Source organism: Patella vulgata, chromosome 7 (genome assembly GCF_932274485.2).
Source record: "Patella vulgata chromosome 7, xgPatVulg1.2, whole genome shotgun sequence".
Taxonomy (NCBI): Eukaryota; Metazoa; Mollusca; class Gastropoda; family Patellidae; genus Patella; species Patella vulgata.
Window position 1 is genome coordinate 53,946,250 of NC_065885.2, and position 67,795 is coordinate 54,014,044.

At 37.0% G+C, this 67,795-nt stretch overlaps 1 protein-coding gene and 1 long non-coding RNA gene across 2 annotated transcripts in view; one reads left to right on the plus strand and one right to left on the minus strand.

Annotated features, from left to right (window-relative positions):
- Positions 1 to 5,067, minus strand: part of LOC126827784 (uncharacterized) — an 11,052-nt gene extending 5,985 nt beyond the window's left edge. Inside the window, exon 1 of the mRNA XM_050557321.2 lies at positions 4,587 to 5,067. Within this exon, the coding sequence (XP_050413278.1) occupies positions 4,587 to 5,061 (475 nt within the window). The 5' untranslated portion in view covers positions 5,062 to 5,067. The remainder of the gene's footprint in view (positions 1 to 4,586) is intronic.
- Positions 5,068 to 40,929: 35,862 nt separating this feature from the next.
- Positions 40,930 to 50,903, plus strand: LOC126827789 (uncharacterized). Its single transcript, XR_007682874.1, has 4 exons — positions 40,930 to 41,041; positions 41,815 to 41,848; positions 43,791 to 43,963; positions 48,725 to 50,903. It is a non-coding gene; the product is annotated as an uncharacterized LOC126827789 (long non-coding RNA).
- Positions 50,904 to 67,795: the final 16,892 nt, after the last annotated feature.

Here is a 67,795-nt window from a genome sequence, read left to right on the forward strand (position 1 = left end):
ATTCTATTCCTACAGAAAACTGTAGTGATCCAATTGCCAAACTCCAGAATACTACAGTATTAATTCCTAATCCTATACGAGTAATACGGCATAACTCTAGAATTTTCCTACAGAAAATGCAATAAAAAAAAATCTATAGGGGACTATAGTAGATTGTCCTATAGAAATTTTGCCAAAAATCTGTAGGAAAAACAATAGGATATGCACACGTAGAAGGTGTTCTGATTTGATAAGTAGGTAATTTGTGATATAGGCCTAACTTAGTACCTATTTCTTAAAACAGTGATCAGCTGTCAAAAAAAGTCACAATATGCAGGCAGAATTCTCTGCGCATTTTTATGAAGATTTGTAAATGTAAAATAATACTACTAGGCCTTGTAATATATTCCTACATATTTCTATAACAGGGTGATCAGCTGTCAAAAAAATAAATAATAATTGTGATGTGCAGGCAGAATATGACACTGCATTTTTTGCAGATTTGTAAAGTTAAAATAATATAGACCCACTAGGCCTCATTATGCCCTGTCTATTTCTAAAAACAGTCATAAGCTGTCAAAAAAAAGTCACAATATGCTGGCAGAATTCTCTGAGCATTTAAGGAAGATTTGTAAAATTAAAAAAATACTAGGCCTTGTAATATAGGCCTACATATTTCTAAAAAAAAAGTGATCAACTGTCAAAAAAAAGTCATGATAAGCAGGCAGAAAATTTCATTGCATTTTGTGAAGATTTGCAAAATTAAAATAATATAGGCCTACTAGGGCTCATTTTTTATATAGGCCTACCTATTTCTAAAACAGTGATCAGCTGTCAAAAAAAAGTCAAAATATGCTGGCAGAATTCTCTTAGCATGTTATGAAGATTTGTAAAATTAAAATAATACTAGGCCTTGTAATATAGGCCTACATATTTCTAAAAAAAAGGTGATCAGCTGTCAAAAAAAAGTCATGATAAGCAGGCAGAAAATTTCACTGCATTTTTTGAAGATTTGCAAAATTAAAATAATATAGGCCTACTAGGCCTCATTTTTATATAGGCCTACCTATTTCTAAAACACTGTCAAAAAAAAGGTCAAAATATGCAGGTAGAAAATTTCATTGCATTTTGTGAAGATTTGCAAAATTAAAATAATATAGGCCTACCTATTTCTAAAACAGTGATCAGTTGTCAAAAAAAAGTCAAAATCTGACAGAATTCTCTGAGCATGTTATGAAGATTTATAAAATTAAAATAAATTGACATTTACAGGGAGGAAATCGTTTGCCCACTATCAAGGAGATTTGGATTTTGATTCAGATGTTTGTTGAGAAAATTGCCTGTTTTCCCTTTTTGTCAGTGGTGCATCAGGTAGCATTGCATATACTGTATTATATAAGCATGAAGGAGTGCATTAAATATCGAAACTAAGTTTGGATTGGCACCAAGTACTGTGGATCAGAATGAAATAATTTTTTTTTATTAAAAGGAAATAATAAATTTGAAATATGAAAAGTTGTGGATTTAAACGTTTATAATATGTGTATTTGCAATATAATAGAGACCCACAAAATGTAAAGACATTACTATTCTGAACTATGCTTATAGTGAAGTGACACTGTGTGAAGCTAATGTTTTTAGGATCTCGAAAATTTGCCCAAGAAAATATACCATAGTTGCATTCACATTGAACCTTAAATTTGTATAAATTTATGACAATTTCACACATTTGATCAGAGAGAAAAGTTACCAGATTTATGCATATTTTCATTCACCCTATTGTAAATTGTGATCCGTGTGTCAAAGTTACAATAAATGGTTTTATGTAATCATAGAGGAGGGAGTGGGTAAATTTTACAGTTTACTGAATACACCTGTACCAGTACACACAAGAGCTGCATATCTTATGAATTGAATAGAAATTGACTTTAAACACATTGAGGGGAATTCATAATTTCATTGAGTGGACAAGATAGACAGTCTATATCCCTAGTACATTTTCAAAATATTCACAATAATCCAATGATTTCATTCATTATATTTATTAAAATTATTTCCAAAAAATAGAATGTGTAACTGAAAGTGTATAATGTACAGTCAGTTGATAGCTGAGTCTATTCCAATTTTTCACAAGAAATATATTTCAAAGTCTTTCAGGCACTCGCATAACAGCCTGCTTTTCATTCAGTGCAACAACTATTTTAAAGTTAGGATTTAGGGATGAATCAACACTCAGTCAGTGCGGGTGGTTATTTAGGAATTATATTTTATTGTCCTTCTTCCATGTTAGAAATTCCTTGTTCACATCAAATGAAAGTTCTTCATAAAATTAAATACAATGGCTTTTGTATTATTGGTCTGAAAAAAAAAATACATATTAATTATTAGTAGTAATATGTTTGAACATAAAATAGAGTTTCTTCAGGGATTTCTGTGTCTACAAATTACAAATAAATTTTACAGTTGAATAAAGAGAAATGCAGTTTTAGTTATACTAATATAATTTATGCATAAATTAAAAAGGCAGTTGGTGTCAGACTTTACAGATGGGTTTATATTCAAATCAGACTCAATACCAAGAAAGTACGACCGATTTCAGGTAATGCCATGGGAATTGGCACAAGAAAAACTTTCTTCAATCAGCATTATTCACTTGATAGCTCTTTTAATTTTACTCAAACAAGGCCTTAATTTATATACAAATCCACTCCTTCAATGACACAAATCTGATATCCTTTTCTTCTAGATTATCATGTGAATTTTTTCACAAAGAAATAATATTCAAAAGGAAAATTCCATTTGTACATTTTTCTTTGAATTAGATCAAATAATTTAAATTTAAAAACAAAATACCAGTATTCATTTTTTTGTACTTTTATTTTATTAGTTCCCCAATATTGTAAAATTAGAAGTATGGTTGTGCTCACAGAAATATTACTAAATCAACTTTTTGAAATTCATTCACATTCCTGACAGGCCTATAAGTCTATAGTAAACAAAAGGGTTTGGTACGTAATTCAGTCCGCGACTTAAACCAGTCATTACATTATTATTTTGTAAATCGATTCATTTATGTTTTCTTAAAAAAAAAAACGATGACTTGATTGTATGAATTCTAGGCCTAATGACATTAGTGAATTTTCAACATACCTGTTTATAAAGACAGTGCGCAGTTTGTAACTTGTACTGTGCTGGCAGCCAGTCGACGTCGTCGCTTTCAGTTCTTCGTCATTTTACAACTCTCCCTGTTGCATTATTTATGACATTTTTTTAAAAATATATATAATAAATGATGAGCGAAGATCACAAAATTTGTTTGGAGTGAGGCACAAATGAATAAATATTTAATCCAATTCACTCGCTTGCTTTCAACATTATCAGGCTAACAAAATTACGTGATAATAACAATATACCGGAAGTAAACTGGGCACTTTTTCGAAGCACGTCACACAGCCACAAATTTTACCGGAAGTAGACGCTCGTTGGCGTTCCAGTGTATTTAGTTCTATGCGTGGACGTAATGTTCCGGGAACGAACGTTCGAAGGATTCTCAATAAAACTCTTGAACCTACGTACAATCAACGAAACACACTACAGCTGTCCTTGTCAAACCCTCCGTCCTGCATCACTGACAAGGGGGAACCACGCCGGAATATCTGGACGAATTTTCTCGGCCTATGCAGGGATCGTACACCCGACCTCCAGGTTATCGAGCCAGCGTCTTACCCACTTAGCCACCTTGACCCCCCTCTCTACTAGTGTTTGTGGAACAGTAAATTATTACATGTATGTGCTTGTGGTAGAATCTGTGACAAACATTATCCAATCAAATTACACTGTGATGATTGTACAATGGACACTGTGATTATTTATATACACTTATCCAATCAAATTACACTGTGATGATTGTCATTGGACACTGTGATTATTTATATACACTTACCATCCACCCCAACCCAACCCACCCCTTCTTTTATATACACCTTTGATGTTACTATTGCTATGCCGATTAATGCCATGGGCGGATTAAGAAATTACTGGGCCTCGAATTAATGAAATAAAAATATATTGTATTAGTCCCGGGATAACCTTGTTAGTGGTAATAGGAGTTAAACCCAATCTATTTTAAATATGGAAATTCAGGCGTATTTCAAATAAACAAATGTTCATTATGTCCACCAAAAGGTTTGTAAATGAAAAGTACACTCACAATCAGCTTGTGGTAATGTGAGAACGGATACAAGGACATTGTGATGAGAGTGACAAGAGTACATGACGTCCACCATCCGTTCGGGGTCATAGGGATTGTTGGAAGAAAACCAGCTTTTTTTTTTTTTTGTTAGATCTAAATATTAAGGCCACTTGCAGATTTGGTCAAGATCAACAGGGCTAGGGCTCGTGCTTGTTGTTGAGGATAAGGACTAGGATTAGGGTTAGCGCCTTAATATTTAGATCTAACCCAGTTTATTGTGGTGCAAATGTAAAGGGTAACAACATTTTTAAATTTGTAGGTAAGTGTAATGGGAAGGGCTGCGGATCAATGCCGTTGGTCTGTGTTTCTCGTAGGTTGGACGGACATGGGGCACTTCTTTGAAAAACTTTCTTACCTGTGTTATTTCTAACAACCAAATGCCTCAAATCTCCCTTTAATATCATAGTTAAAGCCGCAAACATCTGCCTGATGAAAGAGTTTCCAGTCCAGAATATGGTAGAATTATGGAGTAAACGGCATGCTGTGGTAGAATCAAAGTCATCAAGTTGACAACCGTGATGTGATGGCACCCAGGTAGAAGATTCGGCTGAAAGACGTTGCCTTAGATCATAACATTCCTCACATTTACAATCTTCAATAGATTTAGACACACAATGACCCTCATAACAACATGGCGTGGGTCCTTTAGGATCACATAATGCCCTAAACCCAGAGTCTGGATATTGAATATTACCACATTTACCATTTTTCATTTGGTAATTTTTAGGAATATGATGATTTTTTGCGACATTTGCTTTAAATCTGTCAGTTAATATTCCTATCAATTCCTGCGGGAAACGCGGGAGTGGTTTCCAGTAACCCTTTACCATGTGTGATAGAACTCCCGGGCATTCTGCATCCCCGTTGGAGAATCTAGAATTGTTTAAATATAAATTCGGTCGAAGGTATCCTCTATAAGACCACACGAGACTAATTACTAAGTAAATAAATACGCACACTATTGGAATATAACAATATTTTCTAGTAGACGTCATGTTACTTCGGATATTGATTATCTTCTGGGACTTATTTTGTCGGTTTTTATTTTTTGTAATGGTTTTAAAACGATGAAACATTAACAAAGTGTAGACAAAATACCAAAAAGGGGAGGAGCTACCAATAGCTCGCAGAGCAGAAATTCTAACGTATTTGTAGGCGGGAACTAAGAAGCAATAGCCAACCCTTGACAGGTCATTGATATTGAGTAAGCGGTCGGGCTAAGGACACATCCTTGTTTCACACCCAAGGTCGATTTTATATTTCTTGACAGACCATCCAAGGTTTTCACAGTATAAGAAGTATAGTTATATGCTCCTTTGGATAACAGGAAAAACCACCAAAATAAAAACAAAAGAAAAATCTATCTATCTATCTTCTATATTATATATATATATATATTTGTGACTGTCGTTTGTCTGTCTGTCTGTCTGTTCGGGATTGGCGGCTACACTAGGTCTGCCCCGAGTCTGAAATTTGGGGTATAGGGGTAGCTCGGACCGGGGAATAACATATGCCAGGTGGCGTTAGTCTACCACTTCCGGTTTCGGAGTTATGACCCCCGAGCGAAGCCGGTCTGTTCGGGTTGGCGGCTACACTAGGTCTGCCCCGAGTCTGAAATTTGGGGTATAGGGGTAGCTCGGACCGGGGAGTAACATAGGCCAGGTGGCGTTAGTCTACCACTTCCGGTTTCGGAGTTATGACCCCCGAGCGAAGTCTGTCTGTTCGGGGTTGGCGGCTACACTAGGTCTGCCCCGAGTCTGAAATTTGGGGTATAGGGGTAGCTCGGACCGGGGAGTAACATAGGCCAGGTGGCGTTAGTCTACCACTTCCGGTTTCGGAGTTATGACCCCCGAGGGAAGCCGGTCTGTTCTGGATTGGCGGCTACACTAGGTCTGCCCCGAGTCTGAAATTTGGGGTATAGGGGTAGCTCGGACCGGGGAATAACATAGGCCAGGTGGCGTTAGTCCACCACTTTCAGTTTCGGAGTTATGATCCCCGAGCGAAGCCGGGTATCCTGCTAGTTATTATATATATATATATATATATATATATATATATTTGTGACTGTCGTTTGTCTGACTGTCTGTCTGTCTGTTCGGGGTTGGCGGCTACACTAGGTCTGCCCCGAGTCTGAAATTTGGGGTATAGGGGTAGCTCGGACCAGGGAGTAACATAGGCCAGGTGGCGTTAGTCTACCACTTCCGGTTTCGGGGTTATGACCCCCGAGCGAAGCCGGGTATCCTGCTAGTATAGCATAAATTATACATTAAGTTTTTTTATGTATAGGCTACCGTATACCATGGAAGACGAAAAGGGTCAAATTTGACAATTTAAACTGGGCAATCCTTCATGTACGATTTTATTGTCAAATCTAGCATATTTTCTCTAAACTTGACATGTTAACACTTCAATCAACATTTTGCCATGACAATATTATGAGACCGTTGATTTTGCACGATGATCAGATCCCATGGGGAGACAAACACAAATATTTATATCGTTGAGGTATGTATAAGGGCGTAAAGGGGGTGTTCTTAAGGAATGAAGGAAGGGTCGCGGGTCTTCTTAAGCAGTGTTTTTGATGACATGAGAATCAAGGTGTAGATTATGTAGATATTATGTACGCGATTTTCGAAACAACCTGAACCTGGCTCCCTTACTATAAGCTACAGCTTACCTAATTAAAATAATTTTTTGAAAGTGTTCACATAGCGCTTAATTAGGTTGGTGGTTTGTCGTAGATATGTTATCGTCAGTTTAACGTTCCAAATCTAGGATTTGCGATGCTTGGTGGCACACATATTAAACACCACAAATCCTAGATTTACATCACATACTACCTGCAAAATGATGATTTTTAGTCAACAAATTTTGTTGATGTGCCTAAATATCAGTCTGAACGACCCACCCACCCTACCATTTAATTTTCGTAGGTTAGTTACGTACGCAAAATATATGTGTTCTTTAAACATGACACGCCCCTAACCATAAAATTAATTTTATTTTTTAGGTATAGTGCTAATAGGTTTCTACATAATAGACACATGCATTTATGATAAATGTTTAAAAGTAATATAATGCTACTGATAATTATGGCGGTATATTAGATTCAAAATTCTAACATGCTATCGTCTAATTTCTAACCGCCGTTCATGTAACTTCTAACCTTAATTCATGTAACTTCTAACCTTAATTCATGTAATTTCTAACTTCAATTCGTGTAATTTCTAAATTAAGACAATGTATAATCCAATTTCTTTATTTGTTCAGTGTGAATTTTAATTCTATTTCATCTTATTTCTTTTATTTAGACGAAAAACGTCTTCTTCATTGATTCTTTACACGTTTAAAATTTTTACACTTCTGCCTAGCAACCATCATTATGAAGTCGTTTGGTGTCGCCACTGCATGCTCATTTGGTGATTGCGCACCTGGTAGGGACCATTATGTTTATATAAACGACTCGCTCTTCGCCTGGTTGGTGATTGGGCGGAGTGATGAGAGAGAGAGAAAGAGAGAGAGAGCGAGGGGGGGGGGGGGGGTAACGACCACTCGGCACAAACTAGGTCATTTCTGGTCTAACATATGGTTCAATTTATTTCAACAATTCGCTTGCGCGTAGGGGTCTTTAGCAGACGTTTTTCGTCTAAATAAAAGAAATAAGATGAAATAGAATTAAAATTCACACTGAACAAATAAAGAAATTGGATTATACATTGTCTTAATTTAGAAATTACACGAATTGAAGTTAGAAATTACATGAATTAAGGTTAGAAGTTACATGAATTAAGGTTAGAAGTTACATGAACGGAGGTTAGAAATTAGACTATAGCATGTTAGAATTTTGAATCTAATATACCGCCATAGATAATATCTATTGAAGTTGTGTACAAAGAAATGAATAAGTATTAAACATATGAATAGTAAAACATGAGTAGTTGTATTCATAAGAAATTATCCCATAGTCAGCTTCAGAGAAATGCCATTTATAAAATCTACGATGTGTTGTTCAAATACACGAACTTAGTACATTATAAGTGATGCATATGGACAATTCTGTTTATTATAGTGTGCGCAGAGTCGTGTGTTTATGATAAAGAGTAATCTATCTATACTAATATTTGTGACTGTCGTTTGTCTGTCTGTTTATCTGTCTGTCTGTCTGTCTGTTCGGGGTTGGCGGCTACACTAGGTCTACCCCGAGTCTGAAATTTGGGGTACAGGGGTAGCTCGGACCGGGGAGTAACATAGGCCAGATGGCGTTAGTCTATCACTTCCGGTTTCGGAGTTATGACCCCCGAGCGAAGCCGGGTATCCTGCTAGTAAATAGATAAATAACAAAAACAATAATAAATAAATAAATAATAATACCCCCCCCCCCCAAAAAAAAAAACAAACAACAAAAAACCCCTGTTTGTTGGTGTTAACTTTTTTGATAAAATAATGAATGATTGCGATAGGCCACCATCCACTACTTACTTCCGGTTAAAAAACCAAAGAAATGAGTATGATGGAGTCCTGTGAGCTTCGGAATAAAATAAGAACAAAACTTCGACTGCACAACGACCAATTACCAAGATATATCCGAAATGAATGTTTAAACATGTGTAAGTTATTTTGTATCAGTACGATTATTTGTCAGTACATGTTTTGTTCGTATAAAAAGATTTTACCGTACACAGGTCTAACAACAATAGCACACAAGTTATTGAATAATCATTTTCAGTGAGAATGTGTCCTGGAACATGTATTATAAAACCTAATTTGTTTCTATATTTGCTATAATAATAAAAACTATGCATCTAGTCTAGAATCTACAATTTTCTAATTATACAGGCCTTTATAGGCCTAGTCATGTTTTATCTTTAGGCCTACGTTTTTTTGTGTGTTTTTTTTCTTTGGGGGGGGGGGGTATCCATATTCATTACTTCAAGGTTTCTTCATAGCCCTCCAAAAGTATGTTAATAGCTCTAATTTCCCTTTTAGATTGTAAGAAAAACTGTTTTGTTTGTAACATTATTAGATATACCGTATAAAATTATGTTTTTATTAACTTCATTAATAGGCCTATGTAGGAAAATTTAGTTAATATTCTAAGGAAATTCTCTATAAAATTCAGACCTTAATAAATGGTCTCAGCATGTTGCCAACTTCAAATGTGCTATGAGTATTTTAAAATGATATGTATGCACAATGAAATTTCAAGGTAAAATTTTTAAAAAATCATTTGAATGGGTATCTGTTCCTTAGCCCTCATTTAATATTCAAAACATTATCATATTCATTCAAATTCAGTTGTATTGGTGTATTTTCATATAGTGAATACTCGAGAGTAGGATCAATAGCTAAAATGTGTACAGTGGACTCTGCCAAATCCGACATCCTACGGGATCGTTACAATATGTCGGATTACGCAGATAATCCAGAAGTATTTTTGTAACTTCGAAAACCGGAGGTATTATTATATTGGTGTTTCGAATCCCCACACCATTATTCCATTTTAAAATGATAAACCTTTCTGTACATTCAAAATTTGATTACATTACATCTGTATGTTCATTGACAATCTGTCGTTCTATGTCCAAGTCGTCGTCACACGGTTCGGATACATGCGTAGGGTGAACAAACATATCGGAATTCAGGTCCAATCGGCATGCGCAACGAATGTTTCCAACAGGTTTTTACGACTGTGAATAATTCGTGGGAAAATTCGTGGGTATTCTTGTGTATTTGTCACAACTGTCTTACAAGAGATTATAAAATTATCAAAGTAATCAACAAGGACCTACGCCAGCAAGTTTTAATCTCAACGATAATTGATTGGTGATTGCTTGTTAATCTTGTGTGGCTTCACACCCACCGATTGAAGGCCGGATTATACAGTGTTGATTCAATGAAAATCATGTGACGGGACGGCTGATTGATGTCGTAATTTGGAATATTCAGAGTACGGATTACTCAAAGATTTTTTGGCTGAAATAATAAGGAAATAAATCGGGACATGAAAATGATGTCGGATTTCACAGAATGCCAGAGTATTCAGAGGTCGTATGTGACAGAGTCCACTGTATAATGCTTCATTACACTTTCAAGCCGGATATAGTGTGTTTAGACTTTTTATGCAAGTTAAATATTGACATTATAAAATTTGCATGAATGTAAGTCTAAATATCAGATAGGGACGCTGTTTTTGTCCTTCTAACAATATTTATTTAATCAGTATTATATAATCTAAAGATACATAATTATTGAATCTGAAAACTGTCTGTTAGGATTATGTTAAATATATTATTATTAATACCCCTAGAAACTCTTCAATTTTCTTTATGAACATGTTAATACCCCTTAAAACCCTGTACTTTCTTTCTTTTGTATGCCTCTGAATATAAGATGAGCACTTCTGTTAAAAACTGTATCCTCTATTGCTTTTCGGAGGTTTTCAGGGGATAACTCCGAAACAGAGTTTTGTGGAGAACTGATTATCGATGGAGTTCGTGAACGAACAATCAGTGGTAATAATCCAGAAATTTAAGGTTCAACATGTGTCCGAGTTATTTGGGAAATCAACATATATATTGTAAGCTTCATCTAAATTGAATAAAGATTTTAACCAGTAGAGTGTCCACAAACAAATGTGAACAGACGTCCGTATGAACAATGGTAACAGCGTAATACATGCCAATACGTCCACATGAAATTGTGGGCGAATAAAAGGCGCGGAAGTATGAATAAAGAAGTTTTTTTTATGTATCTGTTTATTTTTTGTTAATATCTGTAATTGTTAAAAATGAATAAAGGAGTTCTTTTTTTTATGTACCGGTGTCTTATTGTTGTGTAAATATTTGTTAGTAATATTGTTCTAACAAGAAAAGAACCCTGTACGTATGTACTTAAAAGAACACTTGCCAATTCAAAATTCGGGGGTTGGGATGGTCTAGAGTGCCGCGCTTCAACCTCTAGCTGACCAGTCACCTCTGGCTTGCGGTTGTGGTTTCGATCCTTGGTGTGAGCGTATGTGGCTTGGAGATAGGGGCGCCTTCTCAGCTTCATGAGTTTACTCCGGTTTCCTCCCACACGAAAGACCCCTGAGCGTGCACTAAAATAATAACAATGAAAAATAAGACTTCGGTGGAAACGGATGTTAAACACTAAGAACAACAGTTCCCCTACTATAAGCTACAGCTTACCTAATTAAATTTATTTTTTTGAAGTGTTCACATAGCGCTTAATTAGGTTGGTGGTTTGTCGTAGATGTGTTATCGTCAGTTTAACGTTCCAAATCTAGGATTTGCGGTGCTTGGTGGCACAAATATTAAACACCACAAATCCTAGATTTACATCACATACTACCTGCAAAATGATGATTTTTAGTCAACAAATTTTGTTGATGTCTGAACGACCCACCCACCCTACCATTTAATTTTCGTACGTTAGTTACGTACGCCAAAATATATGTGTTCTTTAAACATGACACGCCCTTAACCATACAATTAATTTTATTTTTTAGGTATAGTGCTAAAGGTTTCTACATAAAAGACACATGCATTTATAAATAAATGTTTGAAAGTAATATAATGCTACTGATAATATCTTTTGAAGTTGTGTACAAAGAAATGACTAAGTATTAAACATATGAATAGTAAAAAAACCATGAGTAGTTGTATTCATAAGAAATTATCCCATAGTCAGCTTCAGAGAAATGTCATTTATAAAATCTACGATGTGTTGTTCAAATACACGAACTTAGTACATTATAAGTGATGCATATGGACAATTCTGTTTATTATAGTGTTAGGCTGACCCGTGCACTTTACAGAAAGTTGGTCTCGACACGGCTAAATGTGCACGCTTCAGTTGCGTGTCTCGAACTGATTTCTGACTACCCCGCACTCGCTTTGAGTCGATAAATAGCCATGGCACGTGCAATTCTCTACAAATATATCAACTATTACAGCCGTAAAAAATCTATTGTTGACGATTTTGAATAGCAGTAAAATTTAGCTTCTTGGTTATTACAGCAGCTTTAGTAATTACGTTTGTTTTATTTTTTAAATTGCTTTATCATTAACTGTACCGTTAAGAGCGGCATCTTTTGGTTTAGTACAAATACTATCTCTGAATCACTTTCTTTAGCAGGAACATGATACTAGCAGTAGTTTCATTTTACTTTTACAAGTTTCTTAAAACAATTGTTGAGTTGTCTAAAGTGCTTATTTCTAAATTCAATTTCTTGTTCTAGCTTTCTGTTATATTTCGTAAAAATGTAGTCTTGATTATCCCGACCTGTCAATCAGACGTAGAATGGTCGATAGACTGGTTAAGCGAGACTAATTTCAAAACAAGGGCACGTAACCTATCTTTTACTCAAAAGTGTCTGGATGTTATGGACGCAACTTGGAACCAGTTTTCAGTCTATTATTTATAGATGATTAATGGTCATAGCTTATTAAGTACAACATGATCGCTTATTTTGTGACTATAATTGTGTGAAACTGATTTGAGGCTTGGCATATATATAAATATTGTGGCGTAATTGTCGAGATATTTGGAGATATTTATTTATGGTGGGTCACCCTAATAGTGTGCGCAGAGTCGTGTGTTTATGATAAAGAGTAATCTATACTAATATTTGTGACTGTCGTTTGTCTGTTTATCTGTCTGTCTGTCTGTCTGTCTGTTCGGGGTTGGCGGCTACACTAGGTCTGCCTCGAGTCTGAAATTTGGGGTATAGGGGTAGCTCGGACCGGGGAGTAACATAGGCCAGGTGACGTTAGTCTACCACTTCCGGTTTCGGAGTTATGACCCCCGAGCGAAGCCGGGTATCCTGCTAGTAAATAAATAAATAACAAAAACAATAATAAATAAATAAATAATACCCCCCCCCCCCAAAAAAAAAAAAAAAAAAAAACCTGTTTGTTGGTGTTAAATGAAACCAGTATATTGAGGTAGAATGCATTTTCAATGAAATTCTTGCAGTTACTTGTAGACATAACCCACATGAATGGGCAAAGGAGACTTCTACATGCGCTCTTCTACTGTATATAAATAATTACAGTGTACATTGTACAACCAACACAGTGTAATTTGATTGGTGAATGTTTATTACAGATTGTAGGCACACATTTTGCCACAAGCACAATATACATGTAATAATTTAGTAGAGAGCGGGTCACGGTGGGTAAGTGGGTAAGACACTGGCTCGATAGCCTGGAGGTCGGGTGTTAGATCCCTGCATTGGCCGAGAAAGTTCATCCACAGTTTCCGGCGTGATGCAGGACGGAGGGCCTTACAAGGACAGCGGTCTAGTCGTTCGGATAGGACGAAAAAAAAGGTCTCGTGTACACTTGATAGTTGGAATTCGATATAGGAGTAGGCCGTAGTGCCGGTGTCCGGGCAAAATTTCCCTCATTAGCCCAGTTCGGAGAACAGTAGGGAGGTAAACCACATTTCATTTCACACTAGTAGAGAAAATGAATGTATTGGCTGGATGCACAGCACCAGTAATAGGCCATACTGGGTACACAGGTTACTATCACAAACATGGCTTAATTCAATAGCTGAATACGAATTACATAGACATTTTAGCCATACATTGCGTCACAAGCACTGAAGCACTATTTTTATGTGGACGTATTATGCCGTCGCCCCTGTATGTCCGTCCGTACGTACGTCCACAATTTTTTTGTGGACACTCTACAGGTCACAATTTTTATCCGATTTCAACGAAACTTGAAATATCGGTTCATTTTCCTAAGATCTAGGTTTCTTTCGATATTGGCATGTATCGGACCGTAACTTCCTGAATTATGGCCCCTGATTGTACGAAAAATCGCGTTTTTGGCTTATGGTCCCTCCAGAGGTCACAATTTTTATCCGATTTCAAAAACCGTTTGAGTATATCACCGTTACACCGTAATGAAGGTTGAGTTCGAATTTCGTGAAAATCGGACCAAAACTGAAGGACAAAATGGCCGCCGCTTGTACGCGAATAGTGTAAAAATATGGTATATCAAGGTTGTGGACACTGTAGAGGTCACAATTTTAATCCGATTTTGATGAAACTTGAAATGCATGTTTATAACCCAAAGATCTTGGCTCCTTTCGATATTTGCGCCCCTGATTATACAAAAAATCACCTTTTTTAAAAAAGATTGTGGTCCCTCTGGAGGTCACAGTTATAATCCGATTTAAAAAAAAACACCTTTGATTATATCACCGTTACGCCGTAATGAAGGTTGAGTTCGAATTCCATGAAAATCGGACCGAAACTGTCGGACAAAATGGCCGCCGCTTGTACGCGAATAGTGTAAAAATATGGTATATCAAGTTTGTGGACCCTGTAGAGGTCACAATTTTAATCCGATTTTGATGAAACTTAAAATGCACGTTTATAACCCAACGATCTTGGGCCCTTTCGATATTTGAGCATATCGAATCGTAACTTCTTGAATTATGGCCCCTGGTAGTACGACAAATCGCCTTTTTTCGCGTGTAGTCCCTCTGAAGGTCACAATTATTATCCGATTTCAAGAAACGTTTGACTATATCACCGTTACACCGTAATGAAGGTTGAGTTCGAAATTCGTGAAAATCGGACTAAAACTACCAGACAAAATTGTCGCCCCTCGTATGCAAATAGTGTAAACATCTGGTATATCAAGGGTGTGGGTGGACCCTTTGGAGGTCACAATTTTGTGCCGATTTTAATTAAACTTAAAATGCATGTTTATAACCCAAGGATCTTGGTTGCTTTGGATATTCGCGCATATTGGATCGAAACTTCATGAATTATGGCCCCTGATTTACGAAAAATCGCATTTTTAGCTTGTGGACACTCTAGAGGTCATAATTTTGATCCGATTTTGATGAAACTTGAAATGCATGTTTATAACCCAAAAATCTTGGTTCCTTTTGATATTCGCTAATATCGGATTGTAACTTCCTGCATTATGGTCCCTGATTGGTCGAAAAATCACATTTTTAGCATGTGGATTCTCTAGAGTTCACAATTCTTTTTTCGATTTTAAAAACCGTTTAGATCAGTATTCTACCATAATGAAGGTTAAATTGGAATTTTGGGAAAATCGAAATGAAACTGCCGACAAAATGGCCGCTCTTTGTATGCAAATTGTAAATAAGTATGTAATTCAAAGGTCATGGACCCTCTAGAGGTCACAATTTTTATCCAATTTTGATGAAACTTAAAACATCAGTCCCTTTTGATATTTGTGCAAAAAAACGTTTTTGTTTTCAGCTTTTTCTCTATCCGTCTCTTGCAAAATGTGGGCGTATCCTGCCTGGCAGCCGCTGGTTCTATATGCACATGTACATGTACACATAGGTAATACATGTATATCATGATTGGGTACACAAATCACTGTCACACAATATAGCCTACATAACATTGGTCAATAAGAATTACATAAGCATCACATGAACATTGTTCTAACCACAAGCACATGTATATATATATATATATATATATATATATATATATATATATATATATATATATATCAACTCATCATATCCGTATGGTAGCATTGGAAAGCCTGGTGGGGCGAAAATCTTATAATTGGAAAAATAGATCCAAAGGGACCCAGACTCTTTAAATTTGCTGTTTGTGAACCCAATTTGGGTATAGCAAAGTTACTTTAAGTCGGTGATTGTGACTGTTTAGATCTGCGTATATTGATGATTTCAAAACTATGTATTTTTTTAAATTTCAATTAGTCTTGTATTCTCAAACTTGGGATGTAGAGGTACATTTTCACTGGTTGGTCTAGCATTATTATGGGTATTTTGATTTAGTTTACCAGTACCAGAATTTTGTGGGTATTGTTGCGTGTTCTGATTTCCACTACCCAGGTTTATGTTGTACAGATTGCTATTACTTGGTTGTGGTAGATGATGGTTTTTCTGCCACTCTGAGTTGTTCACAGAAACTCTATTATTATCTAAGTAGTTTTTTCCCAGCTACCTCGTGGGTTTTCTTCGGGTCCTCCGGTTTCCTCCCACTGCTAAAGACCCCTATGCGCAAGCGAATTATTGAAATAAAATTAAACCATATGTTAGTCCCGAAATGACCTAGTTGTGTCGAGTGGACGTTAAACCCCATTTCTCTCTCTCTCTTTTTTCCCCAGCTGTACTGTCTTTGATCTTCTTGTGTAATTTTGCTTCCCAACCGCAAGCTTTTCGTTGTCGTCATAAAGATTCTGGTTTAGTACATTTAGACTGTCAATTTGTAAATGAAAGGAAATGAAATGGGGTTTAACGTCCTACTGTTCTGTTCCTATTCTGGGGTAATGAAGACGGGCATACGCCATACAGTGTGCTATGAGGGAAATTTTGCCCGGGCAGCGGCACTATCGCCTACTCTTGTATCGAATCCCAACTGCGAAGGGATCTTTTACGTGCATTCCAATGTATACACGCGACCTCGGTTTTTCGTCTCATCCGAAGGATTAGACAGCTGTCCTTGTCAGGCCCTCTGTTCTGCACCTGTCATTTTGTAGGCCTATTGTTAGTTTGTTAACCGCAATCACAAATACATTATTTTCTTCGCTTATTTTTTATATTTCTTCTAAAGCTTGGAATCTCTCATTTGACATGGCAGTTAACGCAACCTTGTCTAGGTGCATTGTAATTGTTTCATTCTGCTTACGGATAATCTCATTCTGTTTTCAGAATAGTTGCCTCTAAGTTTTTTTATGGTGAGATGCAAGTTGTTATTTCAAGTCCATTTCAGCTACTAGTACTGCTCACTGTTTTGGTTGTTTTACTTCAAGATTGCCATCGATGCCTAATTTTGGAGGAAATTATAGTTCTTGAGTTTGACACGGAAAGAGCAAGTAGTCTCCCTTTAGTGGTATCAGGTGGATTTTGGCAGATATTTTTGGGGAGTTGTTTCGCTATGGTTTGCCACACCTTTTGGAGAGAGTTCGCCCACGTTTATTGAGCAGGCTGGAATTGGAGGTATTTCGTTATTGATTATTACACTTTTTGGAGACGTTTCGTCCAGGTTTATTCGGTGTGCAGAAATCATAACGAGAAAACGTAAAAATATAGAAAAAGTCCGTGCATTACCATGTTCTTATTAAAGTTACATTATGGAAGATTAGATACAGAGCGGGCAGTTCTCACTATAATAGTTAATAACTAGATAATGAAAAGGAAATTTGCTGAAATTTTCAGTCAAATTGAACCACCCTGATCCGAGAATTTAGCGATTGAATTTTGGGTCTAGTCTCGATCATCGGTACGATAAATAACATAGTCTCGATTATCCAGTTTTTGATTTGATCAGCAGCAGCAAATGAAATGTGGTTTTATGACACGTCAGCTCCAACCGGGCTATATTGCGCCAAACATATGGTGAATATTACAGTACAGGCTAAATTATATCACAGAAAAACATTATATGCATAAATAAAAACAATATCACAGTTAGTAAAATTAAAAATTAAATACAACTTTTATGTATATAATTATTTAATACAAAAATCAAATGATATATATATATATATACAATTAAAATTTATGATAAAATCCTGTCTCCTTTAAAAAGTCTAACACTTTACCATATAAACCCGGTTGGGCAAACAGTAAATATCGCAGGCTAGCGATGACATCGAGAGTTGATTATGGTCTGGATAAATTAATTAATTCCTTATTAATAATTTAGATAAAATTTCAGGCCTAAAGAAAGACCTGCAATTGGCAGATTTAGCGCTTGCATAATGTATGTTTAAGTATAGAATGAATAAAATCAAGTGAATATACGGAATATTTCTATTTTTCTCGTGTTCTTTTATCTAGTGACATTCAGTTACAACCTTCATTACGCATCTATCGTAGCAATGATCTCTGTGTTAATATTATATTTGGAACGTGTTTTATCACATATGTTATAAAGACTGACACCAATATTGTCCTTTAAAATGACCCAGAACGACCACCAGTTTCAATGCAGATAGGCCGGTGATATCCTACTGAGGAATTCGAAAAAATATCTGATAACGATAAGTTGCCAGTAACAAAAGTGCGCCAACAGCCGCTAAATCTTCCGGTCAGCCAATAAAGGTTTGACTGATTCGAACCAGATTGCTGGCTTATTTATGGCATGCTATATCATATAAGGCTGAATTCGGACCAAAAATATGTTTGCATAATTAAATTTAATAATATGACAAAAATGACATTAAATGGAATAAATAATGATTGATTATTTCAATAACAATGAGCTCATTAAACCATTGAAATTGCCCTTCTAATGCTATTGACGATGTCACATATCCTAGAAAATAACCCAGTGCTACGTGTGAATATAGTCTATACCAGTATTATTAGTTTATTTCGATTCCCCGGTTGTACCTCGTGGGTTTTCTTCAGGTCCCAACGTTTCCCCCACTGTTATAGACCCCTACGCGCAAGCGAATTATTGAAATAAAATTGAACCATATGTTAGTCCCGAAATTACCTAGTTTGTGTGTTAAACTCTCTCTCTCTCTCTCTCCTTCTCTCTCTCTCTCTCTCTCTCTCTCTCTAAAAACAGACCTAACAGAAACATCTCTATCGTTGTCAATGTAATAGAATTACCGGAACCACACTCCTGCTATTTCAGCCAATATTATAACACATGGTCATAGATCATTATCAAAATCATACTTTATATGGTATGGTCGCCAAGTTGAACTTCTACAACTCTTAAGTTGGGAAGTTGTATCACATATGAGAGAGAGAGAGAGAGAGAGAGAGAGAGAGAGAGAGATTAACGTCCACTCGACACAAACTAGGTCATTTCGGGACTAAGATATGGTTTAGTTTTATTTCAATCATTGCAGTGTATTCCTTATATAGTAATATGACAGTACTCGTTAATCTATAACGTTAATATTTCCGAACGTTTTAAAAATGTAAATAATTGAACCATTTTTGAATGATATTCCTTTTAGAGAATCAACCCTTACAATATTGTAGTTTGCAAGGGATTGCCAAAAAAAAAAAAATCTTAGGTTGTGATTTGTGGTTTTAATAAGATAATTGCGCTAAACTAAGTTCCAACTTGTAAGTGTAAAACCTAGTAAATTGAAGGTCTCTTAAAGGAGTCACCTCTATTTATATTTTGAAACTAAATATTTTCCCATAATAAAGAACGGGTAGACCTATTGCTTAAAAACAAATGTGTTTATGTTTACTAAATCGTTATCCACCTCTCCTGGATATCTGGATAAATACGTATCTCTCAGTTCTTGATAAAATAATTCACAAATCTGCGATTTTTCTTCCGCGCTCCGCTCACCATCCAGTGCTCCATAAAAGGTATTATATGTTGGTACTCTAAAGAAATTTATAAAATCTCGAGCAAATTTTTCTCTATCATCTACACCTGTGGATTATAAACAACACAATAAAGCAATCAACGCAACTGTTTGTTACAAAGTTGAGTTGGTTGTATCAGAAAGACAATCCAAACAGAAACCTCCATTACCTACAAGGTGAACGACATTCTTCTTATTAAAAAGTGTTCTTTAAATAGTAATTTGGACGATCCTAATACAAGAGCCCCAGTGGGCTTAATCGCCCATTTTTGGTCAGCTGCGTTTTTTTTTTATAAAATTACTTTAATGTATAGCTACAATTGTCAAGCTAAAATCATCGTCATTGACATTTTATTGATACATAATACATATCTAAAGACATAATTACGATTTGTAAACGACCCGTGGGAAGGTGTGGATTATAGTTACCTAACTCTAGTCTCTCCTTCCATTCTGTTTTAAATTGGCACGGAGAATGATGTAATTCGACTTTGTGAAGTTGCAAGCCCATATTCTGTAATTCGTTGGAAGCGCGGAATGGCTCTTTCAGCTCCCTAATGTTTCGAAAGGCGGCAGAAATTGTCCCTCTTACAAATTCGGCCTATGAAATAACAAACATTTTAATGACATATACATTAAAATGATTCTAAGAGCATATTATAACTACACGTAAAATAACCATTGTCAATTGGACAGTTAAAGTAAAGGGTTCACCGAACATTGATTCCAAAATCATAAACAAGTTAGACGTCATGTAATCAAACGTAAATAAATGCTATTTTGATAACTTATACTGGCCATTTATCTTTTTGGTTGGCATAACACATATCTGCCTGATTGCACTTTAAATGGAAATTTAACAGGTTGGCTATCACGTCAAGTGTCCATCTATTTCTTACGTCATTGAGCGTAATTAACCCATCCGATAATGAATTCGTGAAATCGGCGAATATAAAAGCCAAAATTAAGCTCAGATGATCAGGCGACCATTGGAATTCTGCGAGGATCAATGAGCTGTAGTGTTTCCAGAAGTATAATCATGCTGGCTAGACTTTGCAGGATTGAGTCGAGAGAATGAAAGACATGTTACTGTTAAATATTATGTAGACTATTGCATAAAACTGTAATCTGCTTCGAAATAATATCGTATGCTGTGTAAACTGTTGCCTTCTGTTTTAATATACTATTCAAAAAAAGTAGGGGATATTTGATATTGGGGGCATAATACTAAAATATGCAAATGACTACGAAAAAAGTCACTATAGAACCTAACAGAAGAAACATTTCCAGTTACATGTGACGCCCAAACGCACCAATAGCTACCGCATGGAATGCATGTGATGCTTGGGATCATCATGGGGGTCCAACCCAAGATTTGCACGACTCTGACTTTGAATGTTACAGTCATTGTGGCATTGAATTCCAGGGTGGAAACATCAGTTTAATTGTTTTAGTGACCAGAAAACAAATTTTGATATGCGTCGGCTTACCCAAAATGAAAGGTTACGTGCCCTTGGCATGCTACAGATCGGCACAACACAGGCGGTTGTGGCGCGGACGATGAATGTTTCTCAGTCTGTCATAAGCAGGCTATGGTCCAGATACCGTGATACACAATCTGTACAGGACAGACCACGCTCAGGTCGACCAAGGGCGACAACTCAAGCCCAGGATCGATTTATCCGTACCTTGGCCTTGAGAAATCGTGTCATCACAGCAAATCAGATCAGCGCTCGTCTTCAAACAGACACTGGTGTGAGAGTGAGTGGCCAGACGATTCGGAATCGACTGCATAGGGGTCACCTTCGCGCCCGACGTCCTCGCGTGATCCCTTGTTTGAGAGATCATCACATTCAGGCAAGACGTCGTTGGTGTAGGGATCGTCAACACTGGGATAATCGACGCTGGAGCAATGTGATGTTTTCAGATGAGTCAAGGTTCACTGTTGATTTTTTGGACAGACGTAGGAGGGTGTGGCGTCGTCGAAACGAGCGCTTCCAAGACGTTAACGTCATCAGACATGATCGATTTGGGGGTGGTTCTGTTATGGTGTGGGGAGGCATCACTGTTGCTGGAAGAACGGCTTTACATGTTGTTGCAGGGCGTGTTACAGGCCAGTACTACCGGGACAACATCTTGGCAGTCCATGTTGTGCCGTTCGCACGACGTCATGGCCGCCGTTTCATCTTCCAGGATGACAACGCAAGATGTCACAGGGCCAGGATCGTTACAGGTTACCTCCAACAACAGAACATCCCCACATTACCTTGGCCAGCACTGAGTCCCGACCTCTCCCCCATCGAGCATGTCTGGGACATGCTTGGACAGAGGTTACGTCAACGTCAACAACGTCCTGCCAATGTCCAAGAACTTGCTGCTGCGTTGCAACAGGAATGGGACAATCTGGACCAAAATGACCTTAGACGTCTCATTAGGAGTATGCCACGTCTGATCAATGCTTGTTTGGCAAACAGAGGAGGATTAACCCGTTACTGACTTGGTTGTGATGCTGTGGTAACTTTGCTGTTTGACCCCGGGTATCATTTTACCCTTATAATGGTCAGTCTGTGCCTTACTTAGTCTAACGATCATTTGGAATAAATCGATGAATGTGAACTTCATTTCATTTTGTCATTTGTTTCTTCGTCAGTTTCATTAGGTGACTTTAATAACACTTAAAAATCAAATATCCCCTACTTTTTTTGAATAGTATATAAACACCTATAAGAACTTTAGATAGATCACTCTGGCATAATATATATCTCATTTGGATAGCTGCCGTAATTAAACAAATAAAATGTGCAGCAAGGTAGTGCTACATGAGACCGGTTGGTACAAAACCGTAGAATGTTAAATCCCATTTCATTTCATTTCGTCTTTAGAAGTAGGAGGACAAGGGGGAATCCGGGGACAACCACGTAGGCAGATGTAAACCCGAAATGGAGGGCATGATTTGTATATAGATTTAACAGACGTGCGCATGCTTTAGGCCACCCTGTTATCAACTCCCTGATTGATCGGAGCAATAGCCTTGTTTTACATAGGTTAAATACTTACCTGTGTAATAATACCACGGGAATAAAAGCTTTTCCAAAGTTTATCAGCCTGACTGCATACACCCTGATAGGCCGTCTTGGTTGGTTTCTCTGTTGTAGCCTCGTCTTCCCCAATAGTTGAAAAAACACCCCAACCACCTAAAATAAACTCCCATGAACCAGTATTATATTATTGGGGTTTTACATACTTTCCAGCATTCTACTGCCCTGTTAATCGTGACTAGTGGCTATAGGCCAATGAAGTTACGTCATTAAACATATCAGGGTGTAATTCCTCGATTAATTCCTGTAATTGACAGCGTGTTTGAATGTATGCCCATTACCACTAAACACTCTACGTGGTTGAAATAGTTCGATTTACTGGTTTTGGGTTTGCTTGAAATATGTTAGACAACGATCTTCTATTAAATATTTGACATATCGACATTATATCAACCTTCTATTCAAACAGACGTGTGTCCAGACTACGATAGGGGGAGTCGAGAAACAAACCTGCGAAGTATTGCCGCCAATATTGTCTCAAAGTTGATCAAATTCTATGGTAATCCCCTAGTCCTCACGCCAAACTTGGCGTTGTTTTCCGGTCAGGATTCCTTTTGTTAGTGGTGCGGGTGGGTGCCTAGCAACCAAATACGTCGAAGCCCGATGTATGCCATTGGCTGCACGTTAAAGATTCACTTACAGCTGAAGCTCGAAATAAGGCGCAAACTGACTATATGGCGTATATTATGTCCGTTTTCATTACCCCGGAGATCGGGAAATAACAGCATACATTGCTATTATTATTCATTTTTCTCTTTTCTTTTCAAATTTACGTATAGGTTTACAAGCACGTTACGTACATTTATGTCTGAAAAAATAAATAACATGCATTTCTGCATAAAATTATTACTTATAAGGGTTCCTTCTGTACACGGTCAGAGCCACGGTGGCTAAGTGGGCAAGACGTTGGCTCGCTAGTCTGGAGGCCGCGCGTTCGATTTCTCCCTCGGAATTTTCCGCCGTGGTTTCCCTTTGTCAGTGGTGCAGAACGGAGGGCCCGAATAGGACAGCTGTCTAGTAGTTCGGATGGGACGATTAATTGAGTGCATGTACACGTAAAAGATCCCTTGGCAGTGCCGCTGCCCGGGCAAAATTTCCCTCATATGCCCGTCCTAGCCCAGTAGGAGCAGAACAGTAGGACGTTAAATTATTATTATTATAGCCCCCGCCCCTACCACCTTCAACAGTCTATATCAATTGGTTGCTGACATCGTTCCAACTTCATGACGCTACCCTTGATGTGTAAAGAAGCATATTATTAACCTTGTTTTAGTTCTTTTGTTCTGTTTTTGAGAAAAGTCATCCAATCATTAAACGCTCCATCCTTTATGATATCTGTTTCTTCTGCACACTTTGAAAATTGACGATATATGCTATCAGAGAGTTGCACCGGTCTAAAAATAAAACATTACAAATGTCTCCCATTTCTGATGTCCTAAAGCACTAGTCTAAAATATGTTAAAATACACATAAAATCTATAAGTCCTACCACGTTAAAGAATAGTCCTGCTAGTCCTATAATTCACTATTGTGTGTTGAGAAATTGACAAAAATATCATTTAAGTTGAAACATAAATGTCGTAATTTGAACAATATGGCGTGACTAGGTTGTCTCGGTCAACCAGGCATCATTATCCTTATCTGTTTGACCACAGATCATGACATTCGAGACAACTTGAGCGGATTTTCTAGTGAAAAGAAATGATACAATTTCCAAGCACTTGGGGCGAGAAGAAAATATTTCAAATTTCTATGTGAATGTATTAAGTGCGAGAATGATTCATATGATTGTATAATAGTGAATCGACAACCTACTAAGATATAGAACTAATTTTGACTTTCTTGGAAAATATGTAACTATCGCTTTAAAGAAGCATCTCTTCCTCAAAGAAAATAAATGTTGTCAATTTTTGTATAAAATCATATTAAAAATAACCAAATAAGGCTCATTTTATTATTATGCCAAGGACGATGTAAAAATGAATTATATATCTAGAGACATATGTCGATTACAATTTGAAGTCGTTAAAAAGATTACTTACTTTGATAACCAATGTATAGCCGTGAAGGATATTGCAAGATCCACGGAGTTGGTAGGAAAACATTGTTTATAAAAATTGGTACCTGAAGACGTTACGTAAACATTTTCATGGTCCAAAAGATATGACCGCGGGACGGGTATTATACCTAGAAGAGACAAGACAACATTAAAGCTGATTTCCCCCGTCCCAAACTCAAAATAAATAGACGAAACTCATTTTCATGGTTCAGAAGATATGGCCTGGGGTTGGATTTTACACCTTGCCTTATTCACAAAATTATATTTTATGGAGCACTGTGAACGGCGAATGCATATTATCGAAGATAGTCAAGGTATTAAGTGTCATTACATTATTAGAATCAACGTTATCGTGTTCGAAAGCTACTACGCAGTTGCAACATTGAACTAATAAACATCTAGTGATCTACGCCAAGTTTAAATATTATATCTTAATTAGAGGCAGGGTTATTGGTTTCCGAAATATGAGCCAATCAGGCAGTCTAACTCATGACATGAAATGGGGTTTAGCGCCCTGCTGTTCTGTGCCGACCGCGCTAATGAAGACGGGCATGCGCCATACAGTGTGCTATGAGGGAAATTTTGCCAGGACAGCGGCACAATGGTCTACTCTTATATCGAATTCCAACTTTCAAGGGTTCCAACTGTAAACGGGACCTCGGGTTTTTCGACATCCGAACGGTTATACGTTGTCCCTTGTCAGACCTTCGGTCCTGTCATGAACTTTCTTGACCAACACCTGGACCGAACACAGAACCTCCAAGTTAGCGAGCCAACTTCTTACCCACTCAGCAACCACTTTTGAGGTAGCCCCAGTAGGTCGAGTCGTGGGTGTTTCGTGTTTATTTACATTGTTGCGTGTGAAGTAGCTATATCTCGCTTCCACCTGGAAGATATTACAGCTTTATTATATCTCCAAACCCCGTCATATTTTCTTTATTTATTATAATTGTAACGGTAAATGCCGTTTAGGAATGGTTTAATTATATATTCCAGTCTCACGACTGCAAAATTTTCTCGGGAATATTATTAATAGAATTTTAAGCAATTTTAACAGCAAAAATTGCCCAAAATATCGAAAGCTTGTCTGGATTTACAACGGTTCCAAACCCCAGTTGGTGTACTCGCGACCGACAGTCGTATGGTTTGATGCTACTTGACTTGCTGCAGCTGTCTACCCCCACGTGAGAGCGCCATTACAAAACTCCAACTATGCCACAGAGGACCAACCCACATCTTTATGTCGCGAAGTTTGAGAGAGAGAGAGAGAGAGAGAGAGAGGGGGGGGGAGATAACGTCCACTCGACACAAACCAGGTCATTTCTGGACTAACATATGGTTCAATCTTATTTCAATAAATCGCTTGCGCGTAGGGGTCTCTAGCAGTGGGAGGAAACCGGAGGACCTGGAGAAAAGCCAGGAGGTTGGACAGGCGCCCCAATTCCTTGTCACTTACAACCGGGCAATCGAGAAAGATGTGATGTTAGTTTGTGTTGATTTAATTGCATATAGTAGTATTCGTCCTTCACAAAAAACTATTAAAAACCTATTATAAACCCGGGAGTCACGGTGGCTAAGTGGGTAAGACGCTGCCTCGCTCCCGGTGTTGGCCGAGAAAGGTCATCGGGATTTTCCGGGGTGGTTTCCCCTTGTCAGTGGTGCAAGATGGAGCGTCTGACAGGGACAATTGTCTAGTCGTCAGGTGGGACGAAAAACAGAGGCCCCGTCTACACATTGACGTGCACGTACAGGATCGCTTGGCAGTTGGAACTCGATTTAAGAGTAGGCCGTAGCGCCGCTGTCCGTGCAAAATTTTCCACATAGCACACTGTATGGCGTATGTCCGCATTTATTAGCCCAGTCGGAGCAGAACAGTAGGCGGTAAACCCCATTTCATTTCATTTATTACAAACCATGAATTCTTTTATGTAAACTGTTAAAATCATTCAGTGGATGATCTTCGTACATTATATGTATTTCTTTGTTGATTCCGCACTTTGATCTGACCGTGTCTGAAATATAATTTAATTACAAATATAATGCGCAGGCGCAGGCTATTTGAATTGTACTATACTATAGTAGAGATACCAATCTTCCTCGGGTATCGGATATCTACTGCTGAACTGGGAATATTCAAAGAAATTAGAAGTGGTGCTAGGTGTTCTGGGAATAACCATCGATATAGTCCATATTATAATAACGTCCATTAAAGGCTAAATATCACTCTTGTTGTAACTGATTAATATGTCCAAATCTTTATTCTGGTCAACAAATTGTACTATTTTACAATATTCCAATTAATTGACGATAAAAATTTCATCTTAACACACCTAATTTAAAAAATTGGAAAAATTCAACCAAATGATTTGAAAAGCCTGACGTAAACTTTTCAAATGTGACTTGGATTTAGAAATATTTTTGAACCCTCTGGACAAGTAAAATATGATTTAATGGATAATTTACACAACAGGTAAGACACTAACACATCTAGTACTTAGAATGAGGCTATTTTTTTTATTTTCTGGAGCTGTCAAGCCAGCAAGAGTGTTATTGTCCCTTTAAGCTATTATCACTGTACTTACTAATTATATCTGTCATAAGTCCCATTGAACTTGAACTATCAGCGGCGCCATATTCTGCTACAGTAAATGGTTTATTTTCTGAACTAGGGTCGCTAATTAAAGTATCTGAAATGGCGACAATTCAATCATTTTATCTGATAGTATGAAGGTACTCTCGTCTCAAATAGCGATAATAAAACATATGCCAGATTGTAGGTAAAATTGTACCACTACTGCGCCATTGTGGGGTCAAAATCAGAAGTATACGTAGTAAAAAGATCACCCAATCAGAATTCATCGAGCTTTAATGTGTGGATGTGATAGGGAGGGTGTATTTTGAAGTTCTATTAAAACCAACACCAGAACTAAGCCCAGTGTATGTGTTAATAAAGATATATTTCAAGGTTTATCAAAATCCATTCACTAGAAAGAGTTATGGCATACTTTGCCTCGTGCGTGACAACCATCACTACATATACTATAATTGGACAAATGCAGAAACATCATGTTGGTGAAATAGTTCTATGATGATGATCTGTGGTATTTATTAGCAATTTCTTGAAAATATAATTTGATGACGTCCATAAGAGGGGGCATGTGGGACACTTGTCTAGGGGTCTGGAGCCCAGAGGGGCCGAGAGGTATGCCGAGTAGAGTTTTAAAAAACAAAATCTGGGTTTAAATTAATACTCGTTCCGTTTGAGGCTCTCGTTACTGTCAAAGTATCCGGGCCCCGGCAGGTAATCGGACCTGTAGAACGCTACTGTTATATTGTTCACCTTTTGTAAATAAAACTTATTCACCCAAAACTATATTTTAATGTATATACGTACATGCTGATGTTCGACCCGTCTATACCGATATGGTGTTAATCCTATATACAATATAGTTAATTAGAATTATTTAATTAATATCATTAACCACTTTGAAGTATGGAGTACAGTAGAGTAGCACCTGGGTTTGAAGTGCACTTGCTCTCGGTACAAATGCGTGACGACAAAGTTGAAGTGCACACCTCAGTGCAAGTGTACATACGAGAAGTAGCTTGACTAGAACAATTTCCAATACTAACATTATATAGGGACCTTGGTTAATTCGTTAGCCATTTTCTTACTGAATGTGTTGTTCAAGGAGGTCTTTTTTTCAGGTGATTGTGTAAGAATTTACTTATTATTATTATTATTATTATTATTACAGCATATTTATAGTGCACCCTTTCATATAACATGTTCAGGGGCACTTTACAAAGTGACAATGTAAATCACACATAAACACTTAGAAGTATGACTCAATATATATTAGAGAAGATATGCTCCAATCATGTTTATTTTATTGGAAAACGCGACGCTGGTCACACTGCCCAAGCCATTGCCAATCACTTTCAGGTCAATGTTCGGACCATCTACAGGCTTCAGCAACGCTTTCGGACCACCAACACCACGGATAATCGCCCCCGAACTGGTAGACCAAGGGTTACCACAAAGTGACATGTTGTGCGACAGCACGTGCAGAATCCCCTCACACAGGGATCTGAGACAGCACGTCAGACAGTAGGAACACACGGAAGACCCATCAATACCGATACAGTGCGCCGACGTCTCACCAGAGAAAACATTCATTGCCGTAGACCTTACTGTGGACCGATCCTCGCCCCCTGCCATCGAACGTCTACAGTTTGCCCAACAACACCAGAACTGGCGACACAGGCAATGGAGAACTGTTCTGTTCACATATGGGAGTCGGTATTGCGTATCAACTGTAGATGGCAGGACCAGAATATGGCGTCGACGTGGCCAGCGTTATTCTGACCGATGTTTCATGGAACGAGACTCATGGGGAGGTCCAAGCATAATGGTTTGAGGTGGAATCGGCCAGTACCAGAGAGTTGGTCCAGTGGTGTTCCAAAATCTTCGCACGTCATCGAAACAACGTTTTCCAGCATGACATCACCCGTGTACACATCGCCAGAGTTACTAGGGACATTCTACAGCAGAACGGTGTCAGCGTTATGCACCGGACTTCAACCCGATTTGGGATCTTTGGGATGAAAACCAAACACAGCCGATGGATTGTGCTAGGCTTTCCTGAGAGTGTGGTTCCAGGTGTCTGGTCCACTCCATGTACAGACGCTGCGCTGCTGTTATTGACACTCGCGGTGGACACACCTGATGTATGGACTGTGTACAGACTCTAGATCTTCTCGTAATGTCTTAGAATTGTGATGAATTAATCACTAATGTGTTAACATACTGTTCACAAAAAATTGCTTTGATCCATTTTAGTAAGTCGTTTTCTAGAATGATTTGATTAAAGGCTCAATACCACTCTTGTTGTAACTGAATAATATGTCCCAATCTTTATTCTGGTCAACAAATTGTACTATTTTAGAATATTTCAATTAATTGATGATACAAATTTCATCTTAACACACCTTATTTAGAAATTTTGAAAAATTCAACATAATGGTTTGAAACGTCTAACGTAAACCTTTTCAAATGAAACTTCGATTTAAAATATTTTCGAACCCTCTGGACAAGTAAAATAGGATGTAATGGATAATTTACACAACAGGTAGGACACTTAAACATCTAGTACTTAGATGATACAAATTTCATCTTAACACACCTTATTTAGAAATTTTGAAAAATTCAACATAATGGTTTGAAACGTCTAACGTAAACCTTTTCAAATGAAACTTCGATTTAAAATATTTTCGAACCCTCTGGACAAGTAAAATAGGATGTAATGGATAATTTACACAACAGGTAGGACACTTAAACATCTAGTACTTAGATAGAGATATTATTTATTTTCTGGAGCTTTCAAGTCAGCAAGAGTGTTATTGTCCCTTTAAAGTGCCTCTCTGATTTTGAAATCGTACTGACGTTTTTTTTTTTTGTTTTTTTTTGTTTTTTTGTTTTTTGTTTTTTGCTGCTTAGTATATATCGTATATTACTATAAAATATACATATAAACGGAGTTAAATTGAACTAAACTTTTGTTACACCATATACGGTCCATGGTTACACATTACGAAGTTTCCGTATCGCACCAGTAACGAGAGAGAGAATGGGCTTTAACGTCCACCCGACACAAACCAGGTCATTTCGGGAATAACACATGGTTCAATTTTATTTGAATAATCTCGCTTGTGCGTAGGGGTTTTAGCAGTGGGAGGAAATCGTAGGATCCGGAGAAATCCCAAGAGGTTGGACAGACGATCCTACATTTTCTCCTGTAAATTCCCCATATAATGAATCCTGACATTCGTGCGTTTTAATGTATATTTTGGTTTCAGAATGTTTTTTGACAAAATTAGTAAAAGTGAGTAATATATAGGTGACCGGGTCGACCCCCTCCCCTTAAGTATTAAAAACCCATATATTCACCAACTATTTCCAGTATCTGTTTTCTAGAGAAATCATAATCTGATTCAGTTCTTCCCATAACTTCGCCGAAAGATGATCCTGGTCCACCTGTATTCATTACGTTGTATGACAACCATCTTGAAATTAAGGTTACAGGACTCTGCGATCTAAATAAAAAACAGATAGAATGCCAGGCAACGATGCATACACCCACAGCAGCTACATCGTCTGTGCTATTCACAAAGGTTATCGCATATCCATTATTGTGTAAGTAATGGGGAAATTTTAAAAAACTGGCCAATATTAACAACCTATGTAGTAATTATCAGAAATAATTAATATGTGTTTAGCCTCGAGTTCTACCTTGTGCTGGCCTTTATTATTAGTGGTGTCGGGGGGGGGGGGGGTCTGGCAATGGAACCGAAATAAGCTCTGCTCAAATAACAAGTAAGCAGCATACCTACCAAATATGTTTGAAATATATCAAGCTGCTAAGGAAATGTAAACAGCGAACGACGGACTGGGTAGTGACATAAGGCCGTAGAACTAATAAAATGAATGTATATTTTGTATAAGACAATTCATTTATGGTTTTCAACATTCATTGAAAAATTAAAATGGCTGCTCTACCTTGTTTGACTCATCTTTGTAATAAAAACCAAAATAAATGTTACGCCTGCACTCTTTTGGATCCCAGTATCTTGATAATGAAAAGCAATGTTGATTCAGCAACGCATCCACGCTTCACTAGTAGGACGTGTTACTTAGTTTTAATCCCCTTTAGGTTTCTACTATCGTAAGACTTATATTAGCCCTATTAGTATGCATGTCCCTGAAGCAACGACCAACGGGGTGTTTTACAACATCTAGATAAGATCTACAGAGTTAAAGCGAGATGAAGCCTTTTAGTGAAGATGATTATTGTGCGGAACAGTTATGAGATGTATTAAACACAGTTCAGCTTGCTACATAATGTGAAACAAGCTGACTACGTAATGTGAAATCTGAATAGAAAAACTGAAAAGTCCTACCGGTGTATGTAAATCGCTTTATGACCCGTGAATATGTCATATAACTCATAATACAACGGATTAATTTACATTGCAGTATTTTGGTATAGGTTAAAAATAGCTTATAACAAAATCAATACACATTGTCTAAATATTATTCATATTACAATATTTCTAAATGATTAAGAATTGAAGATCTTTTTGACAGTTTGAACGAATTGTAAAATGATAATTTCAAGCAAGAATTTCATATTTTCTAAGAAAGTCAAAACATAATTATTTCTATGTCTTTTGCTCAATAGGTTGTCAACTCACTATTATACGATCATGGGCATTATTTCCCACTCTTAAAATTCGTTGACACCGGAAATAATAACACAATTACCTCCCTTATTTTCATATTCCCCGAATGGAATAGCTATGTTTGAATTTGAAGTTGAAAATGATATTTTTGCCAATTTCTCAACTGGCAATAGTGAATCATAGGATTAATAGGATTATTCTTTAACAAGGTAGGACTGTTTATAGATACCCTCTATTTTAAGGCTTTATTTTAATACACTTAAAAAATATAACTTAAAAATATGAAATTGCACTTTATATGCAAGAACACGTAAAGTTAGGTCAATTAAATGCAAGAACACGTAAAGTTAGGTCAATTAATTTTTTTACTGAGCAAGAATCGTGCTAAATTAAAATGCTGCAAATATTAAAACTTGAACGAAAATGTAAATTTTCAGTAAATGCCATAGTTAACTCCATTGCACTTTATTATGCATATGCGCTAATATTCTCCAACACAAGTCTCGCTATTCCGCATTTTCAGGTTGCAGGGTTGGGTACTGGTTTCTAGAAATGGATTAGGAGTGAAAACAAAATATTTGTTTCTATCTTTTGAAGAGGTGGGAACCAGTCGCCGCACCTCCAGTCCGAGTCGAGTCGAGTCCCAAGTTTTCACAAAGCCCGAGTCCCTTTCACTTCATCAGTTCATCAAATGAGTCATCCTCGGTTACCCAGTGTACTCATTCCGTTCTACTCCACTATACCCTGGGTTAATCCATAGGGTTTTCACGATTTCAAATTATCTGCCCTGGCCTAGAATGTAGCTACCGTCTACGAACCAATCAGAAAACAGTTTACAGACCAATCGTTTCGCCTTCGTTTTCATAAGGGTAGATAACCATATTCATGTCCATTTACTGAATGATTTATGTAAATAATGTATATATTTATAATTTATTTATATTTAATTGTATTATCAAAATCTGTAGTGTGTGTTGTTGGTTTCAAATATGTATAACATCTATATGTTTGACTTTTGTTATTATTATTACTATTCGTTCTTTGTCTGAAATATGTCATTCTGTTATGTTTATTATTATTGAACTTATACTTGGCAATTTGATTCACATTAACTTGTCTACGATATCACGTAGACATAGAATTCCGGGAACGAACGAACGATCGATTCTAATTAAAACTAATGACCCTACATTAATATATGAACGTCTGGTCTTCTTTAAGATAATATATAATTGGTTGTTAATAATTACGCATTTAGAATAGGCCAACTCCTAACATTGTCTGATGAGAGTTACTTACCTTTGCCAACTTCCTTTTCAAATAACAATTTATGGGATTGGTCGATAAAAATAGCACAATCATCAAGGGCGGATAACTTGAAAACGTGTCTCCCCCATAGATTAACCCAGGGTATAGTGGAGTAGAACGAAATGAGTACACTGGGTAACCGAGGATGCAAATGAGTCAGCAATTCATGGTGAATAAGGTAAGTTAGAGTTATGCCCCCTCGCCGAGACGCGAGTCCTAAGCTCTTTTAGGTCTCGAGTCGTCACGACTGCCGAGTCCGAGTCGAGTCTCGAGTCGCAATAAATATTTCAAGCCGAGTCGCATATCTTAAAGTATCATCTTGAAACTTTGCATACTGACTTCTTCCTTATACCCCAAGGAGCACCCCTATTGTTTGTGGTGCATTTCCAAGCCCTAGGGACAGAGCCACGCCAATTTTCTTTTTGTTTGTGTGTCGCCTACAGGCCGCAATTCATAATGGGTCGTCATAAAACTTGTCATACTTGTTATACCCTAAGGATGACCTCTATTATTTGTGGTGCGCATGCCCGACTCCCTGGGACAGAGTCACGCCCATTTTTGGGTATGTCTGTGTTTCGCCTACAGGCGACCCCTATTGCGTTTTAGTGAATACCCGACCCCAGGGGCAGAGCCATACCTATTTTTTCTTTGTGTTTCTGTGTGTTGCCTACTGGCCACAATTCTTAATGAATCGTCTTGAAACTTCACATATGTATTCCCTATAGCCCGAGGACGGCAACTATTGATTTTGGTGCATATCCTGACCCCAAGGGGCAGACCCACGCCCAATGTTTGTGTGTATCGTATACAGGCCGCAATTCTGAATAGATCATCTTGGAATTTGGCATATGTATTCCTTATAGCCAACGGGCGGCAACTATTGATTTTGGTGCATGTCCCGACCCCCAGGGGCAGAGACACGCCCAATTTTTGTGTTTAGCGACAGAAGGCCACAATTCTAAATCGCTTATCCTGGAACTTGGTATACTTATTCCTTACTCGGCAACTACTGATTTTAGTGCATGACACCCCCCCCCCAACACACACACACACACACACACACTCACACACACACACACAAACCCAGGGGCAGAGCCACGCCCAATCTTTAGTGTTTTTGTCTACAGTCTAGAATTCTGATATCATCTTGGAACTTGGCATATTTATTCCTTACAATAAGGATAGCAACTATTCATTTTGGTGCATTGCCCGACCTCCTGGGGCGGTGTCACACCCACTTGTTTGGTTAATATTTAGTCTGTAAATTTGGCAAAACAAACCCAACGCCTAGCCTTCATTGGAGCTATTTCATTCTCTTCATTTTAAAAAGTACCATATCAATCAAAGCAGGAATGTGGACGTATATTACAGCGTTAGTGATGCTCTTGTTAAAAGTAGCAATAACAAAAACACTGGTCAATCCAAAACTAAAGTATTTTTCAAAGAAACCGACATACATCAATTTCTGTTCAAAATCTCCTTTCATCGAAAACACACGTTCTCGGGCATCACAAAATCTCAGATTCTCCGTTTCCATAGGATATGTGCTCAGAAGGCCGACTTTGAGTTAGCATGTACGCTGGTATTTAGCAAACTAAGAAAAAAGGGGGTACTCCAAACGCTATCCCCGACGTATTAAAAACAATACTCTAGCTGAACTTGCCGCCAAAGAAACAAACAATATGCAATCAGCATTTAAAAACAAAACTTGTGGTCACCCCAGATGACAAACATGCAAAATCGTAAACATATCCCATCAGTTCCATAACAAAATTAACGGCCATCGGTCAGACATTAGTCACCAAAAAGACAAACCGGTTTCAATTCACCCTACTCCTTGTCACGTACAACTGGGGAATTGAAACCTCGCCAGTTGACTCAATGACAGATCGCTATTTTGGAGATTGGGAGAATTCCTAAACGTTCATTCTAGTATCCACATTGTGTGCAGGGAAACTACACATCAAGGGGGGTAAATCTTAATAAATTGGGATCGAAGCATAGATTTTTCTCCATTTCTTTCACCGCATACTCCTCTCAGTGTTTCGTTTGATTAGACCTAATCCCACTTAACACTGCTGTAATGGAAGTAAATTTGTGTTTTAAATTATGACCAAAATTGTACCAAATATGTTTACATAACGTTACGTCATGACTCACGAAATTTACCCCCAATTAACCAGTGCATAGCAGAATATTGCAGAAAAACTAATTGCGTGACAAACGAGGCTATCAATATTTAAACAAAAAAAAAATAAAATCATGTCAGGCGTCTTGTATCCTACTGTACCCGCAAGAAAACTGTACCACCACACCACAAATACAAAGGTAAGCTTTTACAGAAAGTCAACCGCTGTACCTGTTGGACTAAGACTAGTAATTATTACCCTTTATTTCATGATGGTAGACAATTTTCCCTTAAATTTATTCTCCCCTATACCTGCAGTTTTTCGTTGACTTTTTGGTCTAGAATTGGAGAAAAGGGATCAAATTTGCAATTTTATAGTAAATTTAAGTAATACTGGTGATATTATAGCGGAGGGATAGGTGTGTAAAGTGTCTTTGTGTAGAGCAATCATTACGTCGGAAGTGACATTCTAAACGGCCATCCCCGTACAAAGTTACGATGTGCTTTCCAAATGCGGTCCCGTATGTGCCAATAAAAATTGGAACCAACAGAATGTTGAGCAAAAAGCTACAGAATGCTGTTGCAGTCATACAACATTTGAGTCAATGGGCAAATAATTGCTAGTCTTAGTCCTGCTAGAACGAATTGCGCTAGCTTTACCTCCCTTGAATAGACTAGCTTCACGCATGTCCTTTTCGTTACAACCATGTGACTGGCATTATGTATAAAGACGGGAATACATATATTGGTGGTTAGTCATTTATATCACAAATAAAGTTTAAATTAAAACAGATATCTCCCACCACTTTAATTTGATGAATGGACAGAATTAGAAAGATTTCTAAATAAAAGGCATGGTAACATAGTTCCCAGGAAATATCATTTAGGAGAGAGAGAGAGAGAGAGTAGCTCATTTCGGGACTAGCACATGGTTCAATTTCATTTTAATAATTCGCTTCCGTGTGGGGGTCTTTAGCTGTGTGAGGGAACCGGGGGACCCGAAGAAACCAACGCGGTTGGAGAGGCTACTCCTTGTCGTCACGTACAACCGAGGAATCTAAACATCGCCATGCAGTTGACCCAATGACAGACCTTATGATACAACGCGCACGCTCTAACCATTCGGCCATCCAACCACCTAATGTAACAGTAGTACATAAATTCAAATATATAAACTACATTAATTCAAATATATGAGCAGTCTTCAAAGTAATTGCCTTAGAGATTTATGTATATATTACGTGTTTAAATGCCATAAACCACATTTTTTGAACAATTTCCCAAACTTCCGCCCAACACAAGAAAAGGGCCTTGCAGATCGCCAGGCAATCTGGCAGCAGGGCTATTTTAAGATATTAATCAATAACTATTGTGAAGTGAGGCATAGTAGGCCTTAAATATGAAGTTAAAGGAGCCAAATCGCTAATATTTAGGACCTGGAAATTGACACAAATGGGTCGCAACGCATATAATAATGTAATATGAATGTATATAAACTGATTTACATTCAGTCGTTTCTGTTTTTACTCTAATTTCAAAACAGTTATGTTCGGCAAAATACGCCTGAAGTCTCAATCGAATGGCAGTCTCTAGCGTCTGGTTATTCCAGTCTATACCGGTGGTATTTATTGCGCATGCTCTTCAGATATGAATTTGGTGTCATCGCTTGACATGACTTGTGGAATATGTCTAGCCTCGTTCTTCTAGTCCCTTGTTACAAATGGCGCCGATACACATTCTGGTACACGATTCGTGTACCGATGGTAGAATGTTTATTTTGCCTTAAATAATGGATATCAGAAGCCCATCTTTTCCCGGTAAGATCACAACATCAATGTTGATTTAAATTGACAAAAAAATTGTGTTTCAATGTCGAAGACTTTGGATGATATTTAGTTAAAGACTATTTTACTTTAAAGTTATTCATATCCTGTATTGTATTCATATCCTATAACTTCGGGTCTCCCAGATTGGGCCCACATTTTCTCTGGACATTACGTTCCCTGTTCTATTCACCTTTACCAAACAATAGAAGTAAATCGATCACTGTCTATTTTTGACATTTCTTTTCATTTTTGTGTTCGTCTTTGTGTTGCCAATAAAATGAGTCAAGGTCTCTCTCAATTGAACAAACACGGAAGTATATGGGACTTCTAGGCAGTGTTGTCCCATTATAAAATTTTAAAGTAAAAAGCAAGGCAGCCTGTATCTCTCTCAGCAAACCATATAAACAACCCAGCGCCACCTATAAGTGTCGGGTAAGTGGTTGGTGCTCTGAAAGGGCAATATTGGTGCCAGTCATTATCACATATGTAATAGAACTGGTTAAACACGTTCCGAATATAATTTTAGCACAGAGAACATTGCTACGATAGATGCGTTATGAAGACTTCAAAAAAGGGAAGTGACGAATGCAGAAGGATAGAAGGATAACCCGTGTTTTCCTTTTGCGTTCGTCACGTCCCTTTCTTGAAATCTTCATAACGCATCTATTGTAGCAATGATATCTGTGCTAAAATTATATTTAGAACGTGTTTAACAATTTCTATCATTTATGTGATAATGACCGACACCAATATTGTCCTTTAAAGTATTCAATAAAATAAAACGAACAATCCAAACCATTAGACGAAATTCGAAGTCTTAAAAAACGGTCCATAATCAGCAAATGGACAGTTCACCATGTACAAAATACATGATGAACAATGGTAACAGGTGTCCGGAAGAGTAAGCTTACTGTGACTGTCGCCACACCCGCTATAGCTGCACCTAAACCATAGTCATGTTGACGTAGACGTCTTTAGAACTATCAAGGCAATCAAGCACGCGTTTAGACACTCAACAAATTTTAGTTTTTGTTTTTCAACATTTGATTTAAAATGTATTATATTTCATTACATTTTTTCAGTCATTTTGGCCAATTTAAGACAAGGTTGGCCGAGAAAGTTCATCCGGATTTTCTGGCGTGTTTACCCCCCTAATCAGTGATGCAGAGCCTATGTCTCGTGTGCACGATGACGTGCAGTAAAAGAACGTTGGCATTTGGAATTCGATATAGCAGTAGGCTGCAGAGCCGCTGTCCAGGCAAAATCCCCCCCCCCCCCCCACAACACACTGTATGGCGTATGGTAGAGCAGAACAATGAGATGATAAAGCCCATTTCATTTCATTTCTAATCGAAGTACGTGTATTACATCTGTCAATCAATGAAGAATAAGCGACTTAACATATGTACTGGGTCGAGGACAATTCCTTGTTCTTTGTCCTCGATTGTGTAGTTTATATTTAGTAAAGAGGTCCGCATAATAATACACAAGTTATTACTGTGTCATTTGTTATTATTCACAATTCGTTCAATAACCTCGTATGTTATTCAAACAATAATCAATTTTTTTCCGAAACGCATTAAGGTTAATCGTGAGAAAATCAAGCAATAGATATATATATACATTTTATTATAAGTCAGACATAAAACGTAGACAATCTCTTTTGGGATCTACGATTTGAAATTACATGGGTAATTTGGTTTAGTTTAATTGTACATAATCCTACATTGTATCTGTATATAATACACCCTGGTGTGCTCCATTATTTGCAAAAATATACATAAAGAGAAGGCTTTAAGCCACAATAATCATTGTAGGCTTTTGTTGATTCCGAGAGTCGAGATAGTCGAGTAGTAAACGCAATGGATTCGCTAGTCCTTCATTACTTGCAAAAATATACATAAAGAGAAGGCTTTAAACCACAAATCATGACAGCATTTCGTTAATTGTGGGAGTCGAGATGCGCTGGATTCTCGAGTAGAATTCCTGGGTGGATCGATAAGAATCTCGGGGTGTTTCAATCCGGGTTTACCGCTTGGAGAGTCCAAGCAGGGGAAGAACGATCTAATTCACAATTTTGTCTTTTCGCGTAAAAGGTAAAACCGACTTTTGGACGAGAATGCTTGACGGAACAGAACAACGAGTGGGTTTAATTACAACTTCAAATGATGTTTAATACGAATCATAATTACCAGTACAACAACTGACTTCCACTTTTCAGCCAAATTAAGGTCAAATAAAGCGTACGATGGACGTATTTGTCCTGGAGGCCATTTCAGAAAGGCCTTGGTTCGATGTGACTCAGATCGTTTTTACTTTTACCTGAAATTGATTGTTCCACAGAAAGCTTATACAATTTGCTACCCGATGGCGCCATTAACTGGGGTTCGTTGAAAAAGTGACTTAGATCGTTCTTCCCCGGGGCTATTCACTTGTCACGAGTAGTACCTGTGTGAGATGCACAAGTAAGTGTTTCTTTTAATCCCTTGGATGGATGATTAGAAATAGCCAGGTTCGTGCGTGCATACGCTGGCATGCATGCAAAACAAGCCTTGGAATGGAAACAATGAAGTGAAAGAGGTTGGGTGGCCGAATGCTTTCAATTCTCGGCTTGTACGTGGTGACAAGGACCAGGGTCGCCTGTCCAGCCTCATGGGTTTTCTCTGGTTTTCTCCAACTGCTAAAGGCCCCTAGGTGTAAGCGCCTTATTGAAATAAAATTGAACCGTATGTTAGTCCCGAAATGACCTAGTTAGTGTCGAGTGGACGTTAAAACCCATTTGATCAAGGTATATACTGACGTGACGTCAATTTCCATTCCTGTCCTGTGTTGGTCCGACAGTGTGTCATTCACATGCAGTATTACATCTATCGAGATACAGGGGATTGGATGGCCGAATATTTAGCACGTGCGCGATGTATCATAAGGCCTGCCATTGACTCATCTGGCGTGCTTTCGAATCCCCGGTTGTACGTGACAAGGAGTAGGGTCGCCTGTCCAACCTCGTGGGTTTTCTCCGGTCCTCCGGTTCCCCCCCCCCCCCCACTGCTAAAGACCCCTACGCACAAGCGCATTATTGAAATAAAAAAAATGAACCATATTATGTTAGTCCCTCTAGAGAGAGATAGAGAAATGGGCTTTAACGTCCACTCGACACAAACTAGGTCATTTCGGGACTAACATAATATGGTTTAACTACAACACACCAAATTAGACAAGTAAAATGTTAGATGCAATGTATCTTTCAGATAAAAACCGGCACACTTGGACAGATCCATCTTATTTGATTTGGATTAAACAAAAACTAGTATTATGCGAAGTGGAAAAGTCAATCAGAGAGAGAGAGAGGGGGGGTGGGTAACGTCCACACGGAATAAACTAGCTCATTTCTGGACTAAAATATGGTTCAATTTTAGTTCAACAATTCGCTTGTGCATACAGGTCTTTAGTAGTGGGGCGAAACGGGAAAACCCGGAAGAAATCCACGTGGTTGAACAGGCAGGGTGGTGTAGAAAAGTAAGACGTTAAACTCCATTTCATTTCTTTTATGTTGAAAGACTGTCGCTTTAAAGAGTATTGGGGGTTAAACCTTACTATATACTTTACCGGCTGACAATCAAAAACGCATTAACATATATCTCGTAACAATATATAATGGTTTATGTAAATAAATAGATATATAATACATATATATGAAGGAGTTGAATTAGTAGGTGTCGAGAAGTTAAGTCAAAGATGGACCGTGTATTACTTAGTTTAGATTGTGGGTGCAAATCTTCGGTGCTGCGGATATGTGTAAAGTTATTTGTTTTTATATTAACTGTAGATTGTAAGTATTATGTTAGCATGTTAACATCGTGTAGAAAGAAATTATATAACCGTAAAAATTTCAATCATTGATGAGTGAATGGTTAAATATATTCATATTTATATCTCGGGGGGGGGGGGGCGGGGGGGGGCGGGGGGGGGGGGGGGTCACGGTGGCTAAGTAAGTAAAACGCTGGCTCGCTAGCCTCGAGGTCGCGGGTTTGTCCCTGGTGTTGGCCGAGAAAGTTGATCGGGATTATCCGGCCTGGTTTCCCCTTGTCAGTGGCGCAGGACGTAGAGTCTGACAAGGACAGTTGTCTAGTCGTTTGGATGGGTCGAAAATCCGAGGTCCCGTGTACGCATTGACGTGAACGTAAAAGATCCTTTGGCAGTTGGAATTCGATATAAGAGTAGGTCGTAGCGTCGCTATCCGGGCAAAATTTCCCTCATAGCACACCGTGTGGCGTATACCCGTCTTCATTATCCCAGTCGCAGCAGGACAGTAGAACGTTAAACCCCATTTCATGTTATTTCATTTTATATGTCGGTCATTTTGAGACTAACATACGTCAGCGATGCTTGATAATTTTTTCAAAGGGTGGCCAACGTGTACATGGGTGGACATTAGATTTTTGTACAATCTGAACGACAAAAGCAAGGCGCTACCCCTGACACGTACCGGGAATGGGAAAAGCGAAATTATCGCGCGATTACCACGGCCAATATTTATAGTATATTGAAAAGTATTTTATTTCTTCACTATTCATTTCTATAAATTTTATGATTTCTCTCCAGGTGTAATAGCAAGGCCCGTTGATAGTACCCCAATGTAAGTAGTTTTAGTATAATTTATACCATGTTTAAAGATACACATAATTGTGACGGTTTTAATTGAGTATTTTAGATGTTTCCATCGAGGACAGCTGTCTAGTCGTTCGGATGGGACGAAAAACCGAGGTCCCGTGTACACATTGGCGTGCACGTAAAAGATCCCTTGACAGTTGGAATTCGATATAAGAGTAGGTCGTAGTGCCGCTGTCCGGGCAAAATTTCCCTCATAGCAAACTGTATGGCGTATGCCCGTCTTCATTAGCCCAGTTCGGAGCAGAACAGTAGTACGTTAAAAACCATTTCATTGCATTTCATTTCCATCGAGTAATGTGGCAATATTTAAATATGAAAGTTTCAATTGAGTAAAGTAGCCATTGAATAGTGTGGTCATACTTATTTTTGAATGTTTCAATTGGATAAAGCAGGTATATTTTTAATTGCGAAGGTTTTATATGGTCAGACTTAATTGTAAAGGTTTCAATTTAGTATAGTATTATAGTTATACTCAATTGTGAAGGTTTTAATTTAGTCATGTAATTATTAAAATTGAATGACGTAGTCATGTTTCAATTTAGTAATGTAATCATACTTAATTGTGGTGGTTTGAAATTAGAAATGTAATCATATTTAATTAAATGATGTAGTCATTTTTTTTAATTGTTATGGTTTTGATCTAGAAATGTAATCGTATTTAATTGTGAAAGTTTTAAATTAATAATGTAATTACATTTAATTGAATGATTTAGTCATTGTTTAATTCATTAATGTAGTTATACTCAATTGAGAAGGTTTAAATTTAGTAATGTAATTATATTTAATTGAATGATTTAGTCATGTTTTAATTTAGTAATATAATCATACTTAATTGCGGTGGTTTTAATTTAATTTAATCATATTTAATTGAATGATGTAGCCATTTTTAATTGTTATGGTTTTGACTTAGAACTCTAATCATATTTAACTGTGAAGGTTTTAATTTAATAATGTAATTATATTTAATTGAATCATGTAGTCATAGTTTAATTCAGTAATGTAGTCATACTTTATTGCGAAGGTTTTAATTTAATAATGTAATTATATTTAATTATGAAGGTTTTAATTGAATGATGTAGTCATGTTTTAACTTTGGTGTGTGTGTGGGGGGGGAGGGGGATGACCGAATGGTTAGCACGTGCGCGCTGTATCATAAAAACCTGTCATTGAGTCAACTGGCGTGGTTTCGAATCCCCGGTTGTACGTGACAAGGAGTAGGGTCACCTGTCTAACCCCGTGGGTTTTCTCCGGGTCCTCCGGTTTCCTCCCACTGCTAAAGACCCCTACGCGCAAGCGAATTATTCAAATAAAATTAAACCATATGTTAGTCCCGAAATGGCCTAGTTTTTGTTGAGTGGTAGTTAAATCCCATTTTTCTCTCTCTCTCTCTTTTTTAACTCTGGAATATAGTCATGTCTTAACTTAGTAATGTAGTCATACTTAATTGCGTAGGTTTTGATTTAATAATGTAATTATATTTAATTGTGAAGGTTTTAATTTAATAATGTAATTATATTTAATTGTGAAGATTTTAATTGAATGATGTATATAGTCATGTTTTAACTTTGGAATATAGTCATGTTTTAACTTAGTAATGTAGTTGCCTGTCCAACCTCGTGGGTTTTCTCCGGGTTCTCCGGTTTCCTCCCACTGCTAAAGACCCCTACGCGCAAGCGAATTATTGAAATAAAATTAAACCATATGTTAGTCCCGAAATGACCTAGTTTGTGTCGAGTGGACGTTAAACCCCATTTCTCTCTCTCTCTCTCTCTAGTAATGTAATTATATTCAATTGTGCTTGTTTGATTTGAGTTATGTGCTCATATTTAATTACGAAGGTTTTAGTTGAGAATAATGTAGTCAAACACATTGTTACAAAATTTTATGTTTATTTATTTTTGTTTCAGTTCGCAAAGTGCAATATATGTTGTATTATTGTCTACAATTTCTCTTGTGGCACTATTTGGGGTCGGATGTATATATTGTGTGAGCTGTAAAGAGTCATCAAATGGCGGAAAACCAGACACACAACAACCAACGGTTATAAAAAATACCAAACGCAGTAGTGTCGTTAGCGTTGGTGAGTATAAAACTATAAAGCAAAATGGTTACAGTTGTAAAGTGCCCCGTGCTGAAAATATCTTGACAACTATTGAAAGTAATAAATTTATATATGCATCAAGTATACGCGGTTCTCTCCCTTTAATCTCAATATTAATTTTATTCAAGACCAATGGTTTAACGCGTGCATGCTATATCATAAGGTCTGTCCATGAGTCAAGTGGCGTGGTGAGAAGGAGTAAGGTCGCCTGTGCAACCTCGTTGGTTTCCACCGGGTCTCGAAATGACCTTCTTTGTGCCAACTGGACGCGTTAAATCTGTCGTACCATTTAGACAACAGCCCCCCCCCCCTTCAATACTTCCTGCGCTAACACCGGGATATAACACAGGACCTCTTCCATGCACTGTAAGTATTCATGCCTTAAGCATTCATTGAAATATATTTTAAAAAGTTATAAGTTCAGGGATATTAGATTCAAACCAAGATTGAACATAGCCCAAGTAGCATGCCGATTATAAAGTAATTAAGGATCTTATATTACATAATGAAAGATCAAACATAACCCGATATTATGTCGAGTATAAGGTGCATATCATTAACAGCTATAAAGAATAAAGGCATTATATTTTAGAAGCTATTATTATATGGATAAAAGAAAGAATGTCACACCACCCCACTGAGATATAACCTCACAACACGACATGCCGAAGTTGTTTTTTTTTTAATTCGTTCATCGGCACCTTTCAACATAGACTTGATGAACATTCTCGGTTAAAGACGCCTTTCCGCGTACAAAAATTGTGATTTGATCATAAAGTTGGACTTAAAACATGTTCACATTAAAGTTTACTTCAAATCCCTCTCAAAACATTTAAATCTCAATAAAACTACACCATGCCGCAACACTCTATTTTAAACGGCCATGTTTGTCACGTGACTTGATTAAGGGAGAATCCATTTTATAGCGTGTATTTGTCGTTATTCGCTGTCCATTTACCGTAATTAACGATTTGAGATTTAATAACTATTGTAATCTTATGGGAACCGTTGGGCCGTAATGATGGAAACACATCGCCATCCCCGATCTGGTATAGAAAGAATCTGATACATCGAAAGGTCAGACACTGAATTGATCTCTATAGAGTACTGAAGGTAACGATCGTCACTATCGCTACGTACAATGGCTAGAGACTGGGGCTGATGCGCTGTCTTGGTTTTAGCCTCGACGCCCAAAGAAAAAAGACCCAAATTTCCCGAGGTCACCTGACACGTATCGATCTCCAAGCGGGATATCCCCTCACCCCTCCCACACGCACTCATGTAAGTTCGAATAACTGCATGGTGTCTATCTTTTTTAGCATAAAGCACATACTTTTAAATTCGGCTGTACAATAAGTAAATTCGATACCAAGGTTCTGCAGTTCTAATCCGTTGGGAGCCAGCCTGCCACCCCTTCGTGGCCCCGATCATCTACATGAGAAGGGATCCACGCTACTTCTATCCTGTTAACCTTGATCAGTAATCTGGTTTATCAGGTCGGGACGGGCGTCCAACTTTTAATATTTAATTGATTCCAGGTTACCTACGATGATTGATCTGGAACGAATGTAAGAGACAAAAGACGTAGGGATTTTCCTAATGAGTAATTTCTGCTAGTCTACATCCCGGAATAGTCCCATCATACTCCATTACCTAACAATTTTGGATGTTCCGACATTTTCTTAATACCGCCCATCGATTACATGGATTCAATTTTACACCCCATTTAATTATTGTAAAATATTTTTTTAAAAAAGAGGAGAGATAAAAATAACAGTGTAAATATGTATTAAATGAAATAAACTATTAGTATCGAGCTAGTGAGGTACAGTGTCATCCTCTCATTGTTCTCCCCCGTCTTTATTAGCCCAGTCGGTGCGGAAAAGTAGGACGTTAAACCCCATTTCATTCATTTCATTGTTATACTAGTCATAATACTTGACTGCACTTCATACCCTAGATGAATTTGCTAAAGTTAAGTTAACTTTTATTAGAGACAATGTTTGATTGTGTTGTGGCAACCTACTAAAGGGACATAATCCCAAACGCTAATTAGGTTCGAGTTTTATGAAATGAAATTAAACAGGGTTTAACGTCCTACTGATATGCTCCGACTGGGCTAATGAAGACGGGAATAGGCAATATAGTGTGCTATGAGGGGAATTTTGCCCGGACAGTGGCGCTATGGCCTACTCTTATATCGAATTCCAACTGCACAGGGTTCTTTTACGTGCACGCCAATGTGTACACGTCACCTCGGTTTTTCGTCCTATCCGAATGACCATATTTTGCCCCTTACCAGGTCCACCGTCCGGCACAACTGACAAAGGGGAACTACGCCAGAAAATCCAGATAAACTTTCTCGACAAATGCAGGATTCGAATACGAGACCCCCGGTTAGCGTGCCAACGTTTTATTTTGAAGGACCCATTACGAGTTATGTAATCCCATAAAGCAAATCTTGCATTCATTCGGAACGGCTAAATGTTTTGATTTGAAATCTTTAAAAAGACAGGGCGATTAAACTATACGTGTCAGCAAATCTACGTAATATCATATTCAAAATAACCTTGGGCTCACCTTATTACCGGGGGGGGGGGGGATGGCTGAATGGTTAGCACGCGCGCGCTGTATCATACGGTCTGTCATTGAATCAACTGGCGGGGTTTCGATTCCCTGGTTGTACGTGACAAGGAGTATGGTCGCCTGTCCAACCTCGTGGGTTTTCTCCGGGTCCTCCGGTTTCCTTCTTCTGCTAAAGACCCCTACGCGCAAGCAATAGCTTTGTTTATTTTTCTTAAATTGGAGCTGGAATGCAATTACACAAATTTCCGTGTGAAATTTAAAAAACCGTTGTAGATCGTCCTAGAACGATGATTGCTGTTACAACAGCCATACTTGCTACTTCATTTGTAAAGAAAATATGGCGGATTTTAAGAGTTTCGCTTCAAGATTTAGCTGTTAATCGAGTAAATTGCTTTAATATCTGCCCATCTGGGGGTCGCGGTAATGCGTTGCTGATGAGGCAGTGTCAAGCGTGGAAAAGATAGAAAAACATATTATTTTATTTCTGCTGAACATGAAGGTTTATAGGCGGTTTTTGGACCAATAACTGCTCATATTGTTTATCTTCTTGTTCCTTCTCTTCTTGGGGACGACACTTTCCGAAAACAGCCCACCCAAGGATCCCCTAAATACAAGTACGATCAGCATGAAAATTGGTATTCGTGTTCCTTGGAGTATTGGGGATCGACTTTTTTTCATATACATTGTATAGCACCACAATTCAAAGATGGCCGTGATGACGTCATGTTCGGTTCCTGGTCCATAAAATATGCTCGTACTTGTTGTTCTTATCATGGCATTTAAAAAAAATCACGTCAACGGTGAATATATTTCTTGAAAGTTACGTAGGATATTAAACACCTTTTCACTTCATTTCATTTCTGATACAGAACCGTTTAATTAGTGTCAGTTCGCATATATTCTTCAATGAACATTGTTTTTATTTTACAAACGAAGACCACACAGGTGGTATAATTATCTCTTTAAGTTAATTTTGAAATATGGCCGATTTTGACTGTATATTTTAATTATCTGAACCAGTGTCATATTGATAGTAATTGATAAGAAATGGGGTGTAACTATAGATATCCTATTAAGACTAGATTGGAATTTTCTGGAATACAGATGACACTGTGATTGAAATTTAAAACTATCGGACCGTAAAGGACGTAAACACTGACGATAACGGTACATGGTTTGGGGGATACATTATTATAGGATACCTCCTTTATTTTTCATTTAAAGCCTCAATACCACTCTTGTTGTAACTGAATAATATGTCCTAATCTTTATTCTGGTCAACAAATTGTACTATTTTACAATATTCCAATTAATTGATGATACAAATTTCATCTTAACACACCAAGAGTGTTATTGTCGCTTTAAAGACACGGTGCGTCATTTTACAATATTTTGTAAGGCGAATCTCTATAAGGAATATCAGTCCAAAGATGGTTCAATTCCATTCAGTATTTACAAAGATATGCAATAAGCATGTCGTCATTTTGTTGTCCGCGAAAATGCATTTTAAAATCCGATTGAATTCTAGCAGGGACATTATACAGTGTTGGTATTATCATTTTGTTTTCTTAATTAAATGTTAAAAGATCATTCTGAGTACATATTAAGCCGTGGGAAATTTGATATTTTAGCGAAAAATGCAAATGGCAAAACGAGACTTTAATACCGCTTAAATCATTAGAGGCAGCGGCACGTTATCGTAGTTTATCTTTGCGCTCACCACCGAACTGTGGAGTTCTACTGATCCTAGCTTTTTAAAAGACCTATTTTATAAGCCATGTCCGCACCATGCAATGGTGGATCGGTGCATTCCGTGTTCGATCCCTGTGTTGACCTAGAAAGTTCACCCGAAACTTCCGGCATGGTACCCCATTGTCAGTGGTGCAGGACTGGGGAGCGGGCGGGGGGGGGGGGGACAACGTATAGTCGTTCTAATCGGAAGAATAACGGGGGTTCGTTCCGCCTCATATCACACTGTATGACGTATGTCCGTCGTCATTAGCTCAGTCGGAGCAAAACAGTACGACGTTAAACCCCATTTCATTACATTTTCATTTTACATAGGTATATGCATTTTTATAGAGTGATTTCCGTGCATCGGGACTATAATATAATTTTCTTATCTTTCTTTTTTATTTATTTGTAATTGTGCAGGTATGGGTAATAGTAATACAGTGTTTAACAATCGATCAAACTCACTGACGCCCGTTGACAGCCCTACTACCGATGGTACCATAGTTCATATAGCTAAATCTAAAAGAATCAGCAGAGAATCATATAAAAGGGGAAATGAAGATAACAAAAGACCGTCAACAATACCTGAAAATAATGATTATCTACCATGATAGAATTATCTCCCTTGGGTAACTCTGCAAGGGCTTGTGCAACACTCAACACTTGGCCACAGTACACCTTGGATGTTTCCGTTGATTCTAATGTTACTTCTCATCTCTTTCGTTGGTTCTAACTCTTCCCCAAATTTTCATTTGGTTGAACGCTTTCTATCACAGATGGGACAACACGTGGCAACTTCAGTCAAGCTTGTGTGTGGAAACCGTGAAATGGGATATTCAAACTGGAAGAGCATACTAGTAAACACGGCATTATTCACCCTAATGTAGCCAACCTCTTAACTTTGTTATCATCCTGACTCAAAATCACGAATATTCACCCAAACTTTGCAGACATTATATTTGCAAACCCCTTTCTTCGATTCTGCACCAAAGAGTCAGCACAGATCTCCATGGAAAAAGAGGAAAAAGAAAAGGGAGAGAAAGATTTGAAATAGAAGGGATGTAGGAATTCTTTTGTGTCCTGTGTTCCTATCCCAGTCAGCCACTATACCATTACAGTTTATGCACAATTTGATCTATTTTTAAAAGCATTCATTTACGTATTTAAACCTATATTGTATATACTATTTCGATAAAATTGTATTGTCTGTAACAATATGCATGGAAGGGGACCTCTTTAGGTTACTGAGACTTGTGCCGGATTCATGAAACCCTACTATATACAAAAACTTACAGATGCTTTATGTAAGAGCTAAACATGCCTATTACAGGTCTTTCTTGTAGCTTTAAATGTTATATAAATTATTCTTTAGACATTTATTAACACAATAAGTCTATAATCAACCATCTTAAACATCAGGTGGCCGAGATTAAAATGGCGGGATTTTAAAATTTAACGATAAAGTGGATAATCGAGACTTATTTTCGGTTGTCAAGTACCGTTGCTACGATGATAGGCGATCTATGCTACATCTTCAAACACGCATTCAACTTCGATCAGAATAAAGTAATATGAATGAAATTTTCAATATATTCATTTTTCATTATCTATTTTTCGACTAGTATAGCAAGAACGGTCAGCTCTTTATCTAATTTTTTTTTATTTTATTATTATTATTATTATTGTTTGATTTATATAGCGCTTCATTACAAATGAGTGTTTCTAAGCGCATTCACAACAAAACAGTTCAAAAGCATTTTTGAAATAAGTATGTTTTTAAGTTAGTCTTAAAGCTCTGGATGGAAGAGGACTCTCTAAGAGTTTCTGGAAGATCATTCCATATTTTAGCTGCTCTGAGGGAGAAAGGATATTCACCAGAACGCTTATTATATTTGGGGATCCTCAATATGCTACGATCACTTGAAGAACGAAGGTTGGATCGCCTGGGAGTATAGAAATCAAAGAGTTCTTTTAAATAACTGGGTGCGGTGTCAGAATAAATTGATTTAAACACATTCACAAGAGCTTTAAATTGAACCATCGCTCGAACTGGAAGCCAATGGAGTTTCTGTAACTTAGCTGATATATGATCAAATTTTCGTGTTTTAGTTATAAGACGTGCAGCATTGTTTTGCGCTATTTGTAGCCTGTTTAAAGCTGTTTCTGGTGCTCCTAATAGAAGAGAATTTGCATAGTCCATATGCGATGTTACTAATGTATCTTTAATATGTTCAAATTAATACGAAACAATTAGAAGATAATTAAATGGTCCCTAACACCTACTCTGTTATTACTATAATAATACCGTAAAAAGTATAAATAATACATGTATTGATATATTACCCTGTTTGTATATTGATATTTTCCATCATCTTTATATATTAGTGCTATGCTTAATAGCTACTACCCATGGCTATTTATTCCATTCAGCTTATTTATCCATCATTTCCACCCCCGCACTTCGTATCCTGTGATTATTTGCTATACTCTGCATAAATAAAAGACCCGTAGCAATAAAATGAACTATTATAGCGTTTTTCTAGTGGAGTGAATGTTTCAAACATGTATGGTTTAATAAGTATGTGTTGAAATTACATAGGAAGCGTATCCTTAAGACTGTATAATTGTATGATTATGTGTAATTATATTGAATAAAATATTGTTTAAACCAAATTACAAAGTATTAGACATTTTGCTAGGACGACGACCTGGGCCTTTAACTTATTACCTTAGAATGCATATGAAGAGTCCAGGGGAAGAACGATCTAAGTCACATTTTTGTCTTTTCGCATAAAAGGCAAAACAGACTTTTGGACGAAAATGCTTGACGGGACAGAACAACGAGTGGGTTTAATTACAAATTCAAAATGATGTTTAATACGAATCATAATTACCAGTACAACAACTGACTTCCACTTTTCAGCCAAATTAAGGTCAAATAAAGGGTACGATGGACGTATTTGTCCGGGAGGCCATTTCAGAAGGGCCTTGGTTCGATGTGACTCCGATCGTTTTTACCTGAAATTGAGTCTTCCACAGAAAGCTTATACAATTTGCTACCAGATGATGCCATTAACTGGGGTTCGTTGAAAAAATGACTTAGATCGTTCTTTCCCGGGGCTCTTCATATTCGAACATGCATTCTGAGTCAGAATTGCTGACATTACCGGAATGCCCATTGATAGTTCCATATGTCAGAGTTGACACCCTTGTATAGATTTAGACTGCATTGTATTTTATTCATTATTTATTTTGCATAAATATGTTGTGTTCCTGAAACAATGACACATATTATTATTAATATTGTTCGTGGCCATTGCGTCGAAAATATGTGATTTACTATTTTGTACGGAAATTAACTTGTGTAAATGTATCTATGGTTTATTTCAATATTATATACTAGCAGGATACCCGGCTTCGCTCGGGGGTCATAACTCCGAAACCGGAAGTGGCAGACTAACGCCACCTGGCCCATGTTACTCCCCGATCCGAGCTACCTCTATACCCCAAATTTCAGACTCGGGGCAGACCTACTGTAGCCGCCAACCCCGAACAGACCGGCTTCGCTCGGGGGGTCATAACTCCGAAACCGGAAGTGGTAGACTAACGCCACCTGGCCTATGTTACTCCCCGGTCCGAGCTTCCCCTATACCCCAAATTTCAGACTCGGGGCAGACCTAGTGTAGCCGCCAACCCCGAACAGACAGACAGACAGACAAACGACAGTCACAAATATATATATATAGATTTATTAAAGGGGAACTCAACCGCTGCCATTACTTTACATTGTATTTATTATCTAACATTAAAATAATTTCAACATTCCATAACCAGAGGGCTATTTCAACTGATTTGTTTTTAGTATTCATTATTCGATATCAATTAAAATTAATGGAATTCATCTTCCTTTTCTTGTCTGCTATTATTAAATCATGGAAATCCAATATTCGAAGGATAATACATTTATTTGAACGATTCAAATTACTATTTCAACTGAGCAGAATATTCCTTTAAATGGATACAAAAATTTCGAGTACTAAAATCAGCTCGAATAGCACGCAGAATCTTGTGTTCACTGTCGGTGCCTGTCTTTACTAATGAAGGTCGAAATGATTTCTATTTTAGAGCTTGGATAAGAAATAAGACATGCAAAATGCCAATGGCTAAAGTTCCCCTTTAATGTATATTTAGCGCTATTGTAAAGGTTGAATCCCTAATAGTAATATCAGTCCGAAAATGTTTAAATTCCGTTAAATATTTACAATATTATGATACATGTATATTGAAATTTCATCTATCTATGCTGGTCGAAGTTACAAGTCGCCGCCATCTTGTATCGGAAGTGACGAAACCTGGTGAACCTATTTTAAATCAGATTGAATCCACACCGAGAGGTTGTCTTCCACTGATATACTATTCAAAAAAAGTAGGGGATATTTGATTTTTAAGTGTTATTAAAGTCACCTAATGAAACTGACGAAGAAACAAATGACAAAATGAAATGAAGTTCACATTCATCGATTTATTCCAAATGATCGTTAGACTAAGTAAGGCACAGACTGACCATTATAAGGGTAAAATGATACCCGGGGTCAAACAGCAAAGTTACCACAGCATCACAACCAAGTCAGTAACGGGTAAATCCTCCTCTGTTTGCCAAACAAGCATTGATCCGACGTGGCATACTCCTAATGAGACGTCTAAGGTCATTTTGGTCCAGATTGTCCCATTCCTGTTGCAACGCAGCAGCAAGTTCTTGGACATTGGCAGGACGTTGCTGACGTTGACGTAACCTCTGTCCAAGCATGTCCCAGACATGCTCGATGGGGGAGAGGTCGGGACTCAGTGCTGGCCAAGGTAATGTGGTGATGTTCTGTTGTTGGAGGTAACCTGTAACGATCCTGGCCCTGTGACATCTTGCGTTGTCATCCTGGAAGATGAAACGGCGGCCATGACGTCGTGCGAACGGCACAACATGGACTGCCAAGATGTTGTCCCGGTAGTACTGGCCTGTAACACGCCCTGCAACAACATGTAAAGCCGTTCTTCCAGCAACAGTGATGCCTCCCCACACCATAACAGAACCACCCCCAAATCGATCATGTCTGATGACGTTAACGTCTTGGAAGCGCTCGTTTCGACGACGCCACACCCTCCTACGTCTGTCCAAAAAATCAACAGTGAACCTTGACTCATCTGAAAACATCACATTGCTCCAGCGTCGATTATCCCAGTGTTGACGATCCCTACACCAACGACGTCTTGCCTGAATGTGATGATCTCTCAAACAAGGGATCACGCGAGGACGTCGGGCGCGAAGGTGACCCCTATGCAGTCGATTCCGAATCGTCTGGCCACTCACTCTCACACCAGTGTCTGTTTGAAGACGAGCGCTGATCTGATTTGCTGTGATGACACGATTTCTCAAGGCCAAGGTACGGATAAATCGATCCTGGGCTTGAGTTGTCGCCCTTGGTCGACCTGAGCGTGGTCTGTCCTGTACAGATTGTGTATCACGGTATCTGGACCATAGCCTGATTATGACAGACTGAGAAACATTCATCGTCCGCGCCACAACCGCCTGTGTTGTGCCGATCTGTAGCATGCCAAGGGCACGTAACCTTTCATTTTGGGTAAGCCGACGCATATCAAAATTTGTTTTCTGGTCACTAAAACAATTAAACTGATGTTTCCACCCTGGAATTCAATGCCACAATGACTGTAACATTCAAAGTCAGAGTCGTGCAAATCTTGGGTTGGACCCCCATGATGATCCCAAGCATCACCTGCATTCCATGCGGTAGCTATTGGTGCGTTTGGGCGTCACATGTAACTGGAAATGTTTCTTATGTTAGGTTCTATAGTGACTTTTTTCGTAGTCATTTGCATATTTTAGTATTATGCCCCCAAAATCAAATATCCCCTACTTTTTTTGAATAGTATATTTTTAACTGGTTTTTTTTTCAATTAAATGTTCAAAAATGAATCGGGGTACATTTTAGTGTGGATAAAGTCGGGAGAAATTTGAGATTTTAGCGAAAATGCAAATGGCGTATCGAGAATATTTAATGAATGTTTGAAAAGTTTGAAATTTATGAATAAATGACGCTAGTAATGACTGCTATAACCGACATTAATCAATTTGTATTTGCCGGCGTTCCCCAAGGATATTTCTGGGATTTATGGATAATTTCTCATTAATAGTAATGGCGATCATCTTTCATGGGGTTTTGACCCGATTGGCTGGCTAGGCTATTAAGAATGAAAGGTTTGTGTAAATTAGATTATGGGTAATCTGACTTAACATAGTTAATGTAGACGTGGCGTGGGTGGAGCCTAAAAGATTTGTAAAATGTCCAACGGGCTCCGTAAGTGAATAAATGTTGGGAGCCACTGCACTTTGGGATCTTAACGGATATTTTACATTGCTGAGAATTAAGACCTGTGTGGTCTACCGTATCGTGTCATTGAACTGTAATCCCGTGATAAGCTACGTGCTATCATGTTTCCGCTCTGTCATTCTTACCATCTATTAATACCCCGCTAATTACCTTTTATTAGAATTAATCTTGATTAATGACATTGGCTATATGTATATTACATACGTATATTCATAGAAGAAATATCTACATATTAGCATATACGTTAGTAATAATAGCCTAACGTGATATATAAGTTATTTTTAAAAAATTAATATAATATTACGTGACACATGGGCTATGTGATATTTTAACATCTTCGCTTTATAAAAATTAATATAATATTATGTGACACATGGGATATGTGATATTTTTTTTAAAAAATCGCCGCTTTATAAAAATTGATATAATATTTTGTGACACATGGGCTATGTGATATTTTATTTAAAAAAACCTTCGCTTTATAAAAATTACTATAATTTTATGTGACACATGGACTATGTGATATTAAAAAAAACATCTTCGCTTTATAAAAAATAATATAATATTAAGTGACACATGGGATATGGGATATTTTAAAAAAACATCTTCGCTTTATGAAAATCAATATGATATTATGTGACACGTGGGTTATGAAACATCTTCGCTTTATGAAAATCAATATAATATTACATGTATGTGACACATGGGCTATGTGATATTTTAAAAAAAACATCTCCGCGTTATGAAAATCAATATAATGGGCTATGTGATATTTTATAAAAAGAAAAAAAAAATCTTCGCTTTATAAAAATTAATATAATATCATGTGACACATGGGCTATGTGATATTTTAAAAAATCATCTTCGCTTTAATGAAAATCAATATAATGTTAGCTAATGTGATGATTATAATAAATATAATTTATTATTAAAATAAAAGTATGTGACGCATGGACTATGTTATACTTTATTATAAACATTTTCGCTTTATGAAAATCAATATAATATTGTGATAATACATGTGTATGTTGTATTGTTTTCATCATTTAATGAAAAATAATATAATATTATATGACAAAAGACTAATGTGATAATATGCTATTTTACACACAACACCCCTTTATGGAAATTAATATAATATTACATGATAATACAAGTTAATCTACAAACAGAATCCCTGTATTTAAATGAATATTATGGGGCATATAAGCTAAGTTATTTTACAAACAACACCACACGAAAATCAATATAATATTATCTACCATAAAGGCGAACGTAACAACATTTATATGGGACTTTATAAGCTACTATTATAATATAAATTGTATTACAAACAAAATTCCTCAGGTTTTGTGGATTCATTCCTTCAAAATGGTAGCTATTCATGGCTTCATTTCGTGTTATTTCTATTCAGTCTGATTCACTCTATACAAACAAAGATCGTCTACTTTCCGCTTATCTTCTTGAGATTCCAACAACCATGGGACTGTCACCCACTAATGTGTACACGAGGCGTCAACTTTATGTAACCGTCCTAACGACTGGGTTGGAAACTCTGGAAGATCCTTCTCGACCCAGTTAGCCAATCAATGATTACTACCCTTTTAACATTTACGTATATTTTAACCATGTTCAATTTTTATTTCCATAATAATCAAAACTGCTTGTGTTATTCGATACATTTGAATTTGTACTTGCATTAATCATTCGACTAAACCCTATTATCGCCAAAACGTCAAGGTATGGCTGATTTTATTCCGATGAAGAGTTATTTATGGATGTTGATTAGCCTTGTTAGAATTCCTTAAAACAAGATTGGACATACATATCAGCCTTGTCTTATTTTTACGACAAATGTCGTGACAGGATGTTAGCGACAGCCACGGGGAGACATTAGTCATTACATGGTAACAGAGGGTTTACTTATCGTGGAAGGTTTTTTGTTGGTGGTTTTACTTTCAAGTATCGGTCAGAACAATCCTAAAACTCTACAATACATGGTTCGAATAGTTTACTATCAAATTCCGAACCTGGGCAGTAGACTGGTGCATACAGAAAAGCTGAAAACGTAGGATTATATTCATGTTTGGGTATGTTTGACTATATTTTGCATAAATGTTATAAATATCTCTAAACAAACTACTTCAAGGCATTACCACCCACTTCCTCGTATGGGGATACCGCATATTATTATTATTATGTGTATGTTTATTGCAAAATATCTTTAAATAACATTCTACTAGGTTTTAAGGTCCCTCCCCTTGTAAGGAGATATCACAGCAGTTTTTCGTTTTATGACGTCCCACAGCTATGACTGTGATTCTTTCATTTCCTAAAATATTCTTAGAAGTATGTTCCGGGTGGATCTAGATTCGAAACTGTCTTTTCACAATAGATCCAAACCAAATAATGTTTCTTAAATCAACATAGGAGTGCTATGAATGATAGTGAATATTCATTTTAAAACAGGAATAGGAATTCGTGTACTTCTGGTTGCATATGCCAGCAAGTATGCTAGAAAACTTCCCCACAGTACAGACGCTCTCTCCAGGGACAAACATATTATTACAATAATTCGCTTTGTGATGCGGAAATGGTAATGGAACTAAGAAGCCAGTGCAATGCCACAAGATTAAGTGTTCTGTCATACTAAGGGTCGCCTGTCCAACCTAATGGGTTTTCTCCGGGTCCTCCGGTTTCTTCCCACTGCTAAAGACCCCAACGCGTAAGCGAATTATTGAAATAAAATTGAACCATATGTTAGTCTCGAAATGACCTAGTTTGTGTCAAGTGGAGGATAAACCTCATTTCCCCCTCTCTCTTTCATACTATGGAATTTGAGATGGTAGATAAATGTTTGAAATATATATATATTGTGACCACAATTCAACACCAAATCCCAACATTTTGAACTCAAAATACTTTTCTCTGACATCCGAAAGTCTTATGGAACTATTACCAGGTATTCCTAATAAACCGTGTCTTGTATTCGTTCTCCGAACCACTTTTCACTTCAGTGAAATCTCATTCTAAACAAAGTTTAGCTTAATCTACGCCCTTTCAGGTTAAAGAGGGTAGTTCCGTCGGTGGTGGACGATGATGAGGCCACCGGAGCTGCCATGGAACCAATTAGTTTTCAGCCAGTAGCGATAGCTAGCGTGGGTGAGTACAAAGACTTTTAGTCAGTAGCGATAGCTAGCGTGGATGAGTACAAACGCTTTCAGTCAGTTACAAAACAACCAAATGTTAGTAACGTTTTTAAATGTGGACAACATACCAGACTGTCCATCATTGCCACAACTTCAAGAGAAGGGGAGAAGGGGAGGGCGGGAGGGCGGGAGGGGGCGGGGCGGAGGTGCAGATCATAATTTAACTGCACAATAGCAAGCTGATTATTATTCTAGAGATAATCTCCAGAGGTATATGACTATGGAGACCCCAAGTTTTAGAATCAGCCTTTTTTTCTGTGATATTCTTTTCTGTATAGGACAGCGTGCCGTACATCAAAAGCTAAAATATTCAGATATATACAATAAGATTTAAACTGTGATGAAAGAAAAGTATTTGACAGTTTCCGGTTTCAGGAAATAAAATTTTGCCCATACGCCTAATCATAATGGACAGGAAAAGATATAAATGACATCTAAAACGAAATTGATTAAAAGGATAAGTTACAAATTTAAAAAAGATTATCAGACATGATATCTAGGAGTTCCGGACCTGTCAGGTCTCAACCATCATTCAAAACAGAACCATCGACAAGGGCCAAGATTTATGTGCCAGTATACTGTCATCACCCATGTTCGTTGTCCACATATCCACATTGTTGTCCCCCTGTCACACATATCATATGAATGACCTAAGGGTACCCAAGGAGCTGCAGCTACAGTATAACTGTGACGTTCTTGATTTCCTTCACAAAGCGGCTGTTGGGTATTGATCGTTGCCTAGCAACACGACGTTGTTGATACCCTTATGATGATCCCCATTAATATAAATAAAATATGTTACCTAGTCCAGAATATAATTAAAGCGTATTTTTTTTATTTTTTTTTATTTTTTTTTATTTTTTTTTTTGGGGGGGGGGGGGTCACTTATCTATTTTTTAACATCTACGGTCGTCAGTTTTAAATATATAAAATATATATTAAGTCTGCACATGTCGAAAAGAAGTCAAGATCTTAGATCTTTTTATATTATTCTGTGTAGATAATTTTTATCTCCTATAAATTAAATCTGTTTTCATAAACAATATTTTATTCACAGACAACGATAAAAATATATATTTGTTAAGTCTGAACTGATGGAAATTATGTCACTGCCTTTTAATATTATTTGTGTAGATATTTTTAATCTCTTATATATTATATTTTGTTTGTTTTTCTTTATAAAAATATTTTATTTACTGAAAAGGATTGAAGAACAAAAAGCGGGGAGGGGGTTTATTATCTCTCGTAAATCGTGTTTCTTATTTAATACAAAAAGTAGGCTTACTTTAATGAGTAATCCAAATCACCAAATCGGTAGTTTTGGGGTTTTATTTAGGAAATGAAATTTTAAAATTATATTTGAAGGACTGATCAGGCCTCTACTATCTGAATTGCCAATAAGAGTCTATGGGGCCCATGAATATCAGAGTTCAAAATTGAAATGGGCAATTATGCAGGATTTTTTTGATTTTTCCTTTGAAGCTATATAGTTAGTATGTACAAGAGTTTTCGCTTCATCGCAGTCTGCTAGTGAATGATCTATAATATGACTAGTGTTGGAAAGGAGGGAGGGGGGGGGGCAAAAAAGGTCACGCCCCAGCACATTTGTTTCCTCTCAAGGGCCCTGGGATTGTTCTATAATATGCCCAAGTGTTCTGCGATATGGCTGCTTGTATGTTCTGGTGCAATGTTGTTGATTTCAGCAATTGTCCGGTCTGTTCTTAACTTTTTAAGACCTGGCCTGTAGTGTAATTGGACGTTTTTGATTACTCGTTTGTATCTATGGCCTCCAAAACGTCATAAAAGTAGCTGCCCCATTTGGGTGTTTATCACCAAATGTATGTCCCCGAATGCTGATTAGGGTATGAGTTTATTCTTGTAATTGCTGAGTAACCCTAATTAACAATGGTATGTGTTGGCCTTCACTTGTTCGATTTGGTTTAAACAGTATTTATTTCGAGAATATTATACAATGTAAAAGGCATAAATAATAGGATACAAAAACAAACCGAGTAGGCTTATATTAATTTGCTTCCTTCTGGTTTGGGTGTATAATATATGTACAATGTCGAATTATATATGATACATACAAAAACTAATTACATTATTTTAGTTATGGTACAAATAAGCAGATAAATGATTTTAAATAAATAAATAAATAAATAAATATAAAAAATAAATAAGAAATAAATAAATAAATAAATCTCACCCCAGTGTTGTATTTTACGGAGTAAACCGTTTTGTATCTTTAATATATTTCGATTTCGTCGATGTAAATTCTAAATTACTATGCTATACGAATACAGATTAATAATATACCTTATTTTTGCCCCACAAACTCCTGATTTTTTACATGTTTATGTTTTTGTGGATATTGCCTAGTTTATTTCTTTTTGCCAGGAAGGCCAGTGTATGCACCAGAAGCCTTTGCCAGTTTACCTCAATGGATGAACAGACCGAATAACTGTAAAAGTGGTATAGAATATCTAACAGGTCTTGAGCGAGTCCAAGTTCAAACAATGTGTGATAAAAGTTTGTATTCTACGATTTTTTAAAATTTAATCAATATACTGGAATTATAAATGTATCGGTTTGAAATGCATGCAGAAATATATGTGATTAAACATCACCTGATTGTAAATATTTTTTTTTGTTTTATGTTACGATATCTTGCATGACGCATCTATCAGAAAGCACATGTAGTATTCAATGGAATAACAGTTACTTGTTAAAATGTATCCCACTGGAAGTCGATGGGGTATTTACGTATTCAAATTGTCTGCCCTTGATCGTAGCTAATCAAAAAAACAGTTTACAAACCAGTCTTCGCCCCAATGCTTACGGGGGGGGGGGGGGGGTGGCTGAATGGTTAGCGTGCGCGCGCTGTATCATAAAGTCTGTCATTGAGTCGACTGGCGTGACAAGGAGTAGGGTCGCCTGTCCAACCTCGTGGGTTTTCTCCGGTTTCCTCCCACTGCTAAAGACCCCTACGCGCGAGCGAATTATGTAAATAAAATTAAACCATATGTTAGTCCCGAAATGACCTAGTTTGAGTCGAGTGGACGTTAAACCCCATTTCTCTCTCTCTCTCTCAATGCTTACGTTCACAACAATATGTTGTTGTAACAAAATGAGAGTTACTTCCCTTCTCCAACTTCCTTTGTATTTGACGGAGGTTTTTTATTGGTCGATAAAAATAGCAAAGTCATCAAGGGGAGATAATTTGAATACGGGCCTCCCTCATGGATGAAACCAGTGGTTAGTGGAGTGGAACGGAATACGACCACTGGGGATACGAGTATGATTTGGGTTAGGATAAGAATAAATATTGTTGAAACATATTCGTATTTCTGCTAAAGAAATGAAATGAAATGAAATGAAATGGGGTTTAACGTCCTACTGTTCTGCTTTTATACTGGGCTAATGAAGACGGGCATACGCCATACAGTGTGCTATGAGGGAAATGTTACCCGGACAGCGACACTTTGGCCTACTCTTATATCGAATTCAAACTGCCAAGGGATCTTTTACGCGCACGCCAATGTAAACACTGGACCTCGATTTTTCGTCTCATCCGAACGACTAGACAGGGAAAACCACGTCGGAAAATCCCGATAACTTTCTCGGCAATGCAGGGATCGAACACGCGATCTCCAGGCTAGCAAAGTAGTCAAAGACGGCGGCATCGATATAACCATACCTTCGATATTAGCATGTTTTTGATAACGGGGTACGTCATATATTTTTATGTTTCCTTGTTTTTTCTATACAGGTATGGACGGCACAGAGAAAATTATAAAATATAAATTATTGAATCCTAAAGGAGAACAAGTATATAAATGTAACAAAGGTAAGTTTAAGTTCTAGATCGTACCTTATCGGGTAATCGAATACGCGGTAATAATTTTTTTCTCCATTATAAACTTTTAAGAAATTATATTATCAGTGATTATGTACTTAAATAAATAACAAACAAAACATTAATTTCTTCTTTTTTTCTCCTAGAATTTCTGGGCGAGTCGTTAAAATCAGATTTCTCATTAAATATGGTGGATTTCGATGGGAAAGTAGGTATAGAAGATTTTTGGAGAAAGGAACATAATAATCTTGCACCTGATCCAATATTCTTACTACGTAGAAAGGGATAATGATAACAACGTAAATCGATAAATTATGGACGTCATAATGGGGTCATAAAGGTCAACACGGTAAAGTCCAAACCCAAACCCTAACGAAACAGGTCAGATAAAAAAAAATCAAGATATTATTGATAGCCGAGCATTAAACATGCACATCATACCATAAGATGCGCATAATATATTCTAGAAAGTGACCATTATGTTTATATGAGCGGTAAAAACGGTTTGCCGTTTACCTCCTTATGGGCCGATTTATTTTCGTTATTATTCTTCTAGACGGTAATAATATTGAATCGGGTGAATCTTGTTATTTCTTTACCCGACCGTATTAGTGAATGTCATTTCTTTGTGATCCATACAAATATGATGTCTATCCTGTGGTTCAACAAGTCGTAGGTTCGCCCACTTAACCTTGAGTACATATTGGCGGAAATCGATTAAGCGTAGGTAGCAATGCCGCTGTCTTGGACACATGCTCTTCATAACACACTACATGGTGCATGTTCGTGTCCATTAACCCGGGTCTTTTATCTATTATCCGAATTACTTGTGGACTAATCTATTATTATCTACTATCTGAATTACTTTTGGACTAATCCATTATTATCTACTATCTGAACTACTCGTGGACTAATCCATTATTATCTACTATCTGAATTACTTGTACACTAATCCATTCTAATCTACTATCTGAATTACTTGTGGACTAATCCATTATTATCTACTATCTGAATTACTTGTGGACTAATCCATTATTATCTACAATCCGAATTACTTGTGGAATAATCCATTATTATCTAATATCTGAATTACTTGCGGACTAATACATTATTATCTACTATCTGAACTGCTCGTGGACTAATCCATTATTATCTTTTATCTGAATTACTTGGGGACTAATCCATTATTATCTACTATCTGAATTACTCGTGGACTAATCCCTTATTATCTACTTTCTGAATTACTCGTGACTAATCCACTAATATTATCTACTATCTGAATTACTCGTGGACTAATCCATTGTTATCTACTATCTGAATTACTCGTGGACTAATAAACTAATATTATCTACTATCTGAATTACTTGTGAACTAATCCATTATTATCTACTATCTGAATTACTTGTGGACTAATCCATTATTATCTACTATCTGAATTACTCGTAGACTCTGAATTACTCGTGGACTAATTCATTATTATCTATTTGTGTAGATATTTTTAATCTCTTATATATTATATCTTGTTTGTTTTTCTTTATAAAAATATTTTATTTACTGAAAAGGATTGAAGAACAAAAAGCGGGGAGGGGGTTTATTATCTCTCGTAAATTGTGTTTCTTATTTAATACAAAAAGTAGGCTTACTTTAATGAGTAATCCAAATCACCAAATCGGTAGTTTTTTTGGTTTTATTTAGAAAATGAAATTTTAAAATTATATTTGAAGGACTGATCAGGCCTCTACTATCTGAATTGCCCTTGGACTAATCCCTTATTATCAATGGTAGTTATTGACTTTGGTCTTAATATAAACGGCCATATCATTGTGACTGCTTATGGTTATATTCGGAAAATATAATGTGTTTTAATTTTGCAGGAGGTGTTTCATGTAGATTGGGAATATAAATGTTATCGAGGTTTTTTCTGTTGTTGTGGATGTATGTGTCACGGTAGAGAATTAACCATAGAAGTACCACCAGGAAGACTAGCTGCTAGAGTAGGAAGGATGTAAGTCTTAAACATGTATATAGATGTAACCTAGCCCCAACATCGTGCGGATGGCACGAAAACCCAAGGTCCCGTTGACGTGCTTATATTTGGTGCTGTATATTCGAAGTACATACATACTTACTAAAACAATAACATTGCATGGTGTTACAAATGGGTAATATCTGCTCATTTAAACTATAAATGGTGACGAGTATAGTGCGTGCTGTTGATCAAGTCAGTTTATCCCGTTAACATAACTTACTACCTTGTATTTCAGTCCTGGGTGTTGTGGTAGTCCCTACAACGTAGTTGATAGAGACGGTAACAGATTATTTCAAATAACATCACAGTGGTGTATATTTATGGGCTGTGTTTGTCTTCCCTGCTCTGTGTGTCAGCCATCAGCTTTTTATGGTCATACGGTAAGAAAATATGGAAAACCAATGAGGTCAAAATCCCAAATTGTTTATTGTGCACAAAAATTGTGTTTATGATTATGTATTTTATACGAGCTACACGGAGCTATACAATTTCAATAAATTAGTATATTATTTTTACAAATTTGAATAGTTACTACTTAAGATTCGATTTCGTTTCGGTTAATGTTTTTTGCTACTAAAATATACACATAAGGATCAGAATTAAAAGAAACGAAAATGTGCGTACACACTAGACATTTCTTTCTTTTTGTTCTTTTTGCCAGGTAACCAATGCTAATGGCGATCCCGTAGCTTATATTGCTATGTTAGATGGTCCACCAACAGGTCCACTAGGCCAAGAAACATATATGGCAAATTTAGGATTTGATGTTTCATGTAAGTATTTGAAAACTGTTTTACGGCGAATAATTAAATATTCGTCATAAATATCATGTAAATAAGTAGGAAGGGGACAAAACTGACTCGTGTTCATAACTGAGTTTCGGATCTTCAAAATTTTGGCAAAAGCCATCTTCGTGTAAGAATAGTGAAATATAATTATAACAGAAATTGTTAGTTTTGCTAACTTTTAAAATAAACCAGGGTCCCGTTTCACAAATTATGGAGTGTTTCTGTTTGTCTGAGGATCAGTTGAGGTCTAGTTGTTCAGGTGGGACGGGAATTCAATGTCCTGTATGCACGTAAAAGAACCTATTCTAAACCCTTTGCGACTTATGTCCCGGCCCGAATTCCCCTCAAAGCACTGCCCGTCTTCATCAGTTAGTGTAAAGGTTAAGTTAACCATTTCGCCATTTATTTTGCAGTTTACGAAACTATAAACGCCAAAGACAAAGCATTACTTATTGCAGTTGGGTTCCTGATTGTAAGTACACGTTCACTGGTTATCCCACTTCTGTTTAACTTAATCATGAAACAAGCCATGATATTTGATAATAAATTAATCTGTGCTTCGTGTACACTGTGTTTGATTAATATTGGAAAATAAATTTGATGAACTTAATAAAAACACTTATGATGTTAGATATTTCTAACCAACTCTTGATTTTCAAATTAAGTTTCCTTTTTAATATCCCAATTAACGTTTATTCATTTTAACTGGTTATAAATAAGCGTTTCGTTATGGTTTAAATAAGACATGTTATCTATCAGACATATCAAATTTTCTCAAAGGACAATCTATAGAAGTTTTAATTTTATTATCTTGTCTATTAATAACTTAATAATAACACATTATATTGTTTTTCACAATTACAGAGCAACGATCGAGTATCATTTGTGTCTAACGTGTACCTTGATTAAAGCACAGATTACAAGTGCCCCAGTGATAGCAAGTATTAAAGAGACAATTACCACATCAGAAGGAATAAATGGAAAGCTCAACCCGCCTCACACAATGTGGAAATAAAAACCTATTTACTTTAATAATTTATACCGTTAAAGTTCCCGCCCAAAGACTTGATTGAAATAAAACAGACACAAAAACCTTTGTAATAATTTAACGGTTAAATTTTAGACAAAACACTATTAACAGTACCCATCGTACATATAAACCATTATACCGCAAATTATTAATATTGACGCATGCTTATATCTCGTAGACAAATATTGTGCTATCGTTTCCGTACAATTCAGCTTTTTGTTCACATTAAACTAGAACTATAAGAGACTTGTTGTGCATTTCAGTGATATTTTACCAATAAATATACCCGTATCTTTAACTTCGAATACCGTTAATTTCATCTAGACATTATATACGTATCCATACCAGATCCCCATGAGTGGTAAACAAATTAGATATTTTTATAGTTGTAGTGAGCTATTCGGCATATATGAAAGCTTTCAGATCTGCGTGACAGAATAGATAAATTGTTAAATAGCATAAATATCGAATGATATTAATTATATATTTTTGTTTACTTTTGCTATACAGACAAAGAAAACTATTATAAGTAACATAATCTATCGCCAATATTATCATAAAAGGTGACATTATTGAATTTCATACACGTCTCATTTTCTTGAATTAAGATAGATATTAATTAAATCTCCAAATGTGTCCGGCTTTTTTTTTTTTTTTTTTTTTTTGATTTCTTTGGTAAAATTAATTTTCATTTTTTGTGATGCACGTCAATTTTCTTATATAAGTCTCGAGTTCGCCATTAATTTGTTTGGAAATAACTGATGACTGTGTGTAATTTGGTATGTAATTGCTGTTATATATATATACTGTGTTTTACTTGTAATTTGAACCAACTTTTGTAAATAACCAAGACACCTTTGATTATATAACGCACACACATGATCATAGAAAGTATTTTTGTAAATATTTATATTATAGCATGTAACGGTCATCATACCTACTAAACTTAGGCTGTCTCTGCTTGAGAACATACACTAAACTTGTTGACCGACATTCTAAGTCCTAAGTGACGATTTTAGTCGAAAACATTACGTATATTTCGAAAATTTTGAGTAGTATATATTCTGCTTTTTGATAAAACTGAAAAAAATTTAATTATTCTTTTTGTGTATAACAGATGTGAACCAGTTAGGACCGCATTACAAAGCAGTATAGTAAGCGTTGGATATGGCGGCCATTTAGGGCAGAGATCTATTCTCGAAATATGAAGTAGATAGCTCTCTGAGTGCAGAATGGGTCATCATATTTCGAATTATGTCAATGTCATGTATTTAAAACAAAAGTCGTGATTGTTGATAATTAACAAAACAATTGTTCCCTGTCGTCATCATAAATCTAATTTCAAATGTACGATCCAGCCATCATTATATCGTTTTTGTGTACATAGCATGGTGAAAGTGGGGTTTACCGTGCCCTCGTCACAATCTAGGTCATATCGAGACTAACATATGGTTCAAACATTATTTGAATAATTCTCTTGCGCGTATCGGTCTGCGGCTGTGGGGGGGGGGGGCAACCGGAGGACCCGAATAAATCTCATGGGGTTGGATAGGCGGCCCTACTCTTTGTCACGTACAAGCGGGGAATCGAAACTACCACACTTAATCAATGACAGACATTCTAGCCCCTTTACTGAATGACAGACATTCTGATCCAACGTGCACGCGTTCGCCCCCAACCCCCCCCCCCCCACGCCCATGAGCTATGGTCTTCTGAGTAAGGTGTTTGTAACCTAGTCTTCTTTCGTCTATTTTGCACATAATACTTTTGGTCCACATAATCGAGACTATTACCAATATTTCTACCCTATGTCATAAAATAGTAACACAAAATATGAATATTAAACATCGATAAAACCGACTTGGGATTCTAAAATATAATAAAGTTCATTTCATTTTGATATATAATGACGGAGTAAATGAGAGTTTAGTTTTCGAGGTAGCACAAAATTATTATTCGTGAACTTTTGATCAACTAGCAGTGACGTGTGTCATACCCAAGACAGGACATGTTGACCCTTCTCAAAACACGTGATGTCATTTCTGAAGTAGCAATTGTTTTCCCAATTGGAAATTCCACCGACCAACTCTGGATAAAGATTTTTCAGGCTTGGGGGGGGGGGGTGTGAAAGGGGAGTAGGGCGTATGACCTCATATACCCAAGTTACTTTATTAT